We start from the raw sequence: 72089 nt of genomic DNA, 5'->3' as shown, positions 1-72089 counted from the left end.
TCAGTCGACGGGGTATTGAGTTAGACCCATCCAAGATCAAATCCATCCGAGATTTGCCACCGCCAAAGAACAAGACAGAGGTAATGAGTCTATTGGGGAGGCTAAATTATATCAGCAGGTTCATCGCCCAACTCACGGTGACTTGTGAACCCATATTTCGACTGCTGAAAAAAGATGTTGCGGTAGACTGGACAGCGGAGTGTCAAGAGGCTTTCGACCAAATCAAAGGGTATATGTCCAATCCACTTGTGTTGGTTCCACCCGAGCCAGGAAGGCCATTAATTCTTTATCTGACAGTCCTGGAGAATTCATTTGGTTGTGTACTGGGGCAACACGATATCACAGGAAGGAAGGAGCAGGCCATTTATTATCTTAGCAAGAAGTTCACAGTGTACGAGGTCAAGTACACTCAACTCGAAAAAACATGTTGCGCCCTAACTTGGGTGGCTCAGAAGTTGAAGCACTACCTGTCCTCGTATACTACTTATCTCATATCTCGTTTGGACCCATTGAAGTACATTTTTCAGAAACCTATGCCTACAGGGAGGTTAGCAAAATGGCAAATCTTGCTCACAGAGTTTGATATTGTCTATGTGACGAGGACGGCCATGAAAGCCCAAGCGCTGGCCGACCATTTGGCAGAGAATCCCGTTGATGAAAAATACGAGCCTTTAAGAACGTATTTTCCCGACGAAGAAGTAATGCATACGAGGGAGCTGGAATTACCTGGGGAACCGGGTTGGAAGCTTTTCTTCGATGGAGCCGCGAACGCGAAAGGGGTTGGAATAGGAGCAGTACTCATTTCTGAAACAGAACGTCACTATCCTATTACAGCTCAACTACGCTTCTATTGCACCAATAATATGGCCGAGTACGAAGCCTGCATTTTGGGTCTGCGATTAGCTGCGGACATGGATGTCCAAGACGTTTTGGTCTTGGGAGACTCGGACCTCTTGGTATATCAGATTCAGGGTGAGTGGGAAACACGGGATTTGAAACTCATACCCTATCGACAATGTTTGCACGATCTAAGCAAGCGATTTTGATCAGTGGAATTCAAACATATCCCAAGAGTCCATAACAAGGTTGCCGATGCATTGGCCACCTTAGCATCAATGTTACACCACCCTGACAAGATGTATGTTGACCCGCTGCACATTCAGGTTCGTGATCAGCATGCTTATTGCAATGCGGTAGAAGAGGAAGTAGATGGCGAGCCTTGGTTTCATGATATAAAGGAGTACCTCAAAATGGGGATATATCCGGAACAGGCCACTGGAGACCAAAAAAGTGCCCTTCGACGTTTGTTGAATGGTTTCTTCCTCAGCGGAGGAGTGTTGTATAGAAGAACCCCGGACTTGGGATTGTTAAGATGTATAGACGCCGGTCAAGCCACGACGGTTATGGTAGAGGTACATGCTGGAGTTTGCGGGCCACATATGAGTGGATATGTATTGGCAAAGAAGATCCTTCGAGCAGGGTACTATTAGCTTACCATGACGTACGACTGTATCACTTTCGTGAGGAAATGCCATCAGTGTCAGATACATGGAGATCTGATTTATTCTCCGCCAACAGAGTTGCATACGATGTCAGCCCCCTGTCCATTTGTCCCATGGGGCATGGATGTCATTGGGCCTATCGAGCCGGCAGCATCCAACGGCCATAGGTTCATTCTAGTGACCATCGACTACTTCACCAAATGGGTTGAGGCTAAAACCTTCAAGTCGGTAACTAAAAAGGCAGTGGTGGATTTTGTTCACTCCCATCTCATCTGCAGATTTGGGATCCCGAAAGTGATCATCACGGATAATGGTGCAAATCTTAACAGCAACCTGATGAGAGAGGTATGCCAACAATTCAAGATTACACACCGCAATTCCACCCCATATCGTCCCAAGGCGAATGTAGCGGTCGAAGTAGCCAATAAGAACATCAAGAAGATACTGCGGAAGATGGTGGAAGGATCTAGACAATGGCACGAGAAATTACCCTTTGCCTTGTTGGGTTATCGCACTACAGTCCGAACTTCCATAGGTGCAACTCCTTATTTGTTGGTATACGGAACTGAGGCAGTAATACCAGCGGAGGTCGAAATTCCGTCCCTCCGGATTGTCGCTGAAGCCGAGATTGATGATGATGAATGGGTCAAAGCTCGACTAGAACAGTTGAGCTTGATATACGAAAAAGGATTGGCAGCAGTGTGTCATGTTCAGCTGTATCAGAAAAGAATGGCAAGATCATACAATAAGAAGGTGCGCCCCAGAAAATTTGAAGTAGGGCAGCAGGTATTGAAACGGATCCTCCCGCATCAGGTCGAAGGAAAAGGCAAGTTCGCCCCAAATTGGCAAGGGCCTTATATCGTGACCAGAGTGTTGTCCAACGGTGCTTTGTGCCTAACAGATGTCGAGGGAAGATGTGTCGACATGGCTATCAATTCTGATGCAGTCAAAAGATATTATGCGTAATTTCTTCGATTATGATAGTTATTGGTTCGTTTGTTTGTATTTGGTACTTATTGGATAATGAAATGACGGAGGCAATTCTTTCTTCTATCCAAACACTTTTAACCCTTGCTTCCCCCTTTTGAGCCTTAAGTTATTCTTTCATACCCCTCTTTTGGAATCACTAAATGGGAAAAGATATGAAAAAGAAGAAGAAATTTAAAAAAAAAAGAGAAGAGAAAGATAAAAGAAAAACAAGAGAAGTTAGGAACTACGTTTGACCTGATTCCTCAAAGAGGATATGTAGGCGCCTCACGGCTCGGTCATAGTGTGCATAATGCGCATAGCTCAACATAGTGTAAATATAAAATTCCCCAAGCAAGAAAACTGGGCAGGAATTATGTTTTGAATATCCAAAAGGGTTTGATTCCAAGAGTTGTAACACTTCACCCATCGAAGTTAAGTTAAATATTTGACACACAAAACCAACATCAATGCCCAAAAGACCTCCCGATCAATGTCCAAGAAGTGCCAAGTTAGGACAATGGAAGCCGAGGATAATACGTTGATCTCCAGCAAAGAAGGGGATCATAAATGAGAAATGAACTGATAGCCAGAAAGAATCTCCGAAAGAGAGAGTCGTGTCGGCAACACCCCAATTCCCCGTTGAAGGGCAAAATGAGAGAGTCTTATCGGTGAAAACCTTCGCAGGCACCATAAGGCGACGAAAGATGTGAGATATAAACGAGAGAGTCTTATTGGTGAAAACCTTCACGGGCACCGTAAGGCGCCGGGAGCTGAGAGAAAAGAGAGAGTCTTATTAGTGAAAACCCTTCGAAGGGCACTGTAAGGCGACAAGACAGAATGGCAAAAGGATCCACATTTGCGAAGAAATGGACACCTATTTACCCTAGCAAGTAAGGCCATCAGGCAGGTTGATTGGTACAAATAGACTGGGTCGGGAATCCATGGTGCACGACATGATCATAAGGACCAGTCATATCATCCAGATAAGTTCTTTTCTTTTCTTCTTTCCCACCAGTATTCGTTCAGAAAGATTTTTCTCCTTTTCTATCTTTTTCATTTCTTTCTAGAAATTCGTTTTTGAAAAGGATTTTTCAGAGTTTACTACCAGAGGCCGAAGTGGTACAAAAGCAAAATACGAATGGGACAGGCCCAGGATGAGGCAATAAGACAAAAGGCATTTGGTGCAAAACCAAAAGACAAATTGGCTTAGAAAGTTAAGGGGGACGTGAAGAAAAGCAGAAAACGACGGTTGAGGGACTTAGGGACCCAGTTCCAAGAAGATCCCCAGCATAACGGCAATAGATCACGAACCAAGGTCCGAAGTGGTCAGACACCACATAAAGGAGGAAGGAGGCAGGGAGAAGTGGCCCGCCGCAAGACAACCCTAACAGTCCTGTCCCCAATAAGGATATCCCCGGATGATAACGTTCTATGCCCTGCAGTTCTGGGAGGGAATAAGACTTCCAAGAAAATAGTGCTGGAATGGAAGAGGACTCCCACAGCTTGTTTTGAAACAAGAAGGCAGGGAGAGATAAATGGAAAGCCATCCCCAGCAGACATTCCATCCCCAACCAGTTTTAAGAGCACAGAAGGGGAAAAGGAAAAATCATCCCCCAGCAGGAAGGGCACGGCTGCTCACCATGATTAAAACTAACAAAGTCCTTTTTGTTCTGCTGCAGGAAAATAAAGGATGATAATGGCAGAGGGATGCGACGAAAGAAAGGTCCCCGAAACTGGGGCAGAAATTGTTCTGCCATTTTTCATATTTTTCTCGGAGGAACGAGGAAACAGAGGAATATTTTTATGTCTTAGTTTAAATAGGCGCCCACCTGTATAATGAGAGGAATATTTTCATGTTTTAGTTTAAATAGGCGCCCACCTGTATAATGAGAGGAATATTTTCATGTCTTAGTTTAAATAGGCGCCCACCTGTATAACGAGAGGAATATTTTCATGTCTTAGTTTAAATAGGCGCCCACCTGTATAACGAGAGGAATATTTTCATGTCTTAGTTTAAATAGGCGCCCACCTGTATAACGAGAGGAATATTTTCATGTCTTAGTTTAAATAGGCGCCCACCTGTATAACGAGAGGAATATTTTCATGTCTTAGTTTAAATAGGCGCCCACCTGTATAACGAGAGGAATATTTTCATGTCTTAGTTTAAATAGGCGCCCACCTGTATAACGAGAGGAATATTTTCATGTCTTAGTTTAAATAGGCGCCCACCTGTATAACGAGAGGAATATTTTCATGTCTTAGTTTAAATAGGCGCCCACCTGTATAACGAGAGGAATATTTTCATGTCTTAGTTTAAATAGGCGCCCACCTGTATAACGAGAGGAATATTTTCATGTCTTAGTTTAAATAGGCGCCCACCTGTATAACGAGAGGAATATTTTCATGTCTTAGTTTAAATAGGCGCCCACCTGTATAACGAGAGGAATATTTTCATGTCTTAGTTTAAATAGGCGCCCACCTGTATAACGAGAGGAATATTTTCATGTCTTAGTTTAAATAGGCGCCCACCTGTATAACGAGAGGAATATTTTCATGTCTTAGTTTAAATAGGCGCCCACCTGTATAACGAGAGGAATATTTTCATGTCTTAGTTTAAATAGGCGCCCACCTGTATAACGAGAGGAATATTTTCATGTCTTAGTTTAAATAGGCGCCCACCTGTATAACGAGAGGAATATTTTCATGTCTTAGTTTAAATAGGCGCCCACCTGTATAACGAGAGGAATATTTTCATGTCTTAGTTTAAATAGGCGCCCACCTGTATAACGAGAGGAATATTTTCATGTCTTAGTTTAAATAGGCGCCCACCTGTATAACGAGAGGAATATTTTCATGTCTTAGTTTAAATAGGCGCCCACCTGTATAACGAGAGGAATATTTTCATGTCTTAGTTTAAATAGGCGCCCACCTGTATAACGAGAGGAATATTTTCATGTCTTAGTTTAAATAGGCGCCCACCTGTATAACGAGAGGAATATTTTCATGTCTTAGTTTAAATAGGCGCCCACCTGTATAACGAGAGGAATATTTTCATGTCTTAGTTTAAATAGGCGCCCACCTGTATAACGAGAGGAATATTTTCATGTCTTAGTTTAAATAGGCGCCCACCTGTATAACGAGAGGAATATTTTCATGTCTTAGTTTAAATAGGCGCCCACCTGTATAACGAGAGGAATATTTTCATGTCTTAGTTTAAATAGGCGCCCACCTGTATAACGAGAGGAATATTTTCATGTCTTAGTTTAAATAGGCGCCCACCTGTATAACGAGAGGAATATTTTCATGTCTTAGTTTAAATAGGCGCCCACCTGTATAACGAGAGGAATATTTTCATGTCTTAGTTTAAATAGGCGCCCACCTGTATAACGAGAGGAATATTTTCATGTCTTAGTTTAAATAGGCGCCCACCTGTATAACGAGAGGAAAAATTGCTCGTATCCGCTCACTTTATCTTTGCGAAAACTCTCTGTGTTTTCGGACAAAGAGGGGCAGCTGTGAGCACGTGATTTTTGCTTCACGGAAACTACTCCAAAAGAAAAAAAATAAAATAAAACAAGTTACCTTCGGGTATAATTTTTGAGAATATACTTGATATTTTGATAATTATTTTGTCCGTGAACGCTCACCTTGCAATAGTTGAAAATACAAAAATACGTTGCATGCATTTAGGAATTAATGGTACATTTAGAAATTAATTAGCCATAATTTGGTTAAAAGAAAACCAAAAATACATGCATGTGTGTTTCTTAGTGATTTTATTTAATGTTAATTTGTGTGTTAATAGGTGTTAAATAATATGTGTGTAATTTTATTTATTTAGGAATTTTTGTTTAATTTTGGTAATTAAAGAAAAAGAAAAGAGTTGTGAAAAAATGAAAAGAACTCGGATGGGGCCAAAATATAAATGGAAGTCAGGCCCAAATCAATTACCCCAACCCAATCCAAACCCAGGCTGCCCAGGCACGGTCCCAAACAATGTCGTATCAGCGACCCCATTTGAGCTGTTGATCTGATTCAAATGAACGGTCCCGATCAGGCCACTCATTAAACCTCGACGGCGCCGTTTCAGGCAGGCTGATCTGAGCCGTCCAACCCTATTGATCCAACGGATCCAGGCCCTCCCCTACACCTGTTAACCTGACCCGATCCATTCCCACACCCGGTCTCACCCACCACTACACCCAAACGATGTCGTCCCCCTCCTGTGAATAGATCCTGGCCATCAATCTCACCTGATCCAACGGCCAGGATCTAAACCCCTAATTCATATATAAACCTAACCCTTTTACCCCGCACCCTATCCAAGCACCCCACCCTATTCCTTCGTCTCTCTCAGAAAGATCCCAAACCCCTCGAAAACCTAGCAGCCGCCTTGGTTCCCTTTCAACGTAAACCCGACGGCAAAGACGCCGGTGACCACCAAAATAACACCCCTGATGCACCTCACCACCCTGAACACGGATCTGCTACCCCCTTGTCTCGAATCACCCCCAATCATCTCGAATCTTAATTTGAAGGTTCGAGCCCAACCCCTGACCTACACCAACCCACCCCAGTTTCACCCCAGTCACCACCCTGGACTCACTCGTGACCAAATCAAGTTTGGTTTGGTCCGAATCTACCTACAAATCCTCAAGCCCAAAAATCAGACTGGTTCGAACCCTAGAACACAAGAACCTTGGAATCTGGCCAGTTTAACAAAGGGTTGGGGTCTAATAGACCTTAATCAAGGTGTTCTCGGTTGAGAACACCCCGATTAAAGTTTGTTCGACCTCAAATGGGAAAATACGGTCAAAGCTGGGGTCGTCTGTGTCTAAGCCTTTCAGAGTGAGTTCCCTCCTTCTTTTCTATTTTTTTTAAAATGTTGTTTTAGTTTGTCAACATGTTTGTTTGGTTTATTTGGTGTTTCTGATATATGTTTTTCAATTTGTTCCCCGTCCCCATAAGACCTTTTGTTTGGTCAATTGCTATTTGGTTCATGTTTGAATACGTATAGTGATATACATGATCGGGTTAATTAATGTCATCGAATAGATAATTCATATAGATTCTCTGTTTTTGTGCAAAGTCGTTTGAAGCCATTTTGGAACCCCGTTCGTAGTTTTTGATTGACTGATTATTTTATGTCATAATTAGTATAGTCGATTAGATAAACGCCGTCGATTAGTTTCACAGGATTGAATGATCAAACATTCTGATTCGTATAGCTATATATGATTGTTAGAACCATTGTCATTTAGCTGTGTTTTACACTATCTGTGAATGATTCATAGTTGCAGTGCAATAGCTGGAACTCAGTAGGATGTTTTCAGTTGGGACTTTCAGAAGTTTAAACTCAGACTACTGAAGCTCAGGGTAAAACAGTAATAGCTGGGGGCTGACAAGGGTAGTTTGGGGGTTTGAAAAGAGCAAAAATGATTAGTTTAAGTAAGCTGACAGTAGGGTACTATAATATGTTTAAACTAAGGCAATAATGGGGAACAGATTAAATGGCATGTGGGAGGTTAATTAAAATAAGTAGACATCCATAACTTTGATTAAATATTATAGCCTGCCCATACCTTTGGGCAGAAAACACATGCTGATAGGCTATCAAGAAGATGGGCTTTGGGGGGTTTTGATTAGTTTAAAGGAGTTATGGGCAGGGATCAAAAGCAGCCTGGAGCCTGCCTTTTCTGCCTGTAAATAGGCCTATTTAGAACAAGGAAAGGTGACGGGGGAGAAGGCGGTGAGTATTGAGAGCATAGGCTGAAAAATTATTAAGTGTTCAGAGAGAAATAAAACTGTTAGTTCTAAAAGGTTTGGGCTGTGACTATTTCATGAGGGTATTCTGATTTCTCTGTGGGATTACTACTGTATTCTGGGTTTCTGTATGCTGTTGATTGGGTCTTGGTCTTATTGCTATTGAAGCTGTTGTTGGTTATTCGTCGAGTTGTTGTGATTATTGAACTACTATTATTATTGCATTTGAATATTCTGGATTTTTCTGCTGGTTTACTACTCTGTTCTGGGATTGTTGGTTGGGACTCGACCACCTGTGGGTTTATCGTTGTGGAAACTGCTGTTGGTTGTTCGTGAACTAGTGGTTATACTATTGCTGTTTGTTGCTGCTGTGTTACTGCTGTCTGTTTGATTGCTGCTGATATCATTCTTCTTCTTCTTTTCATTCTTATTGTCCAGCATCCAGGTACACATTCTAATTTCACTAGTGTAATGATGAACTTGGAGCATGAATAAGAATATAAGAAGAATTGCAGTTTGAACTTAGTGTAGTGATTTTTATCTTTTACTGTTGCAGTTTAGAACATTCTGTATACCCGACATGTAAAGTTTGACCCCCGAACTGTGTAATGGAACAGTTTTTAGTCTATAAGAGTTTGGTCCAGTAATTTGTCGGTGTATGTTAATCAAGAAAAAACTAGTGGTGTAGTAGTGATGTTCGGCCAACAAATGGTTTCACATAGGGTCGGTTAAGAATGACAATGCAGTAATCGCGTTTGTTTCACCTTGGTTCATCGGTATATAACGTATATCTCAAAAGCATGCTAGGCATTTTGGATTATCTCAAAAGATAAAATCGCGTAGGTCATATGGTTGGATAAATGTTGCCTGAAACATGTAGTAATACCACCTAAGTTAGATAAGGTCAGTTTCAGTCTTTTCGCCTTTAAGGGTTAAGCGTGTATGGAATAATTAACTGAACCTCATATGTACGCCCATCGATGAATAAGGTTGCCATATGCATGTCTATTTTTTTCGATCCAATCAACTGGTTATCACATTTTGCGAACAGGTAATTGAAAAGTCTTTCCCGATTGTTTTATTCCAGAGACGGATTTAATAGAGAAATGTAGTCATTTTAGGGTATCCTTTTAAAAAAATAAAAATGAGACGAGCCTCGTCGAATAAAACGCGTAGATTGCGGGGCCCTCGCAAAATGTATTGCTTTAATTATTTATCCTTAGGGACGAGCCGTTTAGAAAATTTCACGGTTTTCCCAAAATACCAATACGTTAGTCTCTTTAGGACGCACTTTAATAAATCTTACCTTCTTAAACTCGGGTGTATATTTATGTAACCCAAATCTAAATCTCAACGGAGTAAAAGTGTGTCAACGACCACGGGTACATTGATTGTGACGCGGTTTGAGATACATTTTCACAACGTTGCAATTCCTTGTAATAATAATAATAATAATTAAGAAAGCGGTAAAAAGTTAAAATTTGCACATAAGTTCATACTTGTATAAAAATCATATAATCAAGCCGAATATGACAGTTGAATGACCGTGCTAGAACCACGGAACTCGGGAATGCCTAACACCCTTCTCCCGGGTTAACAGAATTCCTTATCCGGATTTCTGGTGCGCAGACTGTAATATGGAGTCATTCTTTCCCTCGATTCGGGATTAAAATTGGTGACTTGGGACACCCTAAAACCTCCCAAGTGGCGACTCTGAAATAAATAAACAAATCCCGTTTCGATTGTCCTTTAATTGGAAAAAACTCCTTCGCCCCTCGCGGGGGCGGAAAAAGGAGGTGTGACAGTATCTGCTTCTGGTGTTCCAACTGTTCATTGTAATGTTACTGCTATAAATGAAAATAACGTTTTTTGGCATCAAAGGATGGGACATATGCCTTTTGTGAAAATGATTTCTATTCCTCATTTGTCTAGTAAGTTTTCTTTTAAATAGTCTTTCATCTGTCCAGTGGTAAGGCAACAGAGACTTCCTTTTCCTCATAGCTCCACACAATCCACAAAACTTTTTCAGCTTGTACACATTAATCTCTGGGGACCTTATCATACAGCCACCTATAATAGTTTCAGGTATTTCCTGACTATTGTAGATGATCATAGCAGAGTCACCTGGACTCACCTCCTTTCATGTAAAGGTAATGCCTTTTCTATCATCAAAGCCTTCATAGCCATGGTTTCAACTCAATTCCACACTTCAGTCCAAACTATAAGAACTGATAATGCATTTGAACTGGGGTCTGCTCATTCTCATACTGATTATCTCACATCTCTTGGGATTGCTCACCAAACTTCTTGTTCTCACACTCCACAACAGAATGAGATAGTAGAAAGAAAACACAAGCACCTATTAGAAACTGCTAGAGCTCTTCTCTTTCAATCTAAGTTGCCTACCAAATATTAGGGGCAACATATCTAATAAACAGGTTCCCATCTACAGTTCTATCTAACAAAACTCCCTATGAAACTTTACTTAGTCATCATCCAACTTATACACACCTCAGATCCTTTGGTTGCCTAGCCTATGCTACTGTTCCTTTACCTTCTAGAGACAAGTTCAAGTCTAGAGTCATTCCCTCTGTATTTCTGGGTTATGCTTTTGGCAAGAAAGCCTACAAATTATTACACCTGGGCAACAAATCAGTTTTTTACTCTAGGGATGTCATTTTTGCTAAACACGTCTTTCCTTCCACTTCTTCTCCTTCTGGATTCTTTCCTTCATCACCAATTCCTTTTTCTTATCACACTTCTCCCATTCCTGTACAACCCCCTTTCAATTCTATTCCTCCTGTTTTCTCTCCTCCTAATTCCCCCTTCAATTTTGCAACTTCACCATTAGCCCCTTCTTCTGATTCATCTTATCCTTATCTTTCTCCTATCAATCCTGCATCTTCACCACCTACTTCTTCCTCTTCTTCATCTCCTCCCTTAAGGAAGTCTTCTAGACCTACTGTTCTTCCCATCCACCTTAAAGATTACATTTGCTATGATGTTCCTCCTGCTCACTCTTCTATCTCTCCCTCCTCTTCATCTTCCTATTCATCCTTGCCTGAACCTGCTTTTTATCATCAAGCTGCTCATAATCCTACTTGGTAGGAGGCCATGAGGAAAGAATTTCAGGCCTTAGAGGAAAATCAGACTTGGGACATAGTCCCTTTGCCTCCTGGTAAAAAGGCAATTCCCTGCACATGGGTATATAAAATCAAGCAACGCTCATATGGTAGCATTGAAAGGTATAAAGCTATATTGGTGATTAGAGGGGATACTCAATAGGACGGTATTGACTACTTTGAGACATTTTCTCCAGTAGTCAAGTTCACCACTATTAAATGTTTGCTTGCCTTGGCTGCCAAACATTCTTGGGACATTTACCAACTTGATGTAAACAATGCTTTTTTGCATGGAGATCTTTCTGAAGAGGTGTACATGCAGATTCCTCTTGGTCTTACAGTATCTCCCTCATCCTCTGATCCTCCGCTTGTGTGCAAGTTGAAGAAATCTTTATATGGCCTTAAAGAGGCCTCTAGGCAATGGTTTGCCAAGCTATCTCATGCTCTTATATCCAAGGGCTATTCCTCAAGTCTCAATGACTATTCTTTGCTCACCAAGTCTTCTGCTACCTCTACTGTTCTTATTGTTGTCTATGTGGATGACATCCTATTGGCTGGGAATGATACATCTGAAATGCTCTCTCTCAAAGCATTTCTGGATGAACAATTCAAGATAAAGGACTTGGGAATTGTTCATTACTTCCTGGGATTTGAGGTGTCACACTCACCTGATGGTATTTTTGTCACCCAACACAAATACCTGAAGGAGCTGCTTTCAGAATTTCATTGTTCTTCTGCCTCATCTGTGGTGACACCTTTGGACATGTCTATCAAGCTTACCTCCACTTCTGGTGATGCATTAGTTGATCCTTCTCCCTACAGAAAACTGATTAGGAAACTAAATTTTTTGCAACACACTAGACCTAACATCTCCTTCTTAATTCAACATCTTAGTCAGTTCCTTAATGCTCCCAGAATTGCTCACATGCATGTTGCTCTTCATGTTTTTAGATACTTGGTCAAAGACCCTGATAAAGGCATTTTATTCAACAGATGTCAGAATTTCTTCATTCAAGCTTTTTCAGATTCTGATTAGGCAGACTGTCCTTCTTCAAGGAAGTCTGTCAGTAGTTATTTTGTGACTCTTGGAGGCAATCCTATTTGCTGGAAGTCTAAGAAACAACTCACAGTCTCATTGTCATCTGCAGAAGCTGAGTATAGGGCTCTAAGAAAGGCTGTTGCTGAACTTACTTTGCTTGTGAGACTCTTGGCTGACTTGGGTCTCAACATTTCTGCTCCTATTCCTCTTCACTGTGATAACAAGTCTGCTATCAGAATTGCCAAGAACCCTGTTTCTCGTGAAAGGACCAAGCACATTGAGCTTGATTGTCATTTTGTTCGGGAAAAACTTGCTTGTGGACTGATTTCCTTGCAATATGTTCCTACTCAATCCCGGCCCAACCAACTCAAGCCCAACAGACACATGCCCAGCCGACTAATACATTGATAGCCTTGCACATAGTCTTGTAATATTATTGCATAGATAGCCCATTTTATTAGATAGCCATTGAATTATTCTTTGTAGTATAAATAGGTAATGATAGGTTACTTTGTATAATTAAACAGACTATCATATTTATTTTCAATACACAAAAAATTTCCAATCTCTGGTTCCTTTTCGTTTACATCGTTTAGGGTTTTCTACAGAATGAGACTCAATTTCTCTTCAATTACTTTCAGATTAACAAAAAGGAACTAAAAGGTCCTCATGGAGGTTAATTAATGTGACGAATACCTAGCGTACACCTAATTTCAATAGATAATGAATAATTAACTTAAATAGCCTATAATTAATGCTTCATGGCACGTAGAATAGGAAACACGTTGTGATTCTGCATTTTGTTCCTAATCCATACACAACATGGTCCATATCTGATTTTTCCTGTTAGTCATTGTTTTGGTTTCCCAAAGCTATGTAATGTGAGATTGGCCCACGTAAAGGTTAGTCGCATCCAACCCAAGCATAATCTCATTTCAGCCCAATTCAACTCAGGCCTAGGTTATTAACAAACCAGATGGCGTGACCTTAATTATTGTAAAAACAGCACGGTATAGCCAGTTTTCAGATTGGTCATTGAAAAATAGCCAGCGTTTACGAAGTTAATGAAAAATAGCCATTATTTTGCTGCAATAGAGACCGGTCCAGCATAATATACTAGAGTTCGGTGCACTTGTGTATGAACTCAGCATATTATGTTGGATCGGTATACTTTGCTGACTCCAGTATAATATACTAGAGACTAGAGCACCGGTGCTCCAAACTCCAGTATATTATACTGGACAATTATACTTGCTGGAATTCCAGTATAGTATGTTGGAGTTCAGGCATACTTATACTGGAACTCCAGTATAATATACTGGCGTATTTTCCGGGTTTTGAACAGTGTTTTCGCTCAGACTTATCTTTACATGAAAAGTGGCTAAATTCCGATTACTTTTGAAACTGGGCTATTTTTGAACGACCAGTTGTAAATCTGGCTATTTTTTAATTTCTCCCTTAATTATTAGGTTCAGGCTCGAAATATAGGCCCAAGTTACACATTTGATCAGTCCGCCAAAAATATTGAGAAAATGACCCTCTATAGCCCTTGAAAATTTAATTAGCCCATATTTTCTCCCATGGGCCTGAAATAGCCTTTAGGCCTAATCTATTAACAAATTATAGCCACTATTTCCAATGCACTTCTCCCCTTCCCAATGCACTTTTCAGTCGCCTACTCCTCCTCCTCCCCCCCTCTCTCTTTCTCTTCTCATTTTCTCCCTTCTTCAATATACCAGTGACTTCCATCTTTCTTTCCCTCTATTTTTATCTTTTTCCTTCTTCACTCTCTCCTTTTTTTCTTTTTTCTTTTCTTCTTCCATAGCGACACCAACATACATCTTTTTCAAACTTCTCTTTTTTTTTCTTTGAGATCTCCCCCTCCTTTATTTAGATGCAAAAATATTTACCTTCTTGAGTAATTTTCCGCAAAAGTCTGGCGGTGGTTGCCGCTTTCTTCGCTTTCTGTCCACTTTCAGATATAATATTACATGATTTTTTTGGATGATTTTGCAAGAAGATGAAAAATGGAGAAAATAAAATAGCCACGGCCGGAGAAAAGATTTTTTCCAGCCAAGTTCATTGTCCTCCATTACCATCAGTGCTCCTTTATTTATACATTGTGTAATCAGCATATAATAATGGTATAATATGGTGTATAATCAATGTGTATACATTTTACACGAGTGATACATTTATTATACACATATTATACAAAATTGGGCGTAAAAGATTATCGTGGCTAAATTAAGTGTTGCAAATATTGTATATAATATGTATATATTATGTATGCACATTTATATAAAAGGTGTATTTACACTGATATAATGCATATACATTTTTTATACAAATTCAATGTTAATATAATTTGTATATATTTTCTATATAAAGTATATAATAGTATATATACATTCATTATACATGTATTATACAAAACTGGACGTGTAAGATTATAGTGGGTACATTGAGTGTTATGAATATTGTATATAATGTGTATATATTATGTATGCACATTTATATGAAAGATGTATCTACACTTATATAATACATATACACTTTTTATACAAATTCAATATTCATATAATTTTGTATATAAATCATATAATAGTGTATAATGTATATATGCAGTGCACATAAAATTTACAATTGTATATAAAGTAAATAATTAATATATTTTCCTTATATAAAATGTATAATTTTTCTCTCAAATACTCTCAATCTTTCTTTCTTTTTCTCTTTAGATCTTATTTCTTTCTATTCAATTTGTCTGTTTATACTGCCTTTTCTTCTTTTCAATCTTTTTCCCCTCTCTTTTAGTTCTTAATTCTTTAGGTTTGATAGTGGAATTGGGGTGGATGAGGCTGGTCCAGGGGTGCGTGAGTCTGCTTTTTGATGATCTATCATTTTTGGGATGTGGGTAGATGGTGTGGTGGCAGCAGTTGTCACACCTCCTTTTTGCGCGCCCGCCCCGAAGGGTAAGATGCGCGAGGGGAGTTTTTCCAATTTAAGTGACAATATTTGAAATGGGATTATTTATTTAATTCAGAGTCGCCACTTGGGAAAGGTTTGGCTTTTGGTGTCCCAAGTCACCGATTTATCTTGAATCCCAAATCGAGGAAATTTTCGACTTTTCCAAATGAAGTCTGCGAACCAGAAATTCTAAGTAAGGAATTCTGTTGACCCAAGGGAAGGTGTTAGGCACCCTCGAATCCCGTGGTTCTAGCACGGTCGCTTAAATTGTTATAATGGCTAAATATCTGATTTAAATACATGTTGTGACTTATGTGCTTTTATTAAGTTTAAAACCGCTTTTATTATTATCATTTATTTTTATAGAATTGCAACGTCGTGAAAATGCATCTCGAACCACGTCACAATCAATGCACCCGTAGTCGTCGACACATTTTGACTCCGTTGAGACTTGGATTTGGGTCACATCAATGTGCACCCGTGTTTAAGAAGGTTAAATTATTAAAGGTGCTCCTAAAGCAACTAGTGTATTGTTACTTTTGGGAAAGGCCATGAAGTTTACTAAACGGCCTGTCCTGAATTCTAAATATTTATTATGTTTAGTTGTTGAGGGCCCCGCAATTTCGCATTTTTTATTTGGCGAGGCTCGTCTCTATTTTAGAAAGGATATCCTACAGTGGCTACATTTCTAATGCATTTGTCTTTAAAACGAGAAGGAAAAAAGATACATGCTAATTTAATTATATGCTTTGGCCTAAAACAGATTCTTATTAATTTCTGTTTTATTGTTTACAAAGTGAAGAGGCGTCGTACCTTGTGAAACGTGCGAGATTGACAGAATGCTATACTTGTATCCAAACATTTCTCGAATCGAACTTAACTAGACTTATTTAGGCTAGATTAAGGAAATTGAACGCTAGGCATTATTACTAATGGGGATTCGAACGTGCTCCTATATATTGCCTAGCGGTCCTGATAAAAGAACTAAAATAACACAGAACATTATTGTGTAAGGTGGAAATATTCTATCCTATGCATGTCATTATAGTTAAACGGGAATCCAGTCGAAAATTCTATACCAATTATCCATACATTCTACGTATTGTACCATTACATCTTGTACTAACAAACAACTATAAACTAAGATGCAAGAGGCTAAAACTTGATTAAGTATTAACTAACTAATCTTTCGCTACTGAATTACGCACTAATCAATTTATACAAAAGAAGTCAATATACCATGAGCATTACAAAACAGACATCTAAATTTCTTCAAACTCCTTTCATTTCATGCTTTCGAACTGTTACAGTTAACACCAAAAATGGGACTCGAAATGTGTACCTGAATGCTGAAATGCAAAGAAGAAGTGAAGCAGAAGAGTCAGCGGCAGCAGATAGCAGAATAGCAGCAGCAGCAACAAAACAAAATAATTGGAGTAGAACCAAATCCCAGCTAGACCAAATCCCAGAGTGAAACAACAAACAACCAGCAGACTCAGTTGGATTTAGAAGAAATCATGTATTGGACAAACAGGTCAAGACCATTGAAATCAAGACAGCAAGAAGAATGCAATTTATAGTTTTGTCTGTCTGTGTTATCAAACAGAGTTCTTTCCAGTTTTCTGCTTTTCAGAACTGCAACCCTCAATCTCCAAAACTAAATTTTTCTATGTGTATTCTCTCTTTCTCTGTCTGTGTGTGTGTATCTATGTCTATCTTAAAGTCTGTATGCCTGACTTATGTGTGTATGTGTATATATTTTTGCTCTCCTCCTCTTGGGTCTATCTCCCCCTCTCCCTAATCTTTTCTGTCCCCTTTTATATGCCTAAAATAAAACCCTTAACAGCCTCTTTGGACAATCAGAACACCCTCCCATGTGTTGCCTTTCTTTTCAGTTTCTACTTAATAAATAAAAACAAACCCCCATGATATTCCCTTGGCAGGCTTACCTTTTTAGTAATGTTTATTATTTCTGAAACTTAAAGCAGAATATGGGCAGCAGAATGTAATCTGACAGCATGTGCTGTCAAATTACTTTAGACTTAATAAAAACCTTTATGCAGGACACAGGTTGTGCACAATGCACATGTGGTGCATAAGTACATATGTTGTGCACAAGTGCACATGCCCTCCAATTCAGAACTGTAACTAAACAAAACAATCCTTTTACATTTTTGATTCAAAATAACAACTATAAGTAAACAAACTCAGTTCCTAATTGATTCAAGCAAATGTGTCCAGAAGCAAATCGATTGGTTATTGTTTAGACAGTTAAAACTAATTGACGACACATGTCGACTCGACTATATTAATCATAACATGTACAATCGTAGCCAAAATCAGACATTTAACAGTATCAAGCACATGATTTGAATTGTACTGACTAAGCAAAATTGTACTCGAGGAATCAGTTAATCAGTTCAAATTTGAAATTCAGCTAATTGCACAACACATACATACATACACATTATCAGAACAAGTAGAAGAAGGATTCAATCAAACACCGAGGTTCAGGCAAGGTGGAAAGGACACAGTTGGTAAAATTCAAAAACACAAATTTTACAAAACATGAACAGCCTTTTAAACAACACATGGACTAAAAAAATAAAATAAAGAGAAAACAAAACTTACCTTAAAACTTTGAAAGAAGGAACAGAAAATCAGCTTGTGTTTGAACCGACCCTTTTTAAGGTTGAACGGACTTTAATCGAAGGGTTTCTCAGATGAGAAAACTTCGATTAAGGTCCATTAGACCCTAACCTCTTGGCTTAACAGGCACGGACCAGGCTTGGGGTTTTTAGGTTTTGTGGAAGGTAGATTTGGAACTTGGGCTTCCATGGTTAGATTCGGACCAAACCAAGCATGGTTTGGTCACGAGGGGGGTCCGGGAATTGTCTGGTATGAATCTAGGGCAGATCGGTGTAGATCGAGTTTTTGCTCGAATCTTCAAATGAAGATTCGAGGACCTGGAGGATGATTCGAACTAAACAGTCTACAGGTCCATGTTCAGGGGGGTGAGATGGTCCTATGGTGTTAAGGTGAAGGCCACCAGCGTTCATGCCGCCGGCTTTCATGGTGAAGAATACAGGGGCGGCTTAGGGTTTGGAGGGGAATGGGATGAGGACGAAGGCGGGGTCTTGGATAGGGGGCAGGGTATGGTAGGGGGCTTATATATGGAATGGGTGGGTTGATCTCAGCCGTCGGATCAATCGAAATCAATGGCTTGGATCTGAAGGCTTAGGAGAAACGGTGTCGTTTCATCTAAAGGGGGTTTGGGTTGGTCCGGGTGGAAATGGGTCGGGTTCATCATGGGTTATGAGGAAGTGATCTTGGCCGTTGATCAATCTGAGATCAACGGCCCAGATCAGGCAAGGTTAAAACGACGTCGTTTGGACGTTTTTGAAGTAGGCTGGTCTGGACCGGGGCAAGCACAGGTTTTGGGTTGGGTTGTGGGGTTTGGGCCTCAGATTTTGCAATGGGAATTGGCCCAAACTTAACTAGAAACAAGTTTCAAACCCCTCTTTTTATTTCTAAAATTTTTTTTTTAAACATACAACCTAATTAAACTAAAAACTAAACAACATTAATCAACACTTAATGTATTTATTACACGCATACATAAAAAAAATGTTAAAAGTAGGTAAAATTAAACAAGGCAAACAAATCAGGACAAAAAATGCGGATTTTTATGATTTTCTATTTAACAAACCGGATTACGGTTCAAATTACGCATGACATCTATATTTTTTGTATTTTGTTTTGATAAAAAATAAAAATGGGCAAAAATCATAAATAATTAACAAAGTACCATGTAAAATCCAAAAATTGCACCGCAGGGCCGTTTGTTATTATTTTATTTCTTTTGGAGCGATTGTCTCGTAAAACAAAAATCACGTGCTCACAGCAGTGCATGGAGGTGGTAGCGGTGTCATGGCGGTAGCGACATCGGTGCAATAGTGGCAGGGCAATGGTGGAGCTTTTTTGTGTGGATGTCTGATAGATGGTGGAAAAGAAAAATATATGCGGTGTGGTTGGTGGAATTTGGGCTGACCATTCTAATATCTTTTAGACTACTAGATGTATTTGAAATTTTGTGGTTACCAGATGATATAAGTTTGCAGCGAGTGGCTACAAATGTATTTTGCTCAAAAATATTTATCTTCGCTATCTAATATATAAAAAAATATACATTGATTATGTGTAAAATATGTATATTTTTGGTATATTATAATATTAACAAAAATATATATTTTGGCTGTTATTTTTTTTTTAGAACCACTATACCGTGTAGTTTTTCCTTTTTTTTTTTTTTTTGTAGTCGATCTCAACTTTCTTAATTAAGCACCAAAGGAAGCAAATTTAATATGTAGAACAATGAATTAGAATTTCAATAGTGTTTCTTACCGATCTGCAGTATGCTATTGTAGACAATAAATTGCATCGAGAAAATAAAATTAAAACCGAAAAATATTGCAATATTCAAATTGTTTGAGTGTACAATCTCTATGAATTCCCTGATTCTACTTTTCCAATATAAATTCAAGGGCATTTGAGCTTGTTCTTGAATTTGAATTTGATTTGCCCATTGCGAACACTTTTATTGTTGCCATGAATTATATCACGAACAAGTAGCCTTGGTTTTGAACGCCTTGTATTTAATTTGACTTCGTTCTTGATCTTGATACTTGAAATTTGTATTGAAGTGCTTGAACACTTACAGTTTGTAGAGAATTGTGGCCTTTGATCCACGAGCTCCCTTGTGTTTTCTTGTTATAACTTCTGTTCTCTTTTCTGAGTTGTGAAGACCCCTATTTATAGTTGTGGGAGGGAAGAGTTATGATAAAAATAAACGACAATCAAATTGAAGAGTGACAAGGTCACATTTGATTGGCCAGAACATGTCACATGCACATGTGTCGCGATTTTATTGGCCTTTTAATTTGACTTGGCATGCCTTGTCATTTTGACACGTGGCATGATCCTATTGGTTTTTCCGTTTGACTTGTCATGCCACATCATTTAACAAGTGTCACCAAATTGGACCTTTATGAAGATTATATCTTGCGCCTAATGAGATGGGCTCATCATTTGTAGCCCAATTAAATGAGCTAGCCCAATAATATTGGACTTCTCTATAATTAATCCAATTATATTAGCCCAAAATACTTTTATTGGACCAAAATATATTTAATTTAAGATTAAATTCAAATTTCTTTTGAATTTAAATTTAATCAAATTTTAATTGCCTACAGCTATCCAAGATAAATTTAAGCAAGCTAACACATTTTAATGATCACAAACAGAATATATTTTCAAAGCACAAATAAAGAATCCGTCTCTGGTTGGCGTAGCTTCATAGAGCAAGCTCTATGATAAGTGATGATAGTCTATAATTACGTATTTTAGTCGCTTATTACACTTTAATTTACTACACTTTAATTGAGTTTGAGTTTTAATCGCTAGTGTTCTGCACTAATTGTGTGTTTTATGTCTTGTAAAAGTGATTCCGAGCTATGTAGATGTTATGGAATAAATTCAAGTTATTCGGAGCTTTGAATTCTCAGTAAAAGCCTAAGGAATTAATCAGGGATCGTGTTCGGGGATCAACGGATGATAGTTAGAACAAACGAAGAATCGAGTAGGCATATAGCGCACTCTAGTAAAATGCACATAACTTTTTTCTCAGAACTCCATTTGGGCTCCACAATATATGGTTGGAAAGCTAACTCAAAAGGCTACAACTTTCATGTTTTACGTGTTTCAAATTCCAAACGGAACAGGGTGAAAAGCGTGCATCAAGAGCGCGGCCGTTCTCAGGCTGCGCTCGTTAGGCTGAATCAAAGTGAATATGCACGGTCTAAGCGCGGTCCAAGCGCGGCCGCGCACGTCCTGTCCGGAAAATGTGTCCTTTTTCGCGTAGTAGAAGGTGTAATTGCTTAATCCCAACCCTACTTGATATATATACATAGAAAAATGGTAGTTTCAGGAAGGTTGGACAGATTTGAGACACAGATTCGACCTAAGGAGGCAGAGACACAATAGGAACAAGGCAGGGAATTCTTTTACGAGTTTTTCCTTCCCCTTCCTATTTTTCATTGTTGGTTATGACTTTTAGTATTGTAGTTTTACATAGTATTATGGATAGCTAATTTGTTATCTAGGGTTTTGATGAAACCTTTTGTAGGATAAATTCTTGTTATGTTTTTATATAATTGAGCCGTAGTATTTTCTCTATTTGTTCAACTCTATTATTCTTGTGGTTGATTGAAGGGTCATCAATTAGCTGTGCCTATTTAGTATGTATTACTCAGGAGAGAGTGTATATTTAGGTAGTTGCTGAACAACATCACTTCCGACATATGTAAGGAATCAATAACCAAGAGTTTAAAGGTGGGATTAGGGATAACAAAACCTTTGATGTGATCTAAGTGAGCTGTAATTAAAGCCAGCTAGCGTCACTCGGGAGAGTATGTCTAGTAAATTGTCATAATTACTCGGGAGAGAATTACAACACGCAAAGCGCTCATGATCGGTAGAGAATACTTAGGCGAAATTATAGAAGACACAGCGGGAAGGATTCCGACAATTATGGAAATCATATTTCCAAACCTCCTTAATCTTTTCTCCAACCTGTAGTATCTTTAGTGTTAATTTATTATTTTAATTTGTTAGTTAGTTAGTTAAACACAAGAATCTTAATATCTATAAGTTTGGAATTGTTCAAGCTTGTATTCTTGGTGATAGTGAACAACTGTAGCTAAGCCTTAGTTCTCTGTGGGATTCGATTCCGAACTTGTAAACCGGATTATATTTGCAACGACCACTTTATCCTTTTTATAAGGCATAATTGGGCGTGACCAATAAGTAATAAGATAAGGTATATATTCCGTTTCCTATTAGGGGTGGGCATAAAATCCGAAAAACCGAATTCCGAACCGAACCAAATTAATTTGGTATTTCGGTTTCAGTTTTTTCGGTATTTCAGTCTAATTCGGTACTTGAATTTTGGTATTTCGGTTCGGTTTTCGGTTTTATAATTGAATTATTTCGGTAAATCGAAATACCAAAATTTGGTAATATTAATACAACCCAAACCCCAAAGCCCCAAACCCAATTACCTATTTTATTTGACTTTGGGCCACAGCCCACACGCCCACACCTAGGCCTAGCTGCGCCCCAAACCCAATTCTACCTTAGAGTCTTAGACGTTTTCCCAACACTCAACAGTCCAACACTCAGAGTTTTGGTGTTAATACACTTGGGGTCTAGGGCTGGGAGTCGGAGATATCATCGAGAATTCGAGATCGAGATAGGGTATTAGGGTTTGCTTACTGCTTCAGCCTTCGGTGCTTAGGAGATATCATCGAGAACGAGAAGAAGAAGACGAGAATCGACTGCGACTCTAGGATATCAGTCTGCGAGTTGAGTTACGACCAGTCTAGGATATCATCTCATCTTCACCGGTTAACTTCACTACTTTTGTAAGTTTTGTAAGTCTCATCTCATTCTCATGATCTCATTCCAGTACTCGACTACTCTCTGAGGTTTTTGTTGAGATTTAATTTCTGATTTTCTGCATCAAACTATTTTAGGGTTATAGGCGGCGATTTCCAGCTCGATTCGATTCCGGGCAAACGAAGTGTCGAAGACGCTGCTGTCCTGTTCCAGTCTTCCGAGCTCGATTCAATTTCAATTTCAAAGGTATGTTTCGCTTTCTTTTGGTTGTATTGCTGAATGCTGATTGAATGAACTGATGTTCCGAGCTTTTCCCTTTAGTAGGAAAATATCATCTGTATCACGTTCATACTCTTTCTTTTGGTTGTATTACCTTGTTTAGGTCTGATTTTTTGAACTTTACCATATCATATTCATATGAGCAGCTAACAATAGCAGACTCCTCTCTTTGAAAATCATGAAATACAGTATCTTCTAGTATGTTGGCTTCTAAAATTTCAAGAAAAGATTTAGTCACTCTCTTAGCTTCTCAGCTGAGCTGGAGTTCTCAATGGTGTTACATCAGCTCTATTGTCACAATTATGATTGATGTAATCAAGACCTTAGAAACTATCAAGAATAATGTTTCTACAACAAATTCTAAGTTACAGGAAATTGTTATTGATATTCAAAAAGTCAGAAAATGATAATACTTGAAGATAACTAAATACCACTGAAAATGCTAATCCTAGACTTATAATGTGCACACATAAGAAAACTCATGTTACTTTGGTAGCAAGGTAGATAATACTTGTATTTGTTTAATTTTGTAAGGTAGCAAGGTACTTAATTTGTTGATTGTTATTGATAGCAAGGTAGTTATTAGTTAATTTGTTGATTGTTAATTTATGTTTATATTTGTTTAATTTTGTATAGATGGAAGATACAAGTAAAGTAAGTGATATTGGTTCTACTGAAAGTTTACCTATTACGGTAGATAGTAACACCAACACCATTGATAGTGAAGATTCCAAGAAAAGGAAAGCAATGCAACCTAGGTCTGACGTTTGGAACCATTTTGATAAATTTGAGGTTAATGGGGTTGGGAAAGCACGGTGTCGATATTGTAAACAAGCTTATGCTGCTAATTCATCTAAGAATGGAACAACAGGATTGAAGAATCATTTGCTTAGATGCAAAGAATACCCACTTAAAATTGCAGAAGATAATAGTCAAACAAAGATAAATTTTCAATCTTGCCAAAATGATGAAGGATCAATTTGGAAATTTGATCAAAAAGTGGTTAGGATGGCCTTAATTGAGATGATAGTTACTGATGAACTACCATTTAGCTTTGTAGAAAATGAAGGCTTTAAAAAGTTTATGAGAAAAACCCAACCACTTCTCCTAGATTTCCTATTCTTTCGGAGTTGGCTCGTGATGTGTTGGTAATTCCAATTTCTAGTGTAGCGTCGGAATGCGCGTTTAGCACTGGTGGCCGTATTCTTGATTCATTTAGGAGTTCATTGACTACTAAATGTGTGCAAGCTCTTATTTGTGTTCAAGATTGGATTAGAGAAGAGAAGAATCCTATTAGTGTTGAAGAAGACTTGAAGTATCTTGAGGAACTCGAGCTTGGTAAGCTTTAATATTTTGTGTGTATTTTAATTCAAAATAATATATCATGCTTTTTCATTTGTATGACATATTTGGTCGTATTATCTTTAGATATGGAAAATAATGGAAGCACTACTAGCATTGTTTGATGTATAGTTGCAACTTGCATCTTGAGTGGTAAGTTTAATACTCTATTTGTTTGGTGATAATGATATACTTAATAGTTTGTAGTTTTGTTTTATTATCATCAAACTATAATATTCTAACATATGATTTATATTTTTTTTTAGGTTCAAGTGCAATCATGCCCCGTGCTACTGCTCAACGCTCCGATATTTGGGAATACTTTGTGGTGAAAGAAGATAACGGAGAAGTTCGCAAGTTTGATTGCCAGATCTGGCGTGCAAGTTTGCATCTACAGTTGCCAGATTGTGAAGTTGTTGTCTGCAGACTGCAGTTTGGACTGCAGTGTAGCATCTGCAGACTGCAGTTGTGCAAGTTAGCATCTGCAGTTTAACTGTTTAACAGTTTTAAGTGTTCAGCTGCCATGTGTTTAAGTTTGGACTGTGTTTTTAACTTTTTATTGCACTGTCAGTGTTAAGTGTTAACTATTAAGTTGATTGCCAGATCTGACATGCAAGTTTGCATCTGCAGTTGCCAGATTGTGAAGTTGTTGTCTGCAGAATAATATGTTATTCTTGTTTCAGGCTTTCAGCCATGAGCCATGTGCAGTTGTGCAGTTGTGCAGTTGTGCACATTGTGCAAAGTGCAAACACTTTAGAATTTCGATTGTGCAAACACTGCATTTGTTGGACTGTGTTTTTATTGCACTGGGTTAATGTGTTTAGCATCTGCAGACTGCAGTTGTACAAGTTAGCATCTGCAGTTTAACTGTTTAACAGTTTAAGTGTTCAGCTGCCATGTGTTTAAGTTTGGACTGTATTTTTATTGCACTGTGAGTGTTAAGTGTTAACTATTAAGTTGATTGCCAGATCTGGCGTGAAAGTTTGCATCTGCAGTTGCCAGATTGTGAAGTTGTTGTCTGCAGAATAATATGTTATTCTTGTTTCAGGCTTTCAGCCATGAGCCATGTGCAGTTGTGCTTCCTCTTCCAAATTTGTGCAAAGTTTTCAGTGTTTTCAATGTGCAGGCTTTTCAGTGTTTTCAAACTTGTGCAGTTGTGCAAAGTGCAAACACTTTAGAATTTCGATTGTGAAAACTGAAAACACTGCATTTGTGATTCCTCTTCCAAGTTCCAATTGTGCATGACTGCATGTGCAGTTGTGCACTGTTAGGTTAGGCGTTAGCATTTAGCAATTTAGCATTGATTATTCAATATTCATTGATTGTTAAACCGAAACCGTACCGAACCAAAATAGTAAATACCGAATCGTACCGAAATATTTTGGTATGGTATTTTGGTATACACAATTGATAAACCGAATACCAAAATACCGAACCGAAATTCTTACATACCGAACCGAAATACCGAACGCCCACCTCTAGTTCCTATATGTAGAATTTATATGAAGGAACAACATAAAGCAGAATTATCTAGAATCCATTTGCAACAGGAGGCAAATTAAAATTCTTTGTTCATGAACACTAAAATAGCATATCTTAAAAACTTGCCACTGGCTAGGATTGGCCTACAAACAACAAAGAGGACCAAAGATACCAAAGCAAATGGACACAGAATAAAATATGAAAAGCTACCACCACACTTTGTTTTTCCTCGAAGTCCCAAAATCAAATTAAACAATACATCCAAATCAAAAACAAAATATAAGGAAGACAAATTTCATAAAATTCTAGAAAGGAAAAAAAAACAAAAAAACAGAAATGCTGATCACAAACCTTCCACAACACTTCTTACCTTTCAAACTCTCTTCTTCTCTTTCAATTCTCTTCCTCTACTTCTTCTACACTTTCCTATTTCTTGTTACAAACCCTAATAATCACCTAGTTAATGCTCACATTTTTATCTATGCTGGTTGTTCTCAAGATAAATACCAACCCAGCTCTCCTTTTGCTTCCAACTTAAACTCTCTACTCTCCTCCATAGTTAGCTCTTCTTCTCAAGTTCTTTACAACAGCTATGCTCTTGGAAATGACAGTTCAGCCCCTCAAGAAGGTTCTATTTACGGTTTATATCAATGTAGGGGTGATTTACAATTAAAAGACTGCGCAACATGTGTGGCAAGTGCAGTAAGCCAAATAAACTTAGTTTGTTCCTACACTTTTGGAGCTAGTTTACAATTAGATGGTTGTTATTTAAGATATGAAAACACAGATTTCCTTGGAAAACCAGACACAAGTTTAAGGTACAACAAGTGTAGTAAAAATCAACTTGGAGCTGGAGATGGTGATTTTCTTAGACGTAGAGATGATGTTCTTGCTGATTTGGAAGGCGCGACGGGCTTTAAGGTTAGCAGTTCGGGTTCGATTGAAGGGTTTGCTCAGTGTGTGGGTGATTTAAGTGTAGAAGATTGTAATTCATGTGTTTCTGATGCTGTTATGAAGTTGAAAAGTATGTGTGGATCAGCTGCTGCTGCTGATGTTTTCTTGGGTCAATGTTACGCTAGATACTGGGCTTCTGGCTACTATCACTCCTCTGGTAAGAACATGTTACACTATCATGTTATCTAAAAAAAATTTACAGGTAATTTAGTTATTCATAAAAAATGGAATTAATCAAAACAAGGTAAATCGCCTAGTATAACAGATTAAAATATATTGATAGCGTAACAATTCTATGTGCTATCCGTATGGAAATTAAACTTGAAACTCATGATAGTAGTTTTAAAATGTGAGACTCATAATGGTTAGTTATATACAAAAACTTTTAGGCGCATTCATATACTACTAAAACTTTCCATATGAATAAGGAAATTATCCTCTTGCATAAAGTTGATATTAGTGTCACAACTCCTTAATATATTAGTAATTTTATGTGAATTTCCTTGAATCGATTTTTTTTTAACTACATTCTTTTTGTAATTGTTTTCATTTCGAGTTTACAAAATTTTCCGAATCAATTGAGTTCAAGCATTCTTCCTTTTCTTAAGACAGGATAGCAAAAAAAAAAAAAAAAAGAATTCTTTTCCTAAAGCATAAAGTTGTAAGGAATAATTTACTTTATTTGATATCTCTAGGGAATTTGGCCATTATGATGTCTCTTTTTGTTTTCAAATTCTTATTCCTCTTTTCTTTTAAGCTTCACCTTCCACTTGTTCCGATCGTACATAAAGCCCCTTTCTCATTTTCAAAAGGGCGGCCTCAAGTAGCACTAGCTAGTGCAAGCACTAAATTAGGTCAAAACCCTATATAGAACACAGTTCTTAAAACTTCATCATATCTTCTATGTTTTGAGAAAGAAACACATTTAACGTTTCAGCGGCGAGCTCTGTACTTAATTAATAATTACTAAGCAAAATATTCATTATTTTTTAACACTTTGTTCGACTTGAAGGCCCATCTTCTACATATGGAAGGGTATCAAGATGAAACCTAGAGTCTATTAATCCATATTTGAGGACAATTTTTAATTATATCAACTTTAAAAAGATAAAGCCGATCGAGTCTTTTAGTACTTATACTTAAAATCTTCCGACAAAACAAAAGTTTTAAAAATGAGTAGCTCCTAGAACATATAATTTTTCTACTGAAATCGATTAATTTATTTAAGTATTATAAAATCAATATGTTAAACTATTTAAAAGTACTACCAATCACTATTATATACTAAGTGATTAAAACATATAAAAAGATTCTTCAGAAATTGTTATCTAATAAAAAGATGTTTGACTCGTCAATTAATAAACTGACTAGAATATAAATTTTCTCTTATTTTTACTAAGTTTACAGTTTGAAGTCCATATTGCTTAACTGAACTTTTTTTGGTCGTTGCGTTTTCATCATTCGCAAAACATAACAGAATAGAACACCATCATAGTTAAGTTAAAGGTATCAACTGAACAGTACTAGAGTGCAAAACATGGTAAATCTTTATGAAAATATATTTGTATTTAATCTAAGAGCTTCCGTTGCTTTACTGTGTATCCATTTGTAATCAGATTCATCCAACGACGACGACGTAGGAAAGACAGTTGCAATAATCGTAGGAGTATTAGCTGGTGTTGCTGTTTTCATCGTTCTTCTCTCCTTTTGTCGCAAGGCTGTTGGTAATATAATCCTTCTATATATTCTTCATGCATAGATAAATTAAGTTAAATGTGTATTTCACAACTTACTTACTCTCGTAACTTAAAATTCATATTGTTTAAATATTGGATCCGTCATCATACCAGATATAAGTTCATTATACACAATTTTCGTCTGCCTGTTGCTTTTATTTTGTAACTTTCTTATCCTTTGTAGGGTAAAAGAAGAGAAGGAAGTTGATGCATGGTTCAAGGAGGTGGAAGGTGGACTTGTATAGGTTCAATATTTGTTAAGAGAGCAATTATGAGTTCCACTTTTTCTGTCAAGAAATTATGAAATTTTATGCATAAGAATATGAACTTCTATTTGTTTATTAGGAGTTATCATCATGAGTTCCACCCACTTTTGTTATTTTTATGTTAAATACAAACTTTTGATATCCAAAAAGTTGATTTCTATCTTTTTGATATAAAACAGATCAAGTAGTGAGACCAACTTTAGCATAAAGAATCGTCATCCTTTCTCAGCCAATGACACTTCAATCAGACCAACTTTAGTGGGAATGATTTAGTGCTTTTTTTTTATCGTATCCGCAAGACAGCATATTGTTAGATTTTTCTAAAGTTTGAGTAAAATTCATGATTCAGTTTTTGACATGACTGCAGAGTCAGACTAATCATTATTCTTGATTACTTATGTTAAGCGCCGGCCCATGTTATATTATCACGCGAGAAGTTTTATTTTGGGTGAGACTCGCCCAACAATAATTGTATGAGGCTACCCTCTACTTTTGACAAGTGTGCTTATGGGGTCCATCTGCTGACATTGGATTAATTTGGGCAAAAAACATAAATGGGCAAGATTTAAGAAAAATTTAAAAAACTCTAGCAGTATTAGTTGATTTACATTTTACAAACATGGCAGTTAACATATTACATTCATTAAAACCTATAAACTTGGACTAAAATCACGTTAATAAAAATAAAAGTTCGGTCCGTGAATTTTAAATGACTTATTGTATAAACAAAGTTAAAAAAGTGAGTTTGTTGATGTGGTTCTCACCTCATATAATCATACTATATTATAAGCGGGAACATCTCAAGTGAAAAGCTGAAATACTAAAATGTCCTTATAAAGCTAAACAACACTATTAACCCTATACTAAATGCTATTGTAAGTAATATTTTTGGAGAAATCTGTAAATACTCATGAAATAAATACTACTATATCCGATATAAATGCAATAGAATGAATGTGATGCACATTCATTATCATACTAAATTACTAGCATACCTCCTAATTAAGATTGGCTCTTCGTATTCTGGCATTGTCTCATTAGATTAATCTTGTTATTTTATTGTTATCGATTGTTTCATGTTATTCCTTTCAAGTTTGAAGATATTCACGAGCTTTGTTTATTCACCTAGGTAGTTTTTAATAATGTTACAACTAATCTTTTCAGGAATATAGGTGTAGAGCAATTGGAAGACTCAAACTAGAAATTAAAAGATCTGAATGCCCGTTTGAGCTATATTTTACCTTTTAAAGATACTTTACCATCTTAAGATTGATGTATAAAGATATAAAATTACTAAATAACATAGAAATTATAGGGGCTAAATCAACTTCGTATGCTTTAGTTATCAAATTTGGTGTAAGGAAGAGTCCTGCCTCATGTATCAATGATTCAATATCAAGCATATTCCATTTGACATTTTCTACTAATTTAAAAAAACTTTATTCAAAGATAAAATAATGAATGTTGTATGTACTTTCAAAATTCATTTCCTTGGTATACAATATCTTCGTGGCTTCTTTCTTTGTTGTGTTAACTAAATAAGATCCCAATATTCATCATTTTTAAAGAATTCACATTTTTTATTAATTTTTATTTAATAATTCACTCAAATATCCTTTGAAAATTAAATGACATAATTATCCTCTAAGTTTACCCTCCAAAATATCACCGTTTTGTAATTTGTATGTACTAAATATTTAATGGGTCGATGATTTAAAAAAAAAGGTAGTGATTAACTGATTATGAAGTTAGGCTGATTAATTATTCATCCAATTAAATGATAAATAATGACTACAAAATGTGGGTTGTTATTTTCTTATTGATTCAGCTTCTCTAGATAAATGCACAATGAATTTGGATAATTAATTCGGATAGATTAAATGGTAAATGATAGCTACAAGCATGAGAATTGGAATTAGGATGCTAAACCTTTACATTTATGATTACCATTTCATCTTCTCCCGTCCTCCTTTATGCTTTCTTCAACATGAATTTTGATTTTTTTACTAATTTGTAAACATTCTTCTTTGTTTATAGGTACAATTGCTTCACAAAAGTTTCCTGTGAATGCAATCTTTAGAAATTGTAGATGACGATGTTCAAATAACAACAAAAAAAAAAAAAAATCTTTTGTTTATTTCTGTTTCTTCTGTTTGCTTGATCTGTTTTCCCTCCCCAATGTTCTCTTGATTTCCTTTTTTCTACTCCATTTGTGATTTATCATACCTATTCGCCATTTGCCATGCACGGAATCAATCTTGGCTTGTCAAACAGGTAAACTATTACTTTTTTGTTAATGCACTTTTTTGAGTGTCTTGGTTATTCCATTAAATATATTTTCATAGCTATACTCTGTCTAAGCAAATTTTGGCTAGGAAATAATCCTTAATGTCTTCGGTAGGAAGCAGTGTTCTCATTGTTACTTTATTTTCATGTTATTGCAACCATAAAGTAATTTCAGCAATGGGAGGCAAAGTCAAAAAATTACAAGAAAGTGATTTTTCTAACTCTCTATCTTCTACCACTCTTAATCTTCTTGCTTAAGCAATGACTTAAATGAGAAGCAAAATGAATTAAGATTAATTGTTTCTTTGGTCGAGAGTTTGACCACATATTCATAATATATGGTTTTTTCAATATTGTGTTAAATTATATATCTTTCAAAATTTATTGAATTTCATGATTTCTGAGTCTTATTACGATCTGGAATTTTTATCATCCATTATGAATTCAAGAAGCTTGAATTTTTGTTAGAACTAATAATTTATCGTCTAGGTTAAGTTATGTCGCGTACTCGCAGCACGTATAGCAACAATGGTATTTGTTCTTTGCGTAGCTATGACCAGGGACTTACTCACTTTGACAAAAAGAAGCTTGCCATTTATTTCAATGGCTTATCGATCTAACAGCGAGGGCAGAAGCATTACTGGTTTCCTCAAAATATAATGCATCATTGGCAAGAAATATAATTGTATCCTATTTTATTCTTTAAAAAAAATACATAACCTATATATCGAAATTACATTAAGGCATTGAGGACCTATATGTTGAGCATGATTTCTTTTTTTTATTATTGAGCTAACAAAATAAGATTATCATTCATAAATTTTCGAACTTAATTCTTTTTAATTTCTATTTTATAGCTCAAACACATTGTTCAATAATATTCTTAATATTTTTAAAAATTATTTACTCATTGATAGGGGTACATGCGCATTGCGCGTGCCCAGAGACTAGTCATATTCAATAAATAGAAGCTAAATAAATAGTACAAGGGAAACGGAGGAAAAGAAAAATGTGGATGACATTTCCCTCCTTAATTACCATCTTTGGCCATCACTAGGAGTGGAAAACAGGTTGGACGGGTCGGATATGATTCGAGTCGAAAACGGATAATGAAAAACAGATAAATTATCCGACCCGATCCATATTTAATACGGATAAAAAACGGGTTAACCGACAGATAATATCGGTAACCATATTATCCATGACTTCTTGCATATGATCACTTTTGGGAGAATTTTTAGTCTCTATAATTTGAGGAACCCCCAAATTGAGGCTTTACAAATTTAAAAGTTAGACCAACTGGTTATCCATTTTCTAAATGAATAATATGGTTCTTATCCATATTTGACCCGTTTTTAAAAAGTTCATTATCTAACCAATTTTTTAGTGGATAATATGGATGGTTACCTATTTTCTTTTAACCATTTTGCCACCTTTAGCCATCACTATAGAGTATAGACTCCAATAAAGACCAACACTATTGTACTGTTGATCAACATAATCCAACGAAGACCACAACAAATTTATATTCAAGCAAAGGAAAATAGCACTTCATCCAAACGTAATACTCTATATAGATTTTGTATATATCTGTTTTCTTCTTGTTTTTTTTATTTTACTAATCTTATAATACGCGCGTTGCGCGTGTAACCTATCTAAATGAGTAAAAACTTTTAAAACACATTATAAAAACATTATATTTGAATTACAAAATAGAGTGTTAATTCCTAAAAAATATTTAAATATTTTATTAAATTCTAATTAAAGTTATAAGATGTAGTGTTTGATAAAAACAAAAAAATAAAAATAAAAAGAGGTGTAAAGAACTACTTACGTCGGTAGTTTTTTTACTTTTGTGGTTCAAGTAAGGAATAATTTATATAAGGTAAATTCTAATTGATTTTAATGTCCTAACTATTAGAGCTAAATTTTTGCCCGAGCAGAATTTATCTGTACAAGCTACAATTGATTTCCGATTTATTAATTGCATTCAAAACAACACCATATCTAAATTTGGCTAAGTGAAAGAATATCTTGAATAACATTATAAAAGTGTTTTAAACATTGTAGAGATGAGTACGGTCAAGAATTGGTTTAATAGAAGAAATCAGAGTGAATAATACCTTAATACGCTCGATGAACTGGTGGTTAAGGTGGGGAAATTGTTGTTTTGGGTATTGTTTTGATCAGGTGGTAAAAAATGAGAAAGAGAAGGCTGATGGAGTTTGTCGTTTTGTGTGGGACCCCAATTCACTTTACCTTTATTTTTATTTTATCTAATCCATTCAGTTGGCCCATATTTCTCTAACTTACTTTTTCTTTTTTATTTAAAACTTAATGTCAGTGAATGGAGCCCACAAGTACACTTGTCCAGCGTAAAGGGTGGCCTCATACAACTATTGTTGGATGAGTCTCACCCAAAATAAAATTTCTCATTATCACGCTATGTTCAATCAAACAAGCCCTTAAGTTGAGCTGGACAGAGGTAAGATCTGCTAGTTAATGGAGATTCTATGTTATGCCATGCAAGGCAGAGTACATTGTTTTGAGAGCTAAGAACATTCGAGAGAAAAAGGAGAAGCCAGAAGCAAATATTTTCATTACTCATTCTGTTACAAGTGGAGCTGATTATATAGAAGAAGAAGGCGCATTAACTGAACTCTAACTACCTTCTTCTTTCAGCTCCCTCTAGTTTTACTAATTACAAATTGACCCCTTACTCATTGTAAGCACGTGATTTTTGCCCTATATGAGAATTACTCCCAAAAAATGCAAAATAAAATGATTCTCCTTGGTGTGCAATTTTGAGTATTTTTGTGACATTTTTTGATAATTATTTGTATTTGTCTGTGCTTGCTTATTTGTTAAATTAATAAAAAATACAAAATATGTCGTATTTGGCATGTAGGATTTAATTCTACAATTGTTAGTAATTAAGTTTGTTTACAAAAAATGAAAACTACAAAAATAGGCATCTTTTGTATTTTTTAGCATTTAATGTCCAAATATACAATTTTATGCTTAATTATTACTTAATTGTGCGTTAATTGTTATTGGGAGTTAATTTGCGCTTTTATAACTTAATTTAGTTCTTAATAATAATTTAGGTACTTTTATAATTTAGTTTTAGAAAATAAAAGAAGAAAAAGAATAACAAAAATACAAAGAAAAATCGGAGTGGGCCACTTCTTCAAATTTCAACCTCAGGCCCAAATAATTGCCCAATCTTCCCCATGACCCAGTCCACTTCGGACCGGGTCGATCCGGTCCGCCCCATTAACCCATTAACCCAACACTCCTTCTTCATTTTTCAAAACACAAAACAAAAACAAACAAAAAAACCAAAAAAAACCAAAAACTAAGACAAGGATCCCCCCCCCCATTTTTGGGTTTTCTTCTTCCCAAAAACTCAAGAACACCTCCCATGGCTTCTTCTCCAAACCTTCAAAACTTCAGGCTCATCCATGGCTGCCCTTAGCTTCACCATCCAAACGCTTCGTCTTCTTCGTGTAGCTGCTCCATCTCCGTTCCCGTTGCTTCTGCTTTCTACTTCATTTTCTCCGAGTTGCATCGTGAACGACCTCTGCGTCGTCTGCTTCATCCTGTGAGCGAGCTGCCCTGGACCCAGCAACCTCAGTTCCGCCATTGACGCTGCTTCAAGCTCGAGTTTTCTGCTTGCTGCGTCGACTACCTTCCTGCTGCCCGCGTCCAGCTACGACGAGCAGCCATGGCTGCTCCGAACGGATGTAGTTGCTCCAGCTTCGGCATGGACATGGCTACCATGGCTTCGCCTCAATGTCGAGCAGCTGTCCGTCGACCTCCCCGTCGGCTTTGTCGCGCTGCTTCTGTTTCCTTCCAAGATCCAGCTCTTCGTCGTTTGCTTCACGTCCATGGCGTCCAACTCAGTCACGTCCAAACAACCCCGTCGCCATATTCTCCACGCTGCTGCGTCGACTGCTCACGCTGTTGCGTCGACTGCTGCTGCTGCGTCGGTGCTACTTTCGGCGTCAACTTCTTAAAGTCGAGTTCGTCGTTGAGTTAGTCGTTGAGTCCGGACAGATTTTTTCCCATTTGAGGTCCGTCGAAACAGTCCATACAATCGAATTCGTCATTGTTCATCTCCGGTACACATTTGTACAATCTCGGCTTGAAGCAAAAAATGAAATATTAATCAGGCTTTGTTCCTGTTGAATTCCTCCTGTTTAGATTTGTGGTTGAATATAATTTTTCTTTCTTTGTATAAAGATGTAGTTGAATGATTAATGAGTAATGAGGTTGCATATGTATAATTTCTTCATCTAATAATGTTAGTTTAAATTAATCAGAGAATAAGTAATCTGTTTTGATATTATTGTGTATTTATCTCATGCTCTAGCATTAGTAAATAATAGAATGTAGAATGAAAGCAGTTTTTCCTTGTACAAACGCGATCGCAATTTTCCGTTCACATTAGTCGTAACTTAATAACTGATAAGTTACGTTTTTCAGCATGTAATTAATTAAGAAATTTTCTTTTGCTTTTAGAGACAAACTTAATAGAAGAAATGTAGTCACTGTAGGTTTATCCTTAAAATAAAATGAGACGAGCCTCGCCAAATAAATCACACATCGCTGGGGCCCTCAATAAATACATAACCATTGACTAGACTTTGGATTTGGCCGTTTAATGAACGTTCACGGCCTCTTCCTAAAATAACAATACGTTAGTCTCTTTAGGACGCGCCTTAATAAATCTTACCTTCTTAAACTCGGGTGCACATTTATGTGACCCAAATCCAAATCTCAACGGAGTCGAAATGTGTTTCTAATCACGGGTACATTGATTGTGACGTGGTTCGAGATGCGTGTCCATGACGTTGCAAATTCCTTTTAAAAATAAGAATGAGATGAGCCTCGCCGAATAAAAATACAAAATTGCGGGGCCCTCAGTAAATATTTGCTTTAAAATTGCTTAGACTTCGGGATGGACCGTTTAGCAAAATTCCACGGCCCTACCCAAAGTAAATGATACGCTAGTCGCTTTAGGCGCGCCTTTAATAATTTAATTTCCTTAAACTCGGGTGCACATTCATGTGACCCAAATCCAAATCTCAACATAGTTGAAATACGCCAACAACCACGGGTGCATTGATGTGACGTGGTTCGAAATGTGTTTCCACGATGTTGCAATTCTTGATAAAAATAACAGTAGATGATGAAAGCGGTAAAAAGTTAAAATTTGCACATAAGTTCATATTTGTATAAAATCAGATTAATCAAGCCGAATATAACAGTTGAGCGACCGTGCTAGAACCACGGAACTCGGGAATGCCTAACACCTTCTCTCGGGTTAACAGAATTCCTTATCCGGATTTCTGGTACGCAGACTGTAATATAGAGTCATTCTTTTCCTCGATTCGGGATTAAAATTGGTGACTTGGGACACCCTAAATCTCCCAAGTGGCGACTCTGAAATAAACAAACCAATCCCGTTTCGATTGTCCTTTAATTGGAAAAACTCCCTTCACCCCTCTCGGGTGCGGAAAAAGGAGGTGTGACAGCTCTGTCGACTCTGCTGGGGATATGACCCAGAACCACTGGTTCAGGGTTAGAAATTCGAGCTTAGATAAATTGTTATATTTGGTTTTATCTGATTTTTACATGTTTGAGCCTAATGTGCTAAATGCTGCTTTTACCGCTTTGATATTATTTGAACTGTACATATAAACTGTGCCGAAACCCTTCTCTTCTTACCTCCGGGGAGAAGCTCGCTGGTCGAGACTCCCTATTCTGTTAGTGTCAATACCTGAAATAAGAAAGAGGCCGGACAAGTTACAAAGCCGGACGATCTCGCGGGTCCCCGGTACGTAGCCCCCTCCTCGACTCGAGTTGTCCGCTCGGGTACACAGTCTAGAACAAATACCCAGGTTATGAACCTAGAATAACTCAGCTTCATGCCGGATCCCTAGTAGGAACGTTTGTTTGCATCACGTGCATTTGATTTTGGAGGCTCAACACAGGGGTTGGGTCTGTCTAGGACAGGTGTACCAAAAAATGAAAATGACCATCTTGATGCATCTTACTTGCTACTACTTGCGCATTTATTTGATTCGGACTTGTGTGTTGACTGACTTGTGAATATCAGGAATACTATTTTGAAATTGAAAAAAAAAAGAAATAGCGGTTAGGGAATTGATAGTTTATTTTTGAAAAGAAAACAAATGCCCAAATACTGTCAAAACTCTGCCGAAATTTTAAGAAAATGAGGAAAAAAAATATCTTATTAGTTTGTTTTATTAAAAGCTAAGAAAAGAAAAAAAAAGTCGTTGTTCGGTTTTGTTTTTTCAAAAAAATATAGAAAAAAAATAGTTTGTCTTGCCATGAAAATGAAAATGAAAAAGAGTTTTATTTTTAAAATAGTTTTTTATTTGTTTATGAAAATGCCAAAAATAAAGATAAAAAGATGCGTTGAACGTGATTTTATTATTTGTTCCAAAAAATATATATATGTATAAATATGTATATATATATATATATACATAAAATCTGAAAAGTTTTTTTTTATTTCCAAAATATATATATCTTTATTTGTTGCAAAGAATATTTGTCTTGCCAAGAAAATTCAAAGTAAAATTCCAAAAAAGATATGTCTTGCAAAAAATAATATAAATATCTTTATTTTCCATTATTGATAAAACAAAAATAATAATTGATTTCTTTAGAAAGTCTTTTTAATTGTTTTTTGCTAAAATAAATAAATAAATAAATAAAATAAAAATAAAAATATTTTCTTTTAAAAAAAATGCGAAAATATTTTGATTCTTCTTTCAAATTGAAAATAAAATTCAAAATTCAAAAAAATATTTTTTTTAGAAGCATTTCTTTTATTAAAGGTAAAATTCCAAAAAATATTTTCTTTTTCTTTAGAATAAGAGAAAACAAATGAAAATTCAGACAAAAAATATCTTCCTTTTACTTTTGAAATTCTCAAAGTTCAAATCAAAAGAAAATGAATTCTTGGAAGTCTTTTTTTTCAAAAAAGAAAATCAATCAAATATCCAAAAAAATATATAATACTTCCTTTATTCTGTTAAAGCAGTTCTTTCACAAATTCAAAAAAATAATAATAATTAGTTTATTTACTTTATTCTTGATTGACCCGAACTACGCGGGTTTGATTCTCACCGGATGTGAGATACGTAGGCAACCCTCATCGGGTCCAACCCCCCTTTTGCTAAAAAGCCAAAAACAAACAAATAAATAAATAAATAAAAACATGTCAAAATTTTAATTTTGTCATAAATAAGTCGGGTGATGCCCAACCCTACCTTTTGCTAAAATAGCCAAAAACAAATAAATATCTAAAAAAAAAAACATGTCAAAATTTTAATTCCGTCATAAAGAAGTTGGGTGACGCTATTTTGTCAAGACATAGTCGAATGTTCCCGAAAGGGACGCCGGAAGGCTGACCTTGCATAAACGGCCACTTTTTGGGTCATGTTTAAGATTTGGTCCAGTTGACCCACACAGCCTTAAAAATCTTCGTCCCCGAGACGTTGAAAGGCCGTGTTTGCAATATTGAGTTTTCTAATTTGAAAAATGATAAAAAGAGTCATAAATAAGTCAGGTGATGTTGTTTTGTCATAAATAGACGAATGTTCCTAAAAGGGACGCCGGAAGGCTGACTTTGCATAAACAGCCACCTTTGGGTCATTTTTTAAAGATTTGGTCCAGTTGACCCACACAGCCTTAAAAATCTTCGTCCCTGAGACAAGGAAAGGCCGTGTTTGCAATATTGACTTTTCTAAATTTGAAAAACGATAAAAAGAGTCACAAATAAGTCAGGTGATGTTGTGTTGTCATAAATAGCCGAATGTTCCCGAAAGGGACGCCGGAAGGCTGACTTTGCATAAACAGCCACCTTTTGGGTCATGTTTAAGATTTTTGGTCTAGTTGACCCACACAGCCCTATAAATCTTCGTCCCCGAGGCGCTGAAGGGCCGTGTTTGCAACACCAGGTTTTTATTGTAATTTAAAAAAAAAGAAAAAAAAACAAAGAGTCAGCGGTCAGGTGAATACCGTCTTTTGTCAAAATAAGCCAAACCAGCTTCGGCCGCGTCTTAAACCGTTCTTGCCGAAATAGCCTTAGAGTATCTTTCAGTTGTCGAAAGGCTGTTTTCGTAAAAGAACGGACAAGTTTGTAAAGTGTCATAAAATAATCCTCCCTGGCCTCAAAATTCATGTGGAATTTGGAAGGGGCCACGTTTGCAAAAATAACCATTTGATTGCATTTGTCGAACAGAGAAAGGGAGCTAGCCTTTTGTTTTTGAGTTTATAAATCTCTTGATTAGAATATATGGGTTGTTTGATTTTCGAGTTTGTAGGTCATCTTTAAACCTTTGAAACCCAGTTTGTTTTACTATGAAAATTGAAAAAAAAGGTGTTTAGTATTGTTTATCTTTTATTGGTCCGAACTACGCAAGGTCTGATTCATGCGGGGTCATGATACGTAGGCAATCTCCATAAGATTCGACCACAACCAAAAAAAAAAAGCAAAAAGAGAATGGAAAAGAAAAAGAAAAAAATGAAAAAAAAATCGAAAAAATGAAAAATGAAAAAATCGAAAAAGAAAGAAAAAAAAAGAGAAAAAAAAATAAAAGAAAAAATGTAATGAAAAAAAATCGAAAAAAAGGAAAAATGAAAAAAAAGAGAAGAAAAAAAAAATAAAAAAAATGTTGCTAATAATGAGGACTGACTGAGTCCATTCTAACCTGTTTGTTTCGCAAAGAAAGTTAAGGTGGTTGGTTTGTGGTAAGCCGGACAATGACACCCAGAATCCTTTACTGGCATCTCATGATACACACTCTGCGGGGATCAGGCCTGATAACAGAAGCACTCAAATCCTATTTGGGAACTTGTTGACGGAGGTTGATGATATTGAAGCTGGCAATGGTCTTGACAATACTGATGCAAAGCTTAGTGGCTAAGATGCCAGTTTTTATAAAGTGGGAGGACACTCCGTTCCTTGGTTATCAAGAAAGAGGCATTTGGTGGCTTATTTTGTTGTCATTTCTGTTGTTCGGATTATTAGGATTGTAATTCGGATTTTGTCCTGTGTCAAACCTTCTTATCTTTCCATTTTTCGTCATAGCGGTTTGTTCAAGTTTTGTCCAGGTTGTTTAGGATTTTATTCCGGTTTGTTTTGTTTTTTCAAAATCTAATACAAAAGCCGGTCTTTTATTATTTCCAGTCATCTTTTTGTTTAGTCCTTCTATCATTTTTGTTCAGCGCCGATTCTAGTGACATGACATGCGCACACAGTTTGGGCCTAATCTTAAAAGTTAATCATAAAACCTCAAAAATTTGATCAGAACATTTAAAGGAAATAAGGACAGTTTGAGATTATTTGGAGCCCGAGTCATGTGGAACTAGGGCAAGTAAAACACAAATAAAACCGTTAAAAGCAAGATTCGCCAAATTGGCATGAGGGTCATTCATGATAATGAGAGTGTCGCCCAACGGTGCTTTAGAAATGACAAAGGAAAAAGCAAATGTTTAACATAATTGTCAAGTCCAGCACCATCGGAAGAGACTATAAATCTATTGTTTAATTGTGTTGTTTGCACTTGGCATGTTTTGAAAACTGGAATGACGAAGGCATTTTGTTCTGCTACCTAAACACTTTATCCTTCGTTACCCTTTTTGAGTCTTGTTTACTTTTCTTTCATACCCCTCGTTCGGAATCAGTAGCAACGACTAGAAGATACGAACATGGAAGATAAAGAAAAAAAGAGAATAGAAAAACAACAAAAAAAACAATGAAAAAAAAAGAGAAAAGAAAAGAAATGATAAAAAATAAAAAAAGAATAGCAAAAAAAAAAAAAGTCAGAATGAAAAAGAGGAATTGGGAACTACGTTTGACCTGATTCCTTAGAGGATACGTAGGCGCTTCACGGCTCGGTCATAATTTTGAAAAATGAAAAAAAATCAATTAAAATATCCCCAAGCAAGAAACTGGGGCAAAGGTTGTGTTTGTTGTAAATAAATCTAGTTCCAAAAGGTTGTAATTAATAACCCAAAATCGATGCATTTTTGACCCTTTAATACCCTTTCTTTCTAGCCCTATCCAAAACCCACATTACGGTCCAAAGAAAGACCTTCTGATCAGTCTTCAAAAGATGTCAAGTCAGACAAATGGAGAGTCTTACCGGTGAACATAACATTCTGTTCCACAACAGAAAGGACTCTAATCTCCAGCAGAGAGAGTCATACCGGCAACACTCCAAATCCCCAGCTGGAAAGTGATACAAATGAGAGAGTCTTATCGGTGAAAATCTTTACGGACACCATAAGGCGATGAAAGCTGAGAGAAAAACCAAAATGAGAGAGGCTTGATAGTGAAAACCCTTCGGGCACTACAAGTCGAATAAGATTGGGAATCAGATGGGGAATCGTCAAGTGAATATCTTGAAAGATGTTTGGCGGTAGAGGATAGGCCACATGCACATGTCATGACTATTAGAGTCGGTATCTGCATTTGATAGGGTTTTATTTGTAGTTTCTTTTGTTAAAGAGTCATTTTTTCCTTTGTCTTTTTATTCTGTTCCCTTTCATCTTTCTCCTTTCATAGAAAAATTCCCCAATAGAGTCTGTTCGGTCAGAACAAGTGAGAATGGACTTCAAAATATACCATCAGCTTTCCAATTATGCCAAATGAGATATGACTGGTACATCCAAGTGGTTTAGTCAGCAAGGAACAAGCGCGAGGCCAGTGTCAAGAAACATATCCCCAGCAAAAGGGAATTGACAAAAGGATTGACGAGTGTCAAGAGGGATATCCTTGCCAAAACCAAGGTTATAAACCTCAAGGCCAAGGCCCGTGAACAAATCAAGGAGAGCAATGAACATGGTCGGGGAAATGCCAGTTTCCGAGCTATGCCACAAAAAAAGAGGGATATCCCCAGAAAGGAATTATCCCCAGCAAATAATATCATCCCCAACAAGTTGTGGAGCGCATAGCAAGGAAGGAGAAAGGGAAAACCATCCCAGTAGGAGTATCACAACCAACCACCATGTTTTAAACTAACAAATTTTGTTTGATTTGAAACAGGTAAAAGAATGGGCATTGACGCCAGAAATGCATGCCACAAGGGATATTACCAAACTGGGGTAGAAAATTTTCCTTCCATTTAGAAAATTTTCTGGAAGTCAGGTACCCATTCGGGGAAGAATAGAGATAACGGCAGTCTCAAGGGAAGTGGTCTTAGAACTAGTGTTGCCCCCAACATAATAAGTTTCAATGGAGGAATTTGTTCCCCAGCAAAGGGATGAAACTTGAGCTCAGAAAAAGCAGAAGGCCAGTATCATTCCCAACAGCCTTCCGAAGAGTGAAGCACTAGTTCTGAAGGAATCAGAATCCCCCAACAGTGTTATCCCCAGCTGAAAACATTTTACCCCCAACAGGTAAGTAAATAATTCCCTAACAGTGTTATCCCCAGCAGTTTCGGGGAAAGACAAAACGACTCTCAAGGGAGGTAGTCTTCGAAGGAAGAAGCTATGCAAAAAAAAAAAAAGAATAATAAAAAAAAGAATAAAAAAAAAAGAATAATAAAAAAAGGGGGAAGTAGTTTGCGGAGAATGAAACGTCCTACTTAAGAGGAAGTAGTTCTGGAAGGAGTAAGATAACATATTTACTCAGCGGAGTTATCCTCGGCAATTTTATCCCCAGCGGATCATCAAGATGTAGAAGCATCTTCGACAGATTTTCGACCAAGTTTCAAGAGGGTCATAATGGGGAAGGAAGAAAAGGAAAATTCATCCCCAGCAAAATAATCCCCAGCAAGTTTTGAGGTAAGACATTTTCAAGTTATAAGGATATGTCGGGTTCATCCGCCCTCGAATAGGATATGTCGGGTTCATCCGCCCTCGAATAGGATATGTCGGGTTCATCCGCCCTCGAACAGGATATGTCGGGTTCATCCGCCCTCGAACAGGATATGTCGGGTTCATCCGCCCTCAAACAGGATATGTCGGGTTCATCCGCCCTCGAAGAGGATATGTCGGGTTCATCCGCCCTCGAACAGGATATGTCGGGTTCATCCGCCCTCGAACAGGATATGTCGGGTTCATCCGCCCTCGAACAGGATATGTCGGGTTCATCCGCCCTCGAACAGGATATGTCGGGTTCATCCGCCCTCGAACAGGATATGTCGGGTTCATCCGCCCTCGAACAGGATATGTCGGGTTCATCCGCCCTCGAACAGGATATGTCGGGTTCATCCGCCCTCGAACAGGATATGTCGGGTTCATCCGCCCTCGAACAGGATATGTCGGGTTCATCCGCCCTCGAACAGGATATGTCGGGTTCATCCGCCCTCGAACAGGATATGTCGGGTTCATCCGCCCTCGAACAGGATATGTCGGGTTCATCCGCCCTCGAACAGGATATGTCGGGTTCATCCGCCCTCGAACAGGATATGTCGGGTTCATCCGCCCTCGAACAGGATATGTCGGGTTCATCCGCCCTCGAACAGGATACGTTGGGTTCATCCGCCCTCAAATAGGATACGTTGGGTTTATCCGCCCTCAAATAGGATACGTTGGGTTCATCCGCCCTCAAATAGGATTTTATTCTCAAAGTTGTGGTTGAAGCCAGGCGCCCACCTGAATAACGAGAGGAATACTTTTTCTTGTCTGTTCATTTCATGTTCTAGGTCGCCCACCAGTATAATGCGGGAATACTTTCTGTTCTAGGTTGCCCATCAGTATAATGCGGGAATACTTTCTGTTCTAGGTCGCCCACCAGTAAAATACGGGAATACTTTCTGTTCTAAGTCGCCCACCAGTAAAATGCGGGAATACATTCATGTTCTAGGTCGCCCACCAGTATAATGCGGGAATACTTTCTGTTCTAGGTCGCCCACCAGTAAAATGCGGGAATACTTTCTGTTCTAGGTCGCCCACCAGTAAAATGCGGGAATACATTCATGTTCTAGGTCGCCCACCAGTAAAATGCGGGAATACTTTCTGTTCTAGGTCGCCCACCAGTAAAATGCGGGAATACATTCATGTTCTAGGTCGCCCACCAGTAAAATGCGGGAATACTTTCTGTTCTAGGTCGCCCACCAGTAAAATGCGGGAATACATTCATGTTCTAGGTCGCCCACCAGTAAAATGCGGGAATACTTTCTGTTCTAGGTCGCCCACCAGTAAAATGCGGGAATACATTCATGTTCTAGGTCGCCCACCAGTAAAATGCGGGAATACTTTCTGTTCTAGGTCGCCCACCAGTAAAATGCGGGAATACATTCATGTTCTAGGTCGCCCACCAGTAAAATGCGGGAATACTTTCTGTTCTAGGTCGCCCACCAGTAAAATGCGGGAATACATTCATGTTCTAGGTCGCCCACCAGTAAAATGCGGGAATACTTTCTGTTCTAGGTCGCCCACCAGTAAAATGCGGGAATACATTCATGTTCTAGGTCGCCCACCAGTAAAATGCGGGAATACTTTCTGTTCTAGGTCGCCCACCAGTAAAATGCGGGAATACATTCATGTTCTAGGTCGCCCACCAGTAAAATGCGGGAATACTTTCTGTTCTAGGTCGCCCACCAGTAAAATGCGGGAATACATTCATGTTCTAGGTCGCCCACCAGTAAAATGCGGGAATACTTTCTGTTCTAGGTCGCCCACCAGTAAAATGCGGGAATACATTCATGTTCTAGGTCGCCCACCAGTAAAATGCGGGAATACTTTCTGTTCTAGGTCGCCCACCAGTAAAATGCGGGAATACATTCATGTTCTAGGTCGCCCACCAGTAAAATGCGGGAATACTTTCTGTTCTAGGTCGCCCACCAGTATAATGCGAGAATACTTTCTGTTCTAGGTCGCCCACCAGTAAAATGCGGGAATACATTCTGTTCTAGGTCGCCCACCAGTATAATGCGGGAATACATTCATGTTCTAGGTCGCCCACCAGTATAATGCGGGAATACATTCATGTTCTATGTCTCCCACCAGTATAATGCGGGAATACATTTCTGTCTTTTCATTTCATGATTCTAGGTCGCCCACCAGTATAATGCGGGAATACATTCAGTCTTTTCATTTCAAGTGTTGAAGTTGGGAGCCCGCCCATATAACAGAGGCATACATTCAGTCTTTACTTTTCAAGCGTTGAAATGGGGAGCCCGCCCATAGAACAGAGGCATACATTTCGAGATCAAGTCAGAAGACAATAAAACAGAGGGTTACAACAGGAATCCCCAGCAGGAAACAATAGAAATCCCCGACACCGGGAAACAAAAGGTGGAAACAAGAGGTCCCAGCACAAATTCAGGCGCATGAGTCAAAAGGAAGAAAGGACGCGTTTTGAAAGAAGCAGCTGGTGAACATTAAATCATGCCCAGCATAACAAGTCTGATGAAGAGAGTCGTACCCACCAGAGGAACCGCCGAAAAGCTTGATGAAGAAAGCCATGTCCCTAGCGGACCGAGCAAAATGATGAAAACTGGTATTCAGAAAAGCAAAGGGCCAGTATCATTCCCAAATTCACAGAAGAAAAGCACCGGAGGAAACACAAGCCGACAAGAAAGCAATGCAACAAGAACAAATTTCAGTCTAGCCTAGCTTCTTGTTTTCTTTTAAGCACGGTGTAACAAGGAGATCGGTAAGCAGTGATAACAGCATGCAACAGCAGTAACATTGCAGTCCCACGGTAGTCCCAGCTACCAAAACTTCCCGAACTACATTAACCTGATTCCCCTTTAGCCAGGGATATGTAGGAAACCTTTGAAGCAAAGGTTCGGTTAAATCTTTTTCAAAAAATGCTTCACACGGAGTACTCGGATGGGCAAAAATCGCTCGCTTTATCTTTGCACGAAAACCCTTCGTGTCTCCGGGCAAAGAGGGGCAGCTGTAAGCACGTGATTTTTGCCCTATATGAGAATTACTCCCAAAAAATGCAAAATTAAATGATTCTCCTTGGTGTGCAATTTTGAGTATTTTTGTGACATTTTTTGATAATTATTTGTATTTGTTTGTGCTTGCTTATTTGTTAAATTAATAAAAAATACAAAAATATGTCGCATTTGGCATGTAGGATTTAATTCTACAATTGCTAGTAATTAAGTTTGTTTACAAAAAATGAAAACTACAAAAATAGGCATCTTTTGCATTTTTTAGCATTTAATGTCCAAATATACAATTTTATGCTTAATAATTACTTAATTGTGCGTTAATTGTTATTAGGAGTTAATTTGCGCTTTTATAACTTAATTTAGTTCTTAATAATAATTTAAGTACTTTTATAATTTAGTTTTAGAAAATAAAAGAAGAAAAAGAGAACAAAAATACAAAGAAAAATCGGATTGGGCCACTTCTTCAAATTTCAACCTCAGGCCCAAATAATTGCCCAATCTTCCCCATGACCCAGTCCACTTCAGACCGGGTCGACCCGGTCCGCTCCATTAACCCATTAACCCAACACCCCTTCTTCATTTTTCAAAACACAAAACAAAAACAAAAAAAAAAAAGAAACCAAAAAACCCTAAAACTAAGACAAGGATCCCCCCCCCCCCATTTTTGGGTTTTCTTCTTCCCAAAAACTCAAGAACACCTCCCATGGCTTCTTCTCCAAACCTTCAAAACTTCAGGCTCATCCATGGCTGCCCTTAGCTTCACCATCCAAACGCTTCGTCTTCTTCGCGTAGCTGCTCCATCTCCGTTCCCGTTGCTTCTGTTTTCTACTTCATTTTCTCCGAGTTGCATCGTAAACGACCTTTGCGTCGTCTGCTTCATCCTGTGAGCGAGCTGCCCTGGACCCAGCAACCTTAGTTCCGCCATTGACGCTGCTTCAAGCTCGAGCTTTCTGCTTGCTGCGTCGACTACCTTCCTGCTGCCCGCGTCCAGCTACGACGAGCAGCCATGGCTGCTCCGAACGGATGTAGTTGCACCAGCTTCGGCGTGGACATGGCTACCATGGCATCGCCTCAATGTCGAGCAGCTGTCCGTCGACCTCCCCGTCGGCTTTGTCGCGCTGCTTCTGTTTCCTTCCAAGATCCAGCTCTTCGTCGTTTGCTTCACGTCCATGGCGTCCAACTCAGTCACGTCCAAACAACCCCGTCGCCATCTTCTCCACGCTGCTGCGTCGACTGCTCACGCTTTTGCGTCGACTGCTGCTGCTGCGTCGGTGCTACTTTCGGCGTCAACTTCTTAAAGTCGAGTTCGTCGTTGAGTTAGTCGTTGAGTCCGGACAGATTGTTTCCCATTTGAGGTCCGTCGAAACAGTCCATACAATCGAATTCGTCATTGTTCATCTCCGGTACACATTTGTACAATCTCGGCTTGAAGCAAAAAATGAAATATTAATCAGGCTTTGTTCCTGTTGAATTCCTCCTGTTTAGATTTGTGGTTGAATATAATTTTTCTTTCTTTGTATAAAGATGTAGTTGAATGATTAATGAGTAATGAGGTTGCATATGTATAATTTCTTCTTCTAATAATGTTAGTTTAAATTAATCAGAGAATAAGTAATCTGTTTTGATATTATTGTGTATCTATCTCATGCTCTAGCATTAGTAAATAATAGAATGTAGAATGAAAGCAGTTTTTCCTTGTACAAACGCGATCGCAATTTTCCGTTCACATTAGTCGTAACTTAATAACTGATAAGTTACGTTTTTCAGCATGTAATTAATTAAGAAATTTTCTTTTGCTTTTAGAGACAAACTTAATAGAAGAAATGTAGTCACTGTAGGTTTATCCTTAAAATAAAATGAGACGAGCCTCGCCAAATAAATCACACATCGCTGGGGCCCTCAATAAATACATAACCATTGACTAGACTTTGGATTTGGCCGTTTAATGAACGTTCACGGCCTCTTCCTAAAATAACAATACGTTAGTCTCTTTAGGACGCGCCTTAATAAATCTTACCTTCTTAAACTCGGGTGCACATTTATGTGACCCAAATCCAAATCTCAACGGAGTCGAAATGTGTTTCTAATCACGGGTACATTGATTGTGACGTGGTTCGAGATGCGTGTCCATGACGTTGCAAATTCCTTTTAAAAATAAGAATGAGATGAGCCTCGCCGAATAAAAATACAAAATTGCAGGGCCCTCAGTAAATATTTGCTTTAAAATTGCTTAGACTTCGGGATGGACCGTTTAGCAAAATTCCACGGCCCTACCCAAAGTAAATGATACGCTAGTCGCTTTAGGCGCGCCTTTAATAATTTAATTTCCTTAAACTCGGGTGCACATTCATGTGACCCAAATCCAAATCTCAACATAGTTGAAATACGCCAACAACCACGGGTGCATTGATGTGACGTGGTTCGAAATGTGTTTCCACGATGTTGCAATTCTTGATAAAAATAACAGTAGATGATGAAAGCGGTAAAAAGTTAAAATTTGCACATAAGTTCATATTTGTATAAAATCAGATTAATCAAGCCGAATATAACAGTTGAGCGACCGTGCTAGAACCACGGAACTCGGGAATGCCTAACACCTTCTCTCGGGTTAACAAAATTCCTTATCCGGATTTCTGGTATGCAGACTATAATATAGAGTCATTCTTTTCCTCGATTCGGGATTAAAATTGGTGACTTGGGACACTCTAAATCTCCCAAGTGGCGACTCTGAAATAAATAAACCAATCCCGTTTCGATTGTCCTTTAATTGGAAAAACTCCCTTCACCCCTCTCGGGTGCGGAAAAAGGAGGTGTGACACTCATTTAACTAAGTTGTTCCTCTAGCTATGTTGACACTCCCACTCAAGCTGGAGGGTGGAAGACATTCAACACTCCTAACTTGGAGAGTAACAATTCATGATGAGATGCTCTCAGTTCTTTAGTTATCAGGTCTGCAAGTTGTTATTTTGTGGGTATATACTCTGTCTTGATCAATCCTTGTTTGATTCTTTCCCTGACGAAATGGCAATCTATCGCTATATGTTTGGTCCTCTCATGGAAGATTGGATTGGCAGCTATTTGTAGAGTTGTTTTGCTATCACAATGTAAGTGTACTGGTTCTTCCACATTGTTCTCTAGCTCCTTTAGTAAACTTGTCATCCATATTGCTTCTGCCACAACTGTTGCCACGCTTTTGTATTCTGCCTCTGCAAAGCTTCTACTCACTGTCTGTTGCTTTTTTAACTTCTAAGATAACAATGAGTTTCCCAGTTTAACCACATAACCTATGACAGATCTTCTTGTATTTGGGCATGCTGCCCAGTCTGAATCACAGTAAACTGTGAGAGTATTGGTTTGTCCACTGCTCAAAACGATTCATAGTCCAGGGATCCCTTTGATGTATCTAAACACCCTTAATGCTACTTCCATATTGGACTCCTTAGGAGATTGCATAAACTGACTCAACACTTGGACTGCAAAACATATGACAGGCCTTGTAATTGTCAGATATAGCAATTTACCAATCAGTTTCTCATAACCACATGCATCTTCTAGTGGAGCATCTCCAGTATTACCAACATGCTTGTCATAGTCAACAATAGTAAGTTTGTGATTTTGCTCCATAGGTGTTGAGACTGGTTTGCAACCACTCAACCAGCTCCAACACATACTTTCTTTGGTTTAGAAGAATGGCTTTATCTTATCTCATCACTTCAATCCCTAAGAAGTACCTGAGCTCACCTAGGTCCTTCATTTTGAAGTTCCTGTGTAATGTTGCCTTTGTTTCTTCAATAAGTCTGTTACTGCTTCCTGTTATTAGTAGATCATCAACATATATCAAAACAACCACAATTTTTTTGTTGCTTTTCTTTGTGACAGGGAGTGATCATAGCTGCTTTGCATGAAACCAGCTTGAAGAAGTGCATCTGTCAACTTTATATTCCATTGTCTTGAAGCTTGTTTCAAGCCATACAAAGATTTCAGTAGTCTGCATACTCTAGACTCCCCTGGCTATTAAAGCCTTGAAGAAGCTGGATATAGACTTCTTCAAATAAGTCACCTTGGAGGAAGGCATTATTGACATTCATTTGGAAGAGAGGCCAATCTTTGGATGCTACAACACCAATGACTGCCCTTACTGTCACTATTTTTGCCACATGTGAGAATGTCTTATCAAGACCCTCTTGTTGAGTGTAGTCTTTGGCCACCAATCTTGCTTTGTACCTGTCTATCTCACCATTAATTGTATGCTTAACTTTGTAGACCCATTTAGAGCCTATAACTTGTTTGCCAGTAGGTAAATTTACTATCTCCCAGGTGTGATTATCCTCAAGAGCTTTGATTTCCTGTTCCATTGCATGAGCCCAATTCTGATCAATTGCAGCTTCCTTGTAGGTCTTTGGTTCAATGACAACTGAGAATGCCTTCATGTAGGAATGATATGTTGGGGATAAGTGATCATAAGTAACATGATTGGAGATAGGATATTTGCTCTTTCTTGATAGATTTCCTCTAGTGATGTAATCCTTGAGCCAAATGGAAGGTCCTGCATGCCTTTGTGATCTTGAGGCAACTACTGTTGGTGGAAAAGATGGCTGAGGAGGTGTAGAATTAGTTGTATCAAACTGTTGAGTTAATAAGAGATCAGGAATCTCTTCATTGTCTGGAGTTGAATCCTTTTCTGCTGAGGTTATGTTGGTATCTGTTGTAGAAGGTGCATGAGGTTCAAGGGAATTTGGATGAGGTTCATATGAGTTTGGATGAGGTTCAGGTGCAATGGCTGGAGATGCTGGTGTATTTTGCTCAATATAAGTTGGAGTGGAAGACGATTCTGTGAATTTAGGATTTTTCGAGAGCTGTAGAAAAAGTTCTTTATCATCAAGAGAGTTGTGTTGGAAGGGAAGTACATATTCATGAAACTTGACATCTCTATTGACAAAAAAATGTTGGTTTCAAGGTCATACAATCTATAACCCTCCTGAGTTTCTGAATACCTAATAAACACTGCCCTTGATGCTCGAGCTGTAAATTTGTCCCTTTTGGGTAATACACTAGCATAGCATTGACACCCAAACACCCTTAGATAATATATGTTTTGGCACATAAACCTTCTTGAGGAACAACTCAATTAAATGAGTGAGGGGTCAATTTATAATTAGTGAAACTAGAGGGAGCTGAAAGAAGAAGGTAGTTAGAGTTCAGTTAATGCGCCTTCTTCTTCTATATAATCAGCTCCATTTGTAATAGAATTAGTAATGAAAACATTTCCTTCTGGCTTCTCCCATTTCTCTGGAATGTTCTTAGCTCTCAAAGCAATGTACTCTGCCTTGCATGGCATAACATAGAATCTCCATTAACTAGCAGATCTTACCTCTGTCCAGCTCAAATTAACATGGTACCAGAGTGGCGATCGTGATTTACAAAAGCTTCGGTGTGTGGTCCAACGAAATTCTGATGAATTGAAGTCATAACGAAACCCTAATTCTTCAGACATGGCAGGAAATTAGGAAACCCTACTTGGACACAGTCATCCACTTTTTCTACAATCATCTGATGCTCCAGGACTAGTTTTGATTTCTATAAAACTAACTGGACCAGAAAATTATGCCCTATAGAGTAGGGCGATGAAACTAGCTATTAGGGGTAAAAGTAAGCTTGGATTTTTGGACAGAAGTTGTGTTAAGAGCACGTATATGGGAGAATTAGCAGAATAATGGGAGAAATGTAACGTTATTGTGTTGTCTTGGATTAAAAGTACAGTTGCAAGTGAGCTAATGACAAGCATAGTTTTCGCATCTACTGCTAGAAAAGTATGGAATAATTTCGAAGAAAAATTTGATAGATGTAACTTTACAAGGAGTTATCATCTTTGGACCGAAATAGCCACACTAAGACAGGGAACTGATTCAGTGACTTCTTACTACTCAAAGATGTCAGATATGTGGAGTGAATTGGATGTTTTGGCACATAAACCTTCTTGTGATTGTGAGGAATCTAGGCCTCCTTTAGTTCATTTGTAGCAGTAACGATTGCTTCAATTCCTTATGAGGTTAAATGAGAGCTACAGCAATGTGCGGAATAATGTGTTAATGAGAAGGCCAGTGGTGTCTGTGAATGAGGCATATGTCATTGTTACACATGAGGAGAGCCAAATAACATTAGGTGTGACTGACACCAACAGAGATCCTTTGGCTATGTTAGCAGGGAAGAGTTAGGGGTTTGAGCTAAGGAAACCAGGGTTGATCTGTGAATACTGTGGATACAAAGGTCATTTGAAAGAGAATTACTATAAAATAGTTGGATATTCAATCGATCTTAAAAGAAAGAAAAAGCCTTAGTTTGGTGGACACAAAACCTATGCCAACAGTGCAGATGATGCAGCTGGGAGCACTAATCAGCCACAAGGACATTATCTCATAGAGGAACAATACAAGCAGTTAGTAGGATTGCTAAACAAACCTGCAGAAGGTGAATGTTCTACTAATATGGCAGGTATTGTATCCTTGTTGTCCAATGCTGCCATAACTAGTTGGGTAGTAGACTCAGAAGCTACTCATCACATTACTTATAAAAAAGGAGTACTAAACAATGTTTAAACAAGCAGGAAATAAGGATGTAATGGTGTGCAATTGCCAACTGGAAAAAGGCAGGGATAACACATACAGGAGATGCGGTAATTTTAGGAGACCTGTGCATAAAAGATGTACTGTATGTACCAGATTTTAAGTTCAATGTCTTATCTGTGGCTAAACTCACTAGAGATCTCACTTGCATAGTCAAATTCTTTCCTGACTTTTGTGTGCTGCAGGGTCTTCATAGTGGCAAGGTCTTGGAGATTGGTAAGGATTCTGAAGGTCTTTACACATTGAGAGAATATGCAAAGGCAGTAAGAATAACAGTCTGTGTTGTAAAAAAGGAGGAGAGCACCAGGCTATGGCATCTCAGACTAGGACATGCCTCTATAAAATCCATACAACATATAGTTTCACTTAAAAATGATATTAGTGGAAAGGAATTAGAAGATTGCACTGTTTTCCCTCTTTCTAAACAATGTAGATTACAGTTCCCTACTTGCAATACTAAGACCACTAATATATTTCATCTTGTTCACTTAGATGTCTGGGACCTTATAAGACCCCAACTTATGATTGAAAGCAATATTTTGTAAGTATTGTTGATGACTTTAGTGGATATACATGGGTCTGTTTGATAGAGTCAAAGTGTGAAATCTATGTTGTTCTGAAGAATTTCATTTCTGTAATAAGAACTCAATTTGAGGTGAATATCAAGATTCTGAGAAGTGACAATGGTACAGAGTTTTTTAATTCTAAATGTAATAAATTGCTTTCCTCACATGGTATTATTCATCAAAGTAGTTGTTCTTATACACCTCAATAGAATGGGACTGTGGAAAGAAAACACAAACACATTATGGAGGTAGCTAGAGCTTTAAGATTTTAGAGTAATATGCCTATCAAGTTTTGGGATGAATGTGTTAGAACAGCAGTTTACCTGATCAATAGGCTACCTACATAGGTCTTAGAAGGCAAAACTCCTTATACTGTGTTGTATGGGAAGGTACCAAACATAGATCATCTAAGGGTGTTTGGGTGTCAATGATATGCTAGTGTATTACAGCTCGAGCATCAAGGGCAGTGTTTAATAGGTATTCAGAAACTCAGAAGGGTTATAGATTGTATGATCTTGAAACCAACACTTTTTTTGTCAGTAGAGATGTCGAGTTTCATGAAAATATATTTCCCTTCCAACACAACTCTCTTGATGATAAAGAATTATTTCTACAGCTTTTAGAAAATCCTCAATTCACAGAAACATCTTCCACTCCAACTTATAATGAGCAAAATTCACCAGCAAATCTAGCCATTGCACCTGAACCTCATCCAAACTCACCTGAACCTCATCCAAACTCACATGAACCTCATCTAAATTCCCTTGAACCTCATGCACCTTCTACGATAGATACCAACATAACCTCATCAGAAGAGGATTCAACTCTAGACAATGTAGAGATTCCTGATCTCTTATTAACTTAACAGGTTGATACAACTAATTTTACACCTCCTCAGCCATCTTTTCCACCAACAGTGGTTGCCTCAAGACCACAAAGGCATACAGGACCTTCCATTTGGCTCAAGGATTACATCACTAGAGGAAATCTATCAAGAAAGAGCAAATATCCTATCTCCAATCATGTTACTTATGATCACTTATCCCCAACATATCATTCCTACATGAAGGCATTCTCAGTTGTCATTGAACCAAAGACCTACAAGGAAGCTGCAATTGATCAGAATTGGGCTCATGCAATGGAACAGAAAATCAAAGCTCTTGAGGATAATCACACCTGGGAGATAGTAAATTTACCTACTGGCAAACAAGTTATAGGCTCTAAATGGGTCTACAAAGTTAAGCATACAGTTAATGGTGAGATAGACAGGTACAAAGCAAGATTGGTGGCCAAAGACTACACTCAACAAGAGGGTCTTGATAAGACATTCTCACCTGTGGCAAAAATAGTGACAGTAAGGGCAGTCATTGGTGTTGTAGCATCCAAAGATTGGCCTCTCTTCCAAATGGATGTCAATAATGCCTTCCTCCAAGATGACTTATTTGAAGAAGTCTATATCCAGCTTCCTCAGGGCTTTAATAGCCAGAGGGAGTCTAGAGTATACAGACTACTGAAATCCTTGTATGGCTTGAAACAAGCTTCAAGACAATGGAATATAAAGTTGACAGATGCACTTCTTCAAGCTGGTTTCATGCAAAGCAGCTATGATCACTCCCTGTCACAAAGAAAAGCAACAAAGAAATTGTGGTTGTTTTGATATATGTTGATGATCTACTAATAACAGGAAGCAGTAATAGACTTATTGAAGAGACAAAGGCAACATTACACATGAACTTCAAAATGAAGGACCTAAGTGAGCTCAAGTACTTCTTAGGGATTGAAGTGATGAGATCAGATAAAGCCATTCTTCTAAACCAAAGAAAGTATGTGTTGGAGCTGATTTCAGAAGTAGGATTGAGTGGTTGCAAGCCAGTCTCAACACCTATGGAGCAAAATCACAAACTTATTACTGTTGACTATGACAAGCATGTTGGTAATACTGGAGATGCTCCACTAGAAGATACATGTGGTTATCAAAAACTGACTGGTAAATTGTTATATCTAATAATTATAAGGCCCGAGATTATGCAATCTCCTAAGGAGTCTAATATGGAAGCATCATTAAGAGTGGTTAGATATATTAAAGGGAGCCTTGGACTAGGAATCTTTTTGTGCAGTAGACAAACCAATACTCTCACAGTTTACTGTGATTCAGACTGGGCAGCATGCCCAAATGCAAGAAGATCAGTCAAAGGTTATGTGGTTAAACTGGAAAACTCATTGTTATATTGGAAGTCAAAGAAGCAACATAAAGTGAGTAGAAGCTTTGGAGAGACAAAATACAAAAGCATGGCCGCAGGTGTGGCGGAAGCAATATGGATGAAAGGTTTACTAAAGGAGCTAGGGAACAATGTGGAAGAACTTGTACACTAGTGTCAACATAGCTAGAGGAACAACTTAGTTAAATGAGTGAATGGTCTATTTATAATTAGTGAAACTAGAAGGAGTTGAAAGAAGAAGGTAGTTAGAGTTCAGTCAATGCTCCTTCTTCTTCTATATAATCAGCTCCACATGTAACAGAATGAGTAATGAAAACATTTCCTTCTGGCTTCTCCTCTTTCTCTCGAATGTTCTTAGCTCTCAAAGCAATGTACTCTGCCTTGCATGGCAATAGCATAGAATCTCCATTAACTAGCAGATCTTACGTCATTCCAGAACTGCAGATTTTGATGTAATCCATTTCAATTGTTAATCAGATCCAAAGGCATACTAAGTCCATTTGTTTTGATTTTCTCATAAACCTTAGCTCATAATTCATGAAGGCCCAGAATCAATTGTTCCTTTGGACAATCGAAGCTGGTTTTGATGATCCAGAGTCATCTTTTAGACGGTTGATCATCCATCCAATATAGAAAAGCCCACTAAATAGGTTGATTTGTGAAGTAAAAATTGCACATGGTGCGCTATTTGGTCGCCCCCATTTAACCTATACCTATTTTTTTTTAAATTGTTTACTTGTACCCACTTTTTAAATAACTTCAGTCCCCTTCATCTTCTTCTTCTTCTTCTTCTTCTTCTTCTTCTTCTTCTTCTTCTTCTTCTTCTTCTTCTTCTTCTTCCTAAAGAATGCACGGGTGTTGGAAAAACTGACAATTGTTTGGAAGAGCTATGCTCATAAATCAGAAGAGGCATCAGAGGAGGTTTTGAAGTTACCTAAAACTTCTTCTCACGTTGTTCTGACATTCCTCGATGCCAAGCCCAGGAGAAAACCAAAACCTCGTAACTGGTACAACAGATATTAAAATTTACTGAGACTTGGGAGATGATTATTTTGATTATTGGATGTATCTTATGGAGATTTCTCATAAAGATCCAAGTCAGAACCCCACTGTATAAGAAATTACATAGGACCTTGATATTTATGAAACTAGTATGGTTGTTTTGCCTTTCGTATGAACTGCTACAATGCATGGCTCTAGAGCTGAAGTTCGCCAGTTACAAAACAAAAACTTCAGCTCTAGAGCTGAAATTCGCCAGTTACAAAATAAAAACTTCAGCTCTAGAGCTGAAATTCGCCAGTTACAAAAACAAAAACTTCAGCTCTAGAGCTGAAGTTTGCCAGTTACAAAAACTTCAACACACTTGCTACTTCAGGCCCGTCTACTAGAATGCTGAAGTTTTGTGTAATTGTCTTTGCTACTTCAGCCTTGTATGCTGAAGTTATGCGAAAAAGCGAGTACGCTTGAAATTTTTTTTGCAAAGCGGAGACAAGTTAAAATAAAAACCGGGTATAGATCCAAATGCCCCATTTGTGAATGGGCAGGCCTTAAGCCCACACTCGTATTCCTCGAATTGGGCTACCAGGGCTTCTCACTGGAAAATAATCATCTGGGGCTTTGTTCCAAAGAATGGATCTTTACGCAAATAGCTGGTCATATTCACTATTTACTTTTTTTAGTCATATATATAGATTATACATTGGTTATATACAATTATATACATATTATATACAAATCATGCATATATTATACCTCTGCCGGCTATTTTTTTAAGTAATTGGGTGAACGGCTATTTAGTTTATACTCTAGTACTAAGGAGAAATGTTTAGGGACCTTTACACAAATAGTCAATTGAATTCATTGTTTACTTTTTTTATACAGTGTACATTGATTATACAGGACTATGCGCGTTTGCGCGCGCGCAAACACACACATATATATATATATAACCGTCGGATATTTTTAGTTTAAGCGGGTATAAGGGGTTAAGTGAGCTGCTATTTAGTATGTTTACCTATGTAGGAAGCTAATTCCTTTTTCTTTTTGGTTAGTTTTAGCATACAATGAACGTACCAGTGAAAGAGGACCGATGGGTTATTTTATATGCAGTTTTACTGATAACGAAATTCAGAGGAAGAACTTTTTCCATCTAACTTGCTATTTCTTAGAGCATATATTTCTTTCTTTTACTTTAACTGATATAAAGCAATGTCGTTTGTCTTATTAAGAGCATACTAATTGTAATATACATAGTAAGTATTTAGTTCAAAGTTTGAATCCAAAATTTACATTAGAACAAGGCTATAGAAAATTTAGAGCTCCGGTGACGCATTCAGCAGAAAATTCAAAGTATTTAGGACACACATTATATATCAACCATTCGCTCAAACTTTAAACTTGAGCAAGACCTTTTTTTTCTTCTTCTGTGTTTGCTATAAAGGAAAAGATTTAGTTTTAAAAAAAAAAAGTTCAAAGATTAGATTTGAAAGGAACATTGGTTGCTGGCAACCAAGAATTTCCAGCAATGAAATTAGCAGGAGTAAACTTAGATGCCTCAGCTGCACTGTTAATAACACGATAACCAGGCCAATTTACTCTATTTGCAGTTGATGAACCTGAACCAGTGTTCAAGTATTATCCATAGTACAACGTGTTCAGCGCGAAAGTACCAGTCCATTGCATCCAACCAGCTGGATCAATCAAACTATCTAAAAAAGTTTTCATAATAACAGTACGTGAATATTGTTGCCACGGCCTACCTAGATATGTCTTAACTGAGTTTTGGTAAGGTTTTAAATCAGAAGCAGCTGTGACTCTACAATTGTGAATTGAAATTCCAGTATTTTGGTTAGGATCACTTCTCCCATGTGCAGTCACTGTGTTGATCCTGCTTGGCGGATTTCTAGCAAAAATGTTGCAGTTTTGTAAGACAACTGCTGCATTTCCAAATATGAAATCGACTGTTCCATAAATGTGGCAATCTCTGTAGAATTGTCTCTGAGAGTGGACATAAAGAGTATCTTGATAACCCTCAAAGCTACATTGGTAGAATACTGAAAGATCTGAACCAGATCGAAGGGCCACGGCTTGGTCGTTTCTAGGTCCAGCTGTGTTCCTAAATGTTATGCCCTGAGCAATAAATCCGTCACCATCAACAGCTGAAATTAAGGGGTTTACAAGATAAAAAATAAGGATATAATTTAGCAGAGACAAGAAACGTATATAGAACTAATAACTGGACGAAAGACAGGATTTAAGTTATTCGCGCATATTGTTGATTTTAAGAGACTGAAAAGAAAACATGAAAAATTATTCTAATTGAGAAATGTTCGTACTTGTTTTTACTTTCTTAACTAGTTTCTTTAATATAGTAGGAGAATGACGTGACTAGCTAGGTAGTTGAGAAATACTGTTTTAATACTATATGCTGACAACATGAAATTTTTGTGGTATTGAGTCATTAACACAAAAAAGTGACTCAAAAAAGTTAGACTAGTAAACTAGTCACTAACACCGTCAGATACCTATCGTGAGGGACGGCTAAATAAACATGGAGGCCTCAAGCAAAACTTCAATAAGATGCCTTAATTATTTTTAATTAAAGGAAAAAAAATCATATATAATTTCATTTAAATTCTATTTTTTTTGTTTTTCTTATGCAAAGTTATTAATAATTTTATCTAATCTATTTAATTTCTCTTGGGACATACTTTCTAATATAAGATTTTTATTGTTTGTTGAAAATGTATCAAGGGCACATTGTGGGATTATAATAAAGTTTCAACCTTTTTTTGAGTTATGAATTAATAATCTAATTCATCTCAATATATGATCTAGAGAGTGATCCACACACTAACAAAAAAAAACATTCTTTTCTCTTAGGATCAACAGTTTAATCTTACTTTCTTTTTTATGATAAAAATCTGTACTTTCTCATTTAAAATACTAAATATTCTTCTAAAAATAAGCTAACATATAACCTATTAGGAAAATTTGAGACCCTTGAGGCCCAAAGCACCTGCTTTAGCAGCTTTACCCTTGAGCCGGCATTGCTGTCAACATGTTAAAGTATACGGATAATGTAAATATGAAAACATACCAGCTATATTTTGTTTTACTTACCGACAGTGGCTGATTTGAAGGTGGTAGATCCTCCTCCAACACTCTTACTTCCTGTGACGATTGTTTTTCCAATGCCATCTCCAACCAACATAACATTATTTAAATTCATCCCTATCTCTACATTTTCATTATAAATCCCTACCTTTACATATATCACAAACCTTCCACTTCCTGTCCTCTTGCCTGCAGCAGCAACAGCTTCAGTAATAGTATTGTAATTCCCTGAACCATCTTTTGCCACCACAATATTTGCTTGAGAGCCCAAATTAGACGATGACTGCAGTAATTTTCGATCACGAGGCGATACCCAATTTGGAAAACCATCTTCGTAAGTTGCACTTGGTTCAGTACTATAGTATCCTCTGTTCAAGAATAAAGTGTTACTTATTAAATATGAAACGTTAATATTGGACATCAATATTGGCATTACATTGTCCGTGACCTCAAGTTCAATAAAACCAGACCGACATGTTTTGATGTTGGTTAAGGCTGTGCTAAGCCATGTTTGAACATCATCAGCTGTGGATTTAATACTTGGATCAATTGTCTTATTGATTTTGACAATAATATTCTCATATAGCTCTATACAATCAGCCCATGCAGCTTTTTCATGCTTGTTACGACATTTTGAGCCTAGTGATAACGTATTTTCGTGAGCACTCAAGCCACGATCAAGGGCTAATTTCAGTGACATCTTACGAAAATCAGACTTTTTATTGATTATTGAAACTCCATATTTACGATTGTGATCAGCTAAGAAATATTCACAAGGTTGAGGGTAGGGTGTTTGGCTACACCACGACTTTAGAGAGTAGCTGGAGACTGTAGGGAAAACAAAATAGGTCACAAATAAAAGTGAGAAAACCAAATTTACTGCCATTTTTATGGACTTCAGGCAGAAAAAAAAGGTCTAAAAAACTTATATGTTTTGAGAGTCAAGTGTGGTGGGTTTTGGTTCCTTTATATAGCAAGGCACGAAAGATTAGGTGATAGGTATGTATCATCAAAATTTCAGTTCTAAAAATAAAAAGGAGCAGACAATAATAATAGTTGTAACAACTAATTTTGGCATTATAAATCGGTATTAAGTTTTGGAATTCTTATTAAAAATGATTTTGGATTTTGAAATAATGTAATCCGTTTATCAGAGGGACATAATTTTTGACTAATTTATTGAGAGCGAAGAAACGAGATAAAATGAGTTTTGAAAGAAATAAGCTAGAAACAATGGTGGAGATAGAAGGTGACATACGGGTTTGATCGAAGCCACTAGTTTTAGTCTAAACCCGTTTTTTGTATTAACAAATTTACTAAATATGTACAAAACTTAAATTTAAATTCCAGTTACTAACATTTGATGTTACTATCCTAGAGTTTAGAACTCATAAAGTTTAAATCCTTGCTTCACCATTTGCTAGAACACTTCTATATATGTCTATGCGCGCTTAGCTTGTATTGTTATATGAGAATGAATCTTTTCTTTTAATCAGAGGAAAACCAGAATTATACTAAACATAGGTGCACGATATAATAAAACACAGGCTCAACTATGAGAATGAATCTTTGGTATGGGAAATAAGACAATGCATTTACCCTGATATATATACTTCTAGCCATTCTTTATTTCATTTCTTTCTCCACAACACTTAAGTCCACAGTAAGAGGCTCCATATACTTTTAAACCTTAATTATGAGTTATGAGATTGGTAATGATTGGATTGCCACAGCTTTGTTTATTTAAGTCCTTAATTTTCACTTCATTCCTATGCATGAGACAGAAATCGTTTGGATAAATTTGGTTTTTAAGGATCAATTAACTCTAATTTTAGATATCCCTCTTGATGTAATTTATTTGAGAAGTGCTTAAAAAGTTCTTGCTTTGCCAATTTTCATTAGTTGTGCTCCATACGGCTTGTTTTACCATTGAAAGCTGCTAAACATTTGCATATGCTGACTACTTTGCTCTAGTTTATGATCATCTTTAGAAAATGATGCTAAAACTAAAGTTCTAACTGAAAGACTCGATTTCTGATGCTAAAACGAGTAAAATATTTTTCTAACGAGTAATTTCACTCTTCTTTTTTTTTCATATTAAGCAGGAAAAGATTTAAATTTTCGGTTTTCTCTGTGGAAATAAGTTGTGTCTAGAATAGAAAAATTCCCGAAAATAAAGTTTTCCTAGCTAGAGAAATATTTAACTGGTGTCCAGAGCAGAAATGTTTCCTGGAATATCGTCTCAATATTTAATCTAGGCGAAATACATAAACGACCCTTGTCCTCAACGACCAGTTGAATACCTCAACTGAACCTATTTTCAGCTAGACATTTCAAGCATTTAATAAAGTAGGTCAACAAACACTAGAAACCAACAAATCTCATGCGTGTGTCACAATTGCTGATGATATGTCAAACGGACAAATCATTGAATGACATGTGTATTTGTTTTTAATAAAAAGATTATGTATTAATTTTCCCTACCCAAAGAACATCTGCCAACCCCAATTATTTGGTTACCGTCGCCGGCAAACCCCCTCCATTTTTTTTTCTTTCTCAAAACCAAATCAAAAGTTGTCCTAACCCACTTAATTGAAGATTTTCACCAGTAAAGAACGAATTACCAAATTCAATTGTAGTGAAATTAGAAGGTTTTAGATGAATTTTTTTTTTCAAATTTGAGGTAAAGGGAGATGAAGGAGGTGATAGTGATTCTTTGGTGGTGTAATATTGTTGGAGATGATATGCATGACATCAAAGGACATTGATATTTGTTTTGTGAGTGATTGGTGTTTGGTCTAATGAAAAATAGTGAGAAGAATGTGTTGCGGTAGATTGGTGTATGTGATAGAGGTGTATAATTAAATTGTGATTGAGGATTTGTTCAGTGGAGGACGGTGGTTTTGATGGTGATGAAAATTCTGTCCGGAATATATTCTTTTCTTTATGGGTTTCTATGGAACGAAGAAAAGTAAAAAGATTAAGGTCAACAACGATTATGAGGTCATTAAATTTGAATTTTTTAACATTATGTTTAAATTGTAAAATTTTGATTACTGTCGTCTCTGTAATGATTCTCTATTCTTATCATAAGTCTAGTTGTTTTAGCATCAAATACTAACACTTAGCCGAACTAAAAAGAATTTTAGAAAAAAATTCGTAGAAAAAAATTGGAGAAGAAAGGTCTGGTTTGCATAGAATGGTGGAGGAAAAAATTGGAGAAGGAGGTGGGGTTCACATTAAGTTTAGGAAAAGTAAAGGATAAAGTTAATTCTAAAGAGTTTCACGCATTTCAATACGAGTGTAATACACAAATTTTGCAGCACAAGAGGTTTAATAGACATATTACTTAGCAGAAAGTGTCTATTTAGTCATCAGTGTTCAACTGGTCGTTGAGGACAACTTAAGGGGACCGTTTATGTATTCGTCTTTAATTTAGTAATGAAACCAATGGCAGAAGCAATATTAACAGAAAAAAATTTAAAAGTCTTAAAGGAAAAGTAGTATACTACAATTTATCTTGACAAAAGTGTCGAGTAGAGGGGAGATTAGGGAAATTTTATTTTGTGTCTTTTTTGTCTCATAATTTTGTGGACCCAGAAATATAAGATTAGGGTCCACAAATTTATAAGACAAAAAGTAGTCTCGTACAACTAGTGTAAGTTATACGAGACACAAAAAAAAAAAAATTCTCGCAAAATTAGAGTTATGTACAATTTCAAGTAGCAATGGGCCCGTAGTTTCACTATACTTTTGTTTTTGACTGCCAGATTCTTTTCTCCAAATGTATTTGCTTCCTGATAAACCACATACAAAGAAGCACTCCGAAAATTCAAAAAGAAAATAAAATAACCTTCTATTTTGACGGCGAAAAAGTACCTTAGCCTGTATTTGACTGCCAACTATTAGGAAACGTGACTCATTAGATAACTAGAAAATTTTCCACCTTCCTCTTTAGGGAAGAAATATTTTCGTTCTTTTTCCAATTCTGGGACATTTGTTAAATTGAAGAAAGATACCAGAAGAATCATGTTTTAGTAATTGACCAGATTAACAAAAAATGACTTAGCAAAAGTTCTGCATTAAATCAACAGATAAAGTCCACAAACATCATAAACTTAATTATCAATATAAGTTAAGGCCTAAAGATTCGTATGCCTACCAAATTATTGTTGTGCATGTCAAAGAACTGCCAATTATTTTCATTTTTTTATTCAGCAGGATAATGATAACAACACCCTTTGACATATCGTGATAAAGATAATACCAAATGAAATAATTATTGGACATAAAAGGTTTTCGTGGAATTTATACACAAGACTTCTAGTACCAATACCTTTAATAAGTTCTAAATTTAGACATCTCTCCCATCTAATTAGCAATCTCCTGTCCCACCATCCTCATAATAGACAATTGTATTATCCTTTAACTTAATAATTATGACTTGTAATCATACATGGAAAAAATTACTTAATTGATCAATAACATTAATGAATATAAAGAAAATTTATATAAATTTGGATTTTTAATACCTGGAAACATATATATGATCTTTGCAAAATTTTATGGAAAATCATATATTTTGAAACTCAATGATATACTTATTATTATATACTTCTTGAAAACGGGAGAGGAGAGTGCTCAACCACGGAATGTGTATAAATGATGAAGAGACGTGCAAGACGGCATCATGAGATCAATATTTAGGAAAATCAGATCAAAGGTTTGGCGTTTTTGCTCTAAAAATGGAGAAAATTCAATAGGGATACAAAAGAGCAAAACATATGTTAATTTGATTCTTTAATATTGCAGCCTAGTTATAAATTCAATTTAGGGCCTCCCGTCATGAATGAAAACACATAATTGGCCTAAGCCAACATAAAAAGATTTGAATCTTTCATAGATCAGACTTTCATTAATTAATCCCCAGGCAACTATTTTGGTTGGTCGCATTATGTAATATATGATGTGTGGTACGCAAACATGATAATGTGCACTTCAATGCTGGGGTTCTTCATTCTTGGCTCAAATTTTTACAGACTTTATTTTATGGAATTTTACATTCCTATGTCATATAGGAACTATATTACCCTCAATGTTTAAAGTTTGATATAATTTCATTTACTATACCTAATTATCAATTATATATTATTAGTGATTTTTAAGGGTATTAATTACACTCCTAATTTAATGGTACCATATATTCTTTCTAATACCACTCCCCCCACGTTTCTCTATCCAATTCCCACACTTTCACCCACGTTTCCTTTCCATACTCATTTCTGTATCAAAATCCCATTATTTCTTTCATAGCCAAGGCACTGTCGGTACCTCTGCAATCTTGTCCCAATGTTTTTGTGCCCGGGGAAGATGAGCACAAACCTGGTCGATTTGATGGTTATGATTTCGAGTTCCTTCAGTAATATAAGAGGAAAGGAAAAGAGAACAGCAATTCCACCATTGACAGCCATTAAAAAACTTTGAAGCTTTGAATTCAAATTTGGGTTTTCAAAAATCACCATTTGTTTGGATTGGGTGTTGTTGTAAATAATTGGAAATATGGTTTGGAGTTTATATCTCAATTTTGAGGGGTTTTGGTGAAGATTAGACTTGGTTTTGGCTGAATTTCAGATTGAAAGAAGAAGAAGAAGAAGAAGAAGAAGAAGAAGAAGAAGAAGAAGAAGACATGACATACATTATATTGCAGCAATTGTAGAAAAATTGTAGACTGTTGTTTATTTATTTTTGAGCTTTTGTGTTTTTGTGTTAAAAGTTTTGATGGGAGCTTGTTATTCCACTTCGTCTGTTTTGAAGCTAACTTGTGCAGAGGAGAAGATGTTTTTTAAGTTATATATATTGTTATACCTTTAAATCAAGAAAGTATGTTTGTATTGTATTTAAAGAGGCGTGAATTTGTAGAATAGGTTGAATGTTAAGAATGAGTTAAATAAGACGCACAATGGCTTGTTTTCTATATTTAATCTACAACAAAATTACATATCATTTGAAAAATTAATATGAAAATACAGAATTTCATGTTTCTACAAATTATCTACAAAATTTCTACAAATTGTTCATAGCAGAATTTATCTTTATTTTCATGCATGTTCATCTGGAACACTAAAGTTACTTGATATGCCAACATCTTCCGTTATAGAGGAATACAACTTATCTACAATTTTCTACAACTTCACACATTATTTTCACCCAGTTAAATATAACTACAATAACATAAAATTTGAGCTTTTGTGTTTTTGTGTTAAAAGTTTTGATGGGAGCTTGTTATTCCACTTCGTCTGTTTTGGAGCTAACTTGTGCAGAGGAGAAGATGTTTTTTAAGTTATATATATTGCTATACATTTAAATTCAAGAACGTATGATTGTATTGTATTTAAAGAGGCGTAAATTTGTAGAATAGGTTGAATGTGAGGAATGAGTCAAATAAGACTCACAATGGCTTGTTTTCTACATTTATTCTACATTAAAACTGCATATCATTTGAAAAATTAATATAAAAATACAGAATTTCAATGTTTCTACAAATTTTCTACAAACTGTTCATAACAGAATTTATCTTTATTTTCATGCATGTTCGTCTGGAACACTAAAGTTACTTGATATGTCAACATCTCCCGTTATAGAGGAATACAACTTATCTACAATTTTCTACAACTTTCACACATTATTTCCACCCAGTGAAATACAACTACAATAACATAAAACTTATATACAAATTTTATACAAAATTTATACAATATGTCTTTTGTATATTTTGTATCTGATTAAACATTTTTTATACAACTAATTATATATTATACAAATTATCTACAATTTTCGTACATTATTTCTACTAAGTTATATACAACTACAATATAATACCACTTAAATATAATTTTTATACAATGTTGTTCAACTTTTATACAATAGTTAAATGAATAAAAGAAAAATAAATAAACAACAGAATACAATTTTTCTACAATTTCTGCAATATAATGTATGTCATGTTTTCTTCTTCTTCGATTTTCAATCCGAAATTCAGCCAAAATCAAGTCTAATCTTCACCAAAACCCCTCAAAATTGAGATATAAACTCCAAACCATATTCCCAATTATTTGCAACAACACCCAATCCAAACGAATAATGATTTTTGAAAACCCAAATTTGAATTCAAAGCTTCAAAGCTTTTTAATGACTTTCAATATTGGATTTGCTGCTCTATTTTCCTTTGCTTTGTATTACTGAAATTTGGACATAATTGCGTTTGATGTAGAAGATTTAGTCGTTTTTTATTTGTGAAATCAGAAAAAAGTTTGAAACACAGTGTATCGAAAAAACAGAGATGCTAAATTTGAAACGAAACTGACGAAGAAGATTAATGTGTGTGATTTGCGTTGTGGAAGATCTGGAAGAATATTTAATCCCTCAATTTTAGCGCGCCTAAATAAGGAATCTTACATTTACAATGATTCCTTTTTAATGCATTGTCTATATTTTGTAGAAATACTATTAGCATGAAGGGTAATATACAAACTATGAACATATTTGGTAATATAGTTTCCTTTATGGTATAGGAACGAAAATTTCCCTTATGGTATAGGAACGAAAATTTCCCTTATTTTATACCATATTTACTTATTTTTTTGGAAGCTATAATTGGTAGATCTTAAACAGTAGCGAAACCAGAAAATTCAATAAGGGTGTTCAATTTTTGAACAACTTTTGTCAGTGGACTATACAAAAGTGTTCAAAGTCTATTTTTTAATCAATAATAAGTAATATTTACTTTATATATAATATAATTTTCTGACAAAGGGGTTAGTTGACCATCCTTGGCCATACATAACATCGCCCCTGATCTTGAAAGCAAGTACTTTCATGTTTATAGATCCAATTAGCTCAATATATTGACGTTTTCTTCGTAAGATATGTTTACGGATAATATTGTTTACTTACCTAATTATACCATAAAGCTAGCTGGTGGGGCACTATGGATCTCTTGGGGAATTAATTAAGAGATCATAATACAAGTGGTTGCGATTAGTTTGAAGTTATACTTTACATCTGAATAATTAAGCAACATTATATACTAAAAAATGACTTTTGATCCAATAATTTCCCTGCATATCCAGCGAGATCAATGATAGATAGATCTGTTAGAATTAATAAGTTCATTAGCAGTTATAAGATATTTGTGGCAAAAAAACTGTGAGGTATCAAGCTATATATGGGGGATAGTGACAATATGACATCATAATCAAAGTGGTCATGAACTTTGAACTTTAGTAAAGGATGATTCTCCATCCAACATTTTTCATGCTATTAATCCAGAAAGAATTGATAATACAAACAAATACAAGCCAGTTGCTCAATTTTACATTTCTTTTTGAGCAACAATTTATTATGTTCATGCTACTTATAAATTAACAATTCAAATCGGTATATATAGTAATACACAACAAAGTCGATATTATAAGATAAAATAAAATCAAAGACCAGAAGTGAATGGCACGTTGGTGGCTGGCAACCAAGAATTTCCAGCAATGAAATTAGCAGGTGTGAATTTGGATGCCTCAGCAGCACTAGTAATAACACGATAACCACCCCATTTAACCCTATTTGCAGTTGAAGAACCAGGACCAGTGTTCAAGTATTCTCCATAGTACAACGTTTTCAGCGCGAAGGTACCACTCCAAGGCATCCAACCATCTGGTTGAATCAAGCTATCGAGGAACGTTTTCATGACAACAGTACGTGAATATTGTTTCCATGGCCTTCCTAAATATGTCTTAACTGAGTTTTTAGAAGCCTTTAAATCCGAAGCAGCTGTGATTCTACAATTATGAATTGAAATTCCAGTGTTTTGGTTTGGATCAGTTCTTCCCTGTGCTGTCACAGTGTTGGTCTTGTTTGGAGGATCTCTAGCAAAAATGTTACAATTTTGTAACACAACTGCTGCGTTTCCGAATATGAAGTCAACTGTACCATACACATCACATTCTCTATAAAATTGTCTATCAGAGTGGACATAAAGAGTGTCTTGATATCCCTCAAAACTACATTGATAGAATACAGAAAGGTCTGAGCCAGATCGGAGGGCTACTGCTTGGTGGTTTTGGGGGCCAGCAGTGTTCCTAATTGTTATGCCTCGACAAATAAATCCATCACCGACAACGGCTGAGATTAAGAAATAAGAGAAGACAAAATATCAGCAAATGCATATCTATAAAAGTTATTACTCATTTACTCCCTCAATTGCATTTTTACTTGGCACGTTTTGACTTTTTACGCCCCTTAAAAAATAATAAATGAAGTACATAATTTACCATGATATTCATATTAATTGATGCATATTTTATTGGATTTGAGAATATGATTTGAAATGAGTAATAAATTTTGTAGGTATAACTGGAAAAAAAATTATTTTCTCTTGATATGCGTAAAGTGCCCAGTGAAAATGAAAATCTATTTTTAGTATACATGCCAAGTAGAAGCGCAAGAGTACTACTAAATTTTCTCTTTTTGAAAGTACGAACCAGTGATACTTAATTAACTGTCAAATCATACTTTTCTAAGGGCTAATACGTAGGCCGGCTGAACCAATTAGACGGCTTTTAAGGCACGAAAGTCACTAATAATCCGTTAGATAGCCTTTGTCTATATGCACATCTAAGATTTTCCAATTCAAAGTTTTCATTTGTCAAATACTTGGGGAAAAAAAGAATAAAATAAAACATATACCACATACGTCTACTGATTGTTACCGCGCGTTGTCTCCTAATTAATTATGACTAATGAATAATTGCCAATAATTCTCAGTTTACTCTACTTTTTTTCTTTTTCGTTTCTTTTTCAAGTTTGACCTAAGAATTAATTACTCGATTAAAACGATTTGTGTAAATACCAAGTACAAATAAACCAATTAGATAAAGCAAAAGCTCATTCATTTTGTTTTCGTACGTACCAACAGTGGCTGATTTGAAAGTGGTGGATCCTCCTCCAACACTCTTGCTTCCTGTGATAATTGTTTTTCCAATTCCATCTCCAACAAACATTATATTCTTCAACTTTGATCCTAACTCCACATTTTCACTGTAAATTCCTGCCTTCACATATATCACAAACCTAGCACTTCCTTTCCTCTTGCCAGCAGCAGCAACAGCTTCTTTCACAGTCTTGAAATTCCCTGAACCATCTTTTGCCACCACAATATTCGCCTGAGAAGCTGGAGAAGATGATTGCAATAGTTTTCGATCACCAGGTGCAACCCAAGTTGGGAAACCATCTACTTGAGTTGCAGTTGGCTCAGTATAGTAACCATGGTTCAAAGACAAAGTGTTACTAATTAAAGATGAAACATTATTTGACATTAATGGCATCACATAATCCGTGACCCCAAGTTCTTCGAAACCAGCTCTGCATGTTTCGAGGTTGGTTAAGGCTGTACTTAACCATGATTGAGCATCAGCAGCTGTGCATTTAGTATTTGGATCAACTGTGCTTTTGATCTTGTGGATAGTATGTTCATATAGTTCAAGACAATCAGCCCATGCAGCCTTTTCGCGCTCGTTACGACATTTTGAACCTAGTGAATATGCGTTCGTTTGGGCACGTAAGGCACGGTCTAGGGCTAATTCTAGTGACACTTTGAGAAAATCTGATTTTTTGTTGATAGGAGTTGAATATTTAGGATTTTGTGTCAAGAAGTATTCACAAGGTTGTGGGTGAGGTGTTTGGATACACCAAGATTTTATGGCTGCCATAGAGTAGCCATTGGTGGATGGGAAAAAGAAAGAAGACACAAATAAAAGTGGAAAAATCAAATAGATATTGGACATTGTTATGTATGTCATGTAATGAAGGAAAATAAGGAGTTTAATGCTAATATGTTTTTGAGAGACAATTGTGATTATATTTGCTGGGCTTTGGCTTCTTTATATAGATAAATAGATAGAGGGAAACAAAGGGTGGTCAAAAACTAGGTTAGGTGATGCGTGATGGGGGACGCACTATCCTTATTTCTTCATTTTGAGTTAAATTATTGATTCATGGTCAACGATAAGACTAATAGTGGCAGGAATGAACTTAATTTGGTGCTCAGATTCTATGGGGGTTTATGAAATTAAGAAACTACTATAATATATTCATAAAAAGATGAGAAAACTATCTGCGTTTTGTGTATATTTGTTGAATTGACAATGAAACAAATGAAAAAACAAAAACAAAACAGGAAGCTAGAAACGCGTCTGTGATTATTTTCTTCTGGTACTAATTAAGTTTCAAGGAAACCGTGTTAGTAATATGTTTTTGGGAAGCTTAAATTCTACAATAATATATATGGGCGAATGAGAATAAAGGGAACAATTCTTGTTTATCCCCTTTTTCATATATTTATTTCCCTGTTTTCTTTTTCAATACTGGATAAGGTGCTCCACGAACTTGCTGTTCCTTCGCATTTATGATTGGCTAATGATTAATTGGATGGTCGCTATAGTAGTACTCCCCTGTCCATGACTTTTTGGTCGCATACCCCTTAAGAAAATATAACTCCCGAGGAAGAAAAAAAAAGGTATTTTAACTAAATTACGTTAATTAAAATTAGCATATTGTTAACTTGACATATTGGGATTTGTAAACCAGGGCAAAAGTCTGAAAAAACAAAGTTAATTTCTTCTTGATTATATATGTAAAAGGTCACTTATTTTGGACCAAAATAAAAAGACAAAAAAATACTTATTATGGATCGGAGAGCGTACTATTTTTTTATTAAGTTACAGTATAATATATACACTGCGACTGTAATTTTTTTTATATTATCAGTGTTGTTTAATCAATAATAGCATGTTAGTTATTTTTACTGGATCAATTTATACTTGTCATGAAAATTTATAACGAATGATTACCTTAAATTAACCTAAATACGTAACTATTTTTTATACCGATAATAGATAAGGGTTCCTACATAGAACTTCAATTGATCATCCTTTTTTATGTTTTGCTGTCTGATAACTAACGCAAGATCAGTCACAAAGGCATTTCAAGGTGTCTAGCTTCTAGTTCTTAACCAATTCAAGATTTATAGCTAGTAAAAATGATGAAAAAGCGGTCAAATTTCTTTTATAACAATTATTTACTATAAATACCGAGTTTTTTTCAAAATAGATTATTTATGTTATATTTGATCTCTCTTTAACAATTTTTTTATTTATAACAACAACGTTCATATTTATAGCAGTACGCTCTTTGTAAAGTTACCCCTTTATAACAATCATGTAGAATTTCTAAGATTACTGACAATAAGTATGGCTTCAAGGAAAAGCTATTGAATCGAATACGATTTTGCTGAAAATATGGATACAAATCTTCACCAATTCAAGCATTATATCATTAGTAAAAATTAACGAAACAAGCTAAATTACAGAGTTTTTCCATTAATCATGAAAGAATTTAATCTTTAAGTAGGTTTAAAATGTGTATCTTAGAGTTTAAATTATTTCACGTTTAGTT

At 36.6% G+C, this 72089-nt stretch overlaps 2 protein-coding genes, 1 long non-coding RNA gene and 1 pseudogene across 3 annotated transcripts; 2 read left to right on the top strand and 2 right to left on the bottom strand.

The window, feature by feature from the left end:
- The first annotated feature begins 24356 nt into the window (after nt 1-24356).
- LOC138880727 (uncharacterized) lies at nt 24357-24794 on the top strand. Its single transcript, XR_011403355.1, has 3 exons — nt 24357-24437; nt 24528-24593; nt 24707-24794. It is a non-coding gene; the product is annotated as an uncharacterized lncRNA (long non-coding RNA).
- Nucleotides 24795-26143: 1349 nt separating this feature from the next.
- On the top strand, nt 26144-28982 carry LOC104224925 (plasmodesmata-located protein 8). The gene is made up of 3 exons (XM_009776651.2): nt 26144-27033; nt 28493-28600; nt 28797-28982. Exons 1-3 carry the CDS (start codon nt 26259-26261, stop codon nt 28799-28801), a joined length of 888 nt encoding a protein of 295 aa, XP_009774953.1. The 5' UTR covers nt 26144-26258; the 3' UTR covers nt 28802-28982.
- A 28956-nt stretch (nt 28983-57938) lies between these two features.
- LOC104217571 (pectinesterase 2-like) lies at nt 57939-60471 on the bottom strand (annotated as a pseudogene).
- Nucleotides 60472-67856: 7385 nt separating this feature from the next.
- LOC104217570 (pectinesterase 2-like) lies at nt 67857-70500 on the bottom strand. The gene is made up of 2 exons (XM_009767854.2): nt 69547-70500; nt 67857-68759 (listed from the first exon to the last, which is right to left on the bottom strand). Exons 1-2 carry the CDS (start codon nt 70433-70435, stop codon nt 68071-68073), a joined length of 1578 nt encoding a protein of 525 aa, XP_009766156.1. The 5' UTR covers nt 70436-70500; the 3' UTR covers nt 67857-68070.
- Nucleotides 70501-72089: the final 1589 nt, after the last annotated feature.

The sequence above is a fragment of the Nicotiana sylvestris genome, chromosome 1 (genome assembly GCF_000393655.2).
Source record: "Nicotiana sylvestris chromosome 1, ASM39365v2, whole genome shotgun sequence".
NCBI lineage: Eukaryota > Viridiplantae > Streptophyta > Magnoliopsida > Solanales > Solanaceae > Nicotiana > Nicotiana sylvestris.
The sequence above is the reverse complement of the archived record's forward strand: the minus strand, read 5'-3'. Positions and strand labels throughout refer to the sequence as shown.

Bases quoted from the DNA above. Each gene is read 5' to 3' on its own strand.
- LOC104217570 (XM_009767854.2), bottom strand. From the start codon at position 70,435: ATGACATACATAACAATGTCCAATATCTATTTGATTTTTCCACTTTTA. The intron at 68,760-69,546 runs GTACGTACGAAA...TCTTAATCTCAG, and splicing joins TTTCAAATCAGCCACTGTTG to CCGTTGTCGGTGATGGATTT.
- LOC104224925 (XM_009776651.2), top strand. From the start codon at position 26,259: ATGCTGATCACAAACCTTCCACAACACTTCTTACCTTTCAAACTCTCT. The intron at 27,034-28,492 runs GTAAGAACATGT...ATTTGTAATCAG, and splicing joins TGGCTACTATCACTCCTCTG to ATTCATCCAACGACGACGAC.